Source organism: Coturnix japonica, chromosome 4 (genome assembly GCF_001577835.2).
Source record: "Coturnix japonica isolate 7356 chromosome 4, Coturnix japonica 2.1, whole genome shotgun sequence".
NCBI classification, from domain to species: Eukaryota; Metazoa; Chordata; class Aves; order Galliformes; family Phasianidae; genus Coturnix; species Coturnix japonica.
This window is the reverse complement of record NC_029519.1, coordinates 12405906-12477226: the sequence shown is the minus strand read 5'-3', so window position 1 is coordinate 12477226 and position 71321 is coordinate 12405906. Positions and strand designations below refer to the sequence as shown.

At 42.2% G+C, this 71321-nt stretch overlaps 3 protein-coding genes across 4 annotated transcripts in view; 2 read left to right on the top strand and 1 right to left on the bottom strand.

The window, feature by feature from the left end:
* Positions 1–6822: 6822 nt before the first annotated feature.
* On the top strand, positions 6823–11162 carry SERTM2 (serine rich and transmembrane domain containing 2). Its single transcript, XM_032444520.1, has 2 exons — positions 6823–7375; positions 9170–11162. The coding sequence occupies exon 2, from the start codon at positions 9765–9767 to the stop codon at positions 10041–10043; it is 279 nt and encodes a 92-aa protein (XP_032300411.1). The 5' UTR covers positions 6823–7375; positions 9170–9764; the 3' UTR covers positions 10044–11162.
* Positions 11163–24036: 12874 nt separating this feature from the next.
* On the top strand, positions 24037–52702 carry ALG13 (ALG13 UDP-N-acetylglucosaminyltransferase subunit). The gene is made up of 28 exons (XM_032444130.1): positions 24037–24807; positions 25000–25162; positions 25612–25750; positions 27731–27839; positions 29489–29980; positions 30176–30259; positions 31328–31378; positions 32172–32218; positions 33077–33149; positions 34969–35050; positions 35396–35576; positions 36466–36541; positions 37298–37406; positions 38339–38403; positions 39293–39393; positions 40139–40263; positions 40971–41208; positions 41369–41482; positions 41712–41868; positions 42929–43064; positions 43393–43428; positions 43557–43612; positions 44237–44299; positions 44662–44830; positions 45885–46010; positions 49697–49737; positions 50492–50672; positions 51758–52702. Exons 1-28 carry the CDS (start codon positions 24727–24729, stop codon positions 52030–52032), a joined length of 3570 nt encoding a protein of 1189 aa, XP_032300021.1. The 5' UTR covers positions 24037–24726; the 3' UTR covers positions 52033–52702.
* Positions 52703–57368: 4666 nt separating this feature from the next.
* The window catches only part of TRPC5 (transient receptor potential cation channel subfamily C member 5), a 91617-nt gene continuing 77664 nt past the window's right edge, over positions 57369–71321 (bottom strand). Inside the window, exons 8-12 of one of the 2 annotated variants that reach the window (XM_015860650.2) lie at positions 66531–66737; positions 66312–66353; positions 65138–65227; positions 63732–64466; positions 57369–62619 (exon numbers count right to left, since the gene is read on the bottom strand). In XM_015860650.2, coding sequence (XP_015716136.1) covers positions 63732–64466; positions 65138–65227; positions 66312–66353; positions 66531–66737 — 1074 coding nt within the window. In that variant the 3' untranslated portion in view covers positions 57369–62619. Of the gene's footprint in view, positions 64467–65137; positions 65228–66311; positions 66354–66530; positions 66738–71321 lie in introns of both variants that reach the window. The other variant, XM_015860649.2, reaches the window with a different exon arrangement.

The window sequence follows — 71321 nt, the reverse complement described above, 5'->3', positions numbered from 1 at the left end:
CTTTGTAGTTCTTCTAGGCATGTTAACATGTTTCCTGTGCAGGAAACTCACCCTCTTTCTCAGATGAATTACCTGAAGCACCCCAGACATTTCAACATTTCTTGACAGATACATAAAACAAGTCCTGCCTCAGACAGCAGTGAATCTGATGCGCCCTGACAGTTACAAGCAGGGCAGCACAGAGAATCATTACACATTAGCAGAGCTGAGAAAACCGTCCCAACACCAGAAAAAATAGGATTCATCTCCAAAAGTGACAGTTCTGACTGCTGAATATAGAGATAGACGTTCCAAATTTTATTAACATGCATTTTCCTTTGAATTGAGCAATTCATTTGTGGACCTTATCTTACAGTTAGGTCTGAGGCTTAGCTTTTCTGTGACAAAGAGCAATAAATAAGTATCTATTGTTTCTGTTTCTTTAAAACAATTACCCTGCTTAGAGGAAGGATTTGCTGGCAGAAGACCCTAAAACACAGGCCACGCATCACAAACTATGGGTATATTTTATACAATATGAGGGTATCTTGTATTATAGCTACTGAAAAAGAAATACCTCAAATTGTTAAAAGATAAATTTTATGGCTAGAAAAAATAGCAGTACAAATCTTCCAGCTACTTTAAATGAGATGAGCTCGATCAGGAAGATTCAGAGGTTTGAATTCCCTTCCGGAGAATGTACACATAAAGTAGTAGGTTTTTTTTACATTGCAAGGTGTTTAGATACTTCCTCCTAGGGCTGGACTGGACTTGCACAGTGGATTTTTAGCTACAGCACTAGAACTAACAGGAAAATTGCTCTGATAACTTTTCCAAGCCAAAATCACAGCATAGAAAATATATCTAATTTTACTACCTGTCCTCTCAATTTATGGTAACTGTTTTATTTAAAACTAGGCTTCCTGAAGTATTTGTAAATATACTTTTTTATATTGTGATACTATAATCTATAATATACTTATTTATATTGTGACAGAGTATTTTTTATATTGTGACAGAGTACTGTTTTGTTGGGTTGTGTGTGTGTGTGTGTTTCTTTTTCCTAACAACTCTGCTTTTGGCAGAATGAGATTATGGTCAACCAAGTTATGCTGGGAGGACACAAAACCAGGTGCAGAGAGAAAGTGACACTCTAATTATAGGACTTACAGGACTGCATCCATCCTTCCCAGCAGAGTTTTTCCACTCGCTTTCCCTTGCTTCCAGTTGAGCAGCTACTGCTCACCAGAACATACAGCAGGTGAAAAAGTTGAGTTGTGAGAGCTTCAGGGAACTGTAACCCAACACCAAAACCTTTTGGGATGTTCTTGGGGTTATACCTGAAATACACGCATGGATACCTAGATGTCACTCCAAGCCAGCAAGATCAAATCAGCCAATAAACTTCTGCACTGGGGACAGAAGCTAAAGCTTCTTGTGTTGTTAGTTGCTTTTGTTTTTAACCAGGAAAAAGCAGATTCATTTTTTGTAAGAGTGACCATCTCTTTTCAACCTAGTGTGACCTAGAGCTTTCCTATAGCCCTTGTGAAACAGAGGAGAGCTCATGGCAAAAGAAGTCACAGGAAGCAGATACTTGCAACCAACAACTGTGTTCTACAACTAAAAGCAGCTGAGGTTTTGCTGTGGCAGTGATTTGCTAACCCTGCTAATGAGATACGCAGACACTTCGTCAATCTTGGAATCCAAGAGCAATTGGCTGATAATCAACCAATCAAAATAGCAGATGCTAAAAACTTGTTTAGTATTCTGCTGACAGTGCTGTGGAGGTTATGTATGAGTAAATGGGAAACAGCTGCCCACTGCTGCTTTTCTATTGCAGCCCTGTCCAATATGACCCACTCACTGAAATATGAACATTGCAATAAATTGACTCTGCTCATGTGAACTTTGTGTGAGCCTTAGGTGAGCTGGGTGCGGGGGAGGACTGCTTGGGAAGAACAAGAATGGACAATATGCAGTATGAATTATAAGGAATAAGGAGGAAATCTAAGAGGGGCAGGATGGAGGCTGTAGATTGCAGACATTAATACAACTAAAATAACGAGCACAGACTTGAGGGACTAAATTCTAGTCCAGCCTCTCTCTGTCCTTGTAAAAGCATTTATCTCAACAGTAGGTTTTAATCAAGGCTTCTCCAGCATCATAAGCATTGGGAAGGATCAGCTCCTGAGAAGTGGTTTAAAGAAAAATTCCTGAACAATTACTTTATGAAGCAACAGCATGAAGCACAGGTATTATTCCCACTGATAACTTTGACTTTTTTCAGTTATAAGTACCACATTACAAGTGCTCACCCCTAGTTCCACTTTAAGTACAATTCAAGCCTCAGTACCAGACATCTGTGATCTTGACATTTGTCCCAGCAGGCATTATATCCCTCTGCACCAGAATCCCCATGCATACAGAGGCCACAAGAAACACCTTAGTTTTAAGGTGAATCTTCCTGTGTTATATAGGTATTCACAGACAGACAGCTGGAGAAAATGGGGGTAGAGCAGCACTGATACCACACACTTTCAGACCCATGGTACAGTTTATCTAGTACTTTGCTTTAGCAAGCAAGGCTAGATCAAGTGTCTTCAAATGAAAGTACCTGAAGCAGACATATACAAAATAACCTCAATTTTTGGAAGATTTAATCCAATGCCATGCTAGTCGGGTAATGCAGCAATGGCTTTTGTACATTTGATTTTGTATCATTTTAGCTTAAACTATGATAACTATTAGTACATTTGACAGCACACACTGACATCTTTACTGTGCTTTCCTTTAATAGCACAGTTTTACTGAGTGTATTCAAAATCATGGTGAAACAAAGACAGCAGAGTAGAGATGGCAACATTTGCATCTACTACCATTTTTTGGTGTTTTTTTGTTGTTTTTTTTTTTAATTCTCCTTGTGCAAAGATTAACCATATTTACTCCAGATGGGTTAAGAAAGAGTGAATCCGGATCTTTGTGGAAATGCTGATATCTGAAAAGTCAAAGTGTGTGGGTGGGCAAAGTCCCCTCAGAGTATTTTGTAAATGAGAACTGAAAAAGGGGATGATTTTCTTTGAGATTGGACTGAAAACAAACCAAAGAAATAAAAAAAAAAAAAATGTAATGGGGTCATCACAAAATTGTTTTCCTTACAGTATAAACAGTTGTAATTATTATTTAATGACTGGAACTGAAAAAACTGAACCCCTCGAACATAGGCATAAACCCATCTGTTAACTGTGAATCATGCAAATAATGTGACATCTGAGACTTCAGAGAAGAGCTTAACTGTTTTGCAGCTTAGCATTCCTTATACTCTACCCACTGTGCATTCAGCTTTACAGTCTGTGAGGATTTGGTTAGAATTCAAGATATATCTGATCATATTTTAAAGATTCTGTAAGTAATGAGTCATGGGTCCTTATAAGTGCTTAAGTTGATTAGCTCAGCGTTCAGACCAAAATAAAGCCATGCATAAAAGCAAACTCCAGCTTTAGGGAAGTTTGCTCAGGATAAGCTCTAAGGAAAGTGCTTTCTACTTTGTAATCACAGCACTGCCTGGCAATTTCATGTGGTACCTTCGACTGTAACAAGAGGAGATGCACATGTTGAGAAAAGTTTTAGATACAGTCATACATACCGCAACATCATCCGCTCTATGAAGCGCTTTTCAGGGAACCACATCCTCAACCCTACAAGCAGAAAACCATGCAGAGCCCCCAAGAGTCTAAGGGTTCCCTGCACAGAATGGTCCTGCTCAGGGTAGACTGAGACAGACCTTGTGGTAACAGCACATCCAGTAGCTCATTTTTCAACTAATTTTTTCCAACACCCACAAGAACCTGTGTGGGACTTCAGTGGAAGGTGACTTAAGAACTCTCAATTTGGATTCATGTGGAACCTGATTTTTAGACAGCCCTCACTCCAAGGGTCATTCATACAACACTACTCTTCCCATCTGGCCTTTTCTGTGCTAGATTCCATCAACTTACCTAGAGTCAGGGGGTCTGCAATGACAACCATCACAAGCTCCCTCAGGAAAATGAAGCTTGGGACCATTTCAGACAGAATTCTGTCCATGGGACAACACAGTCCTTCACTGACAAGAGCAAATCAGATTAGAAACATTCCTTAAAATTAACAGTAACATCATGCTAGGCTGAATTTCTCGAGTCATCTGTGGGAGAATGAGGTTTTATAAATAAACAAAGCCATTGCAGTATTTTTGAAGAATGAAGTTCTAAACAAAACCAAGTTGTCAAAATAGCCCAAAGCCTTTCAAAACAATAAAACTCTCAGTCCAAACACACATGAGCATTTTGAGGCATGCTATACTGGGCAAAACAAGATTGCATGGGAATGCACAGGAGGAAAAGGGCTCAGCCCTTCTGGAGCAGCGGGCACATGGCCACATGACTTTGTGTAGCAATTTGTATTGATAGATTTTTTTTATTTTTTATTTTTTTTTAAACCAGCCCTTAAGTGAGGTCTGGCAAGGACCAGACCCTGGTTGCACCCTTTCTGGTCACTCAGGTGCATTGCATCCATCTGGGCACCTTGGGAGCTGGATCTCATGGCTGAAGAAGGCCTGGGCACCTGTATGAGACGTCCTATGGATAGCTGTACAGCACAGCTACACAGCTTTAACAGCAACAAAAGCTGCTGAAAATCTGATGCCTAGGTTATGTGCCTACACCTCACTGAGAGACTGAATAACTCTAAAGGGTCTTGAAAATACAGAAGTTACAGAAGTGGGAGTATTATAAGAAAGGTGTATAAAATAAACTGACCAACCCTTGGTGCACAGGCCAGGCAGCACAAAGGAAGGAACCTAATCTGGATTTTACACATCAGCCTTTAAATTTCTAATGGCTGCTTGAAAACTTAAAATTATTTTCACTGGATTCACATCTGTGTATTTCCAAAGTAATTTGTATACCTTTATGTCACACAAATCTGTCATTGATTCTTCCAAAAACTTACATAGAGATAAAGCCTTACATCCTTCCAAACAATTCAGGAATTCAGCAATCAATCAGTCAAGCAATCATTAGCTTCAGCTGGTATAAATTGTGACATTATCTGAAATTCATCTGTCTTTATTATACCCTGCTACAGAGGAAACAAGAAATCTAAGTATGCCCATCCAGCAAAGAGCAGCTTGGTCCTACAAAAGGGAGAGATAATTTCCTGCAAAATCAACAAAGAGAAAAAGAGCTGAGCAGAGAAGCTCGTTGCAGGGCAAGAGAGATCTTTTCATTTCAGCACTGCTCATTAGCATTACATAGAAAGCTGGGTTGCAGGATTTCAATGCATGCCTGTCTCCCTCTTCTGAGTTCCAGAATTCAACCAGCAACATATTTTCTATTTAAACAGTGCTCTCACTCATTTCTTCTTAAATAAAGCAACATATTCCCAGGGTTTGAAGGTGTCATTGGGTAGCTTGTTGATAAAGGAGAAACTGCATGGGTTCCAGCAAAGAATACACATGCAGGGAATCATAGCATGAACTGCAAAATAAGGCACTGCACATGGCATTACAACAAAGGAAATGTGTCAAAAAAATCAACAACCAAATCTGCCTCAAAGCCTTGGTTTTCAGTGTTCTTCCCAGTGCAGAGGTGTGGAAAACCATCTTTTACCTAGATACTGCAACAATAATACAATGTGTTTGTGAGTTCAAGAGATTGAAGCCCATAGAAGGATGGATTTATAATATACTCCTCCACTCCAGAAGGATAAAAGACTTATGCAGCTCTATTTTCCGCTGCCATGTGGTCCTTCTGCTCAGGCAATTGAGATAGAGAACCACCAGGAGAGAGCTGTTCTAAGGAGATAAAACGTTTATCTCACCAAACACTATGCTTGTAAGAGGAAATGAAATACTATTTCCCAAATTTGTGTGGAATCCACTTTCCAGAGGGAAACATTGTTGCCAGTGCCCAAAGCACAGGTCGTGAATGCCAGCCTCTAGTCACTGGAAGCTACCACAAACCGAACAGTAATTGTGGGTCAGGTTTAGTGAAGATGCAGAGAACAGAGGGAATGGCTACTCAGGCTGCATGTGAAACCCCGCTACATGCAGCTCAGTGGTTTGCAATCACAAACTGCAGCTTCCCTGTCTACATGCTGGTCACATCCAGCTGTGCTCTTCTGCTGGTAAAACCTTGAGGTCCATTGCACGCATCCCAAACCAACATCTGCTCCCCAGAAAACTAAGCCACCTTGTGTGAAGCAGGAAATCTTGCTCCTCTGTCACCCTCCTGAAACATGCACACAATGGAAGTTTTAATTTTCATACTGTTTAATTCACGTAGTAACTGGAACGGGGACACAAAACACCTGCACTTCATCTGCTGGGGCAAGGTAATAAAAGCAGTCAAGTCAGGATTGTTTGGGTTCCCACACCAGCTTCAAGTCCTCCTGCTTCTTTTCTGTAGGTAGATCTGAGCTTCAAGCAAAAAAACACTTTTACCCACAAGGCATTCAAGCTGAGGTACACTTATTAACAGTTTCAAAGTCCTCAGGGGATAAATGAACTGCCAGCTAAAATAGTCACAGAGATCTCTCCAGAACACTAGACACTAAGTATCAAGAAAAAAAACAAAACAGAATGCAACAGTGTCAAAGAGCAAAGTTTGAGGGTCCCAGATGACAAGTGACACCTGTCCATGACTGCAAACAGGAGCCCAGCTGGGAACCCTCAGCAACTAATCCCCCCAAAAGGCCAAATAATAATAATCCCCCACAAAAAAGCAGAACCTCTGCATTTTGCAGAAAGCCAGAAAAAAACTGATCTGATACTCTTTCTTCCTGACTCTAGGAACAACTAGCAGGCAGCTCAGTCTTGTTTACCACTTACAAGCATGAAAGGGTTAAGAAGAACCTTGCACAAACTTCGATGTGTGATGAGCTGGCAGTCTCCCTCCCTTCCCTCCTCGCCTGCTGCCAAGAAGCAGCAGCGCTGGAGTGCTGTGATCCTCTCTGCTCTGACTGTTGCCTACTGCTGCTGAGGGAGGGAACTGCTGGCTTTTGCTGTTTCCAACCAAGCAGTGAAGCACACAAAGAGAAATCTGTTTGTCTTCTACTGCCTACGAAGAACAGAGCACTAACTCTGGTGCTGTTGAGTCAGATTGTAGATTGACAGCAAGACTTGGAATAAGAGCTATACTTGACATTAAAACCACATGAATTCAAGAGCAAAGGAGAAGATAGTGCATTTGGCAAATCTGTTACTAAAAAGACAAGATCCTGAATCCATCAGTAAGACAGCAAATATTTTTTGTACTAATCCCACTACCTAGGAGGAGATATTCCTTGATACATCACCAGCAAGATCATGGTCTGAACCAGCTGCTCTAGTGCCTAATCCCAAAACTCCTGCTTCTGAAAGGTAACTATGCTTTAATTGTTCTCTTCCTATACACTGTCACAGCTTAGACACTACCATACTATCTTGCACTTCAGCATAAGAACAAAAAACACCATCCACCACTGAAATAAGAGACACTCCCCCCTCTCCTCTACCTCAGATACTCCCTAGAGAAAATGCAAGCCATGGACAGAACCGGTACTTTAATGCCTTGTTTTTATTTCTTCAACACTGTCGTATCTCTAAAAGTCACCTGGATAGAATACACCTGGTAATGTCTGTGTTCTGAAAGAAACATTTCTGTGCTTGTCAGACAGCTCAGAGCACCTTAAACTTCTTTGGACTAATCATTCTGTTCTGTCCCACTTTTTAGTTACTAGTTTTAGTATTGGGTGGAAAAGCAAAAGAACTCAAAAGTTGCCTGCACTTCCAGAGACGCCTTGCTAGCAGGTGACACTTAAAGCAATCTGGGAGTAAAAAAAAAAAAAAGAGTGAGATAAGGCATGAGCTGCAAAACCAGTTTGTGTTGTCTGTCCGCAATGTTTGGGTGAAAACGTTTCTCTCTACTACCCCGTGACCTATAAAGGTGCCAAGGGGCCATGCAGGCTTCCTAAGAACAGGGAAAATCTTGACAGTGGAAGCTCCCCAAACCCCGGGAGCTGCAGAGGGAGGGTGGTAATTGCAATACCCATGACTTCTGTGCTCACAGATTTGCTGTCTTGGCAAGACATACTCCAAGAAGAAACCTTACTGGTGTTTTGTTTGGGGCATCTTTTTTCATTACTGTTGTTTTGCTGTTTTTGCTTTCTCTTAAATGTTTTGTTGGTTTTGTTTGTTTGTTTTTTGATCCTTGCATAAAAATGAGCACGAAATTCTAAAAAGGAAGTGTGTTTGGAATCACTCTGTATCCACTGAGCATTAACAGTGCTTGACACTCCTTAGAAACTGATGTATTGTCCAGCCAGAATAGAACAACAAAGCCTAGATGAAGAACGTTGATCACAGTAAATTTTGGCACCATTTATGCTGGTTTGCTTGCTGATAAATCTCTACTTACTTTATTTGCCCACATACTGGTGGTCTTCAAAGGGTAGCCAGGGAGGTTTTGTCTGTAGTATTATGAGTTACACAAAGTTATATATACACACCAACCTGCTTTATACAAGGGTTTTGAAGAACCTTTGTGTACTCATTTAATTTCACATTGCCTTGATTTCCATGGTCTTCATGTTTGCATTTCTTAAATGAGGGAGTTCAAGCTGAATTTACTAATATCTAAAGAGATGTGTTCACTGAGAACTAGCACAATGAAAAGAAGAAATTTTTGGTGCTCCCTGATAATCATTGTGGCTGTCCACTGAACTCTCTAGAAGTTACCTGGGGAGAATATTCTTAATTTGGTGAGCTCAGAACTGGACATGGTGGCCTCACCAGGGCAGAACAGAGGGAGATGATCACCTCCCTTGACCTGCTGTCCACTTTTCTTGACATACCCCAGGATACCATTGGCCTTCTTGGTCACCAGGGCACACTCTTGTCCACCAGCACACCCAGGTCCTCCTCCACAGATCTCCTTTCCAGCAGGTCAGCCCCTAACCTGTACTGGCACATGCAGTTATTACTGCACTTGCCCTTGTTGAACCTCAAAGGTTCCTCTCCTCCCAAGCCTCCAATTAAAGAGATCAGAAGCAGCATTGAGCCTAAGTGGCTCACAGGAGGACGACAAGGGATTAAACTCATTTCTTACCTAAAGCTATCACATACAAGCTAGGCTATTTTTGAACTTGGTTTCACTTCTCTCATTTTTCCTTCTAGATAGACAACTTGTTTGAATATACATTATAAGAAACTGGAAACTCCATATTCCAAGCAAGCATCAGCAACCCTGGATTAAGATAGAAGATTCCCAGCAGACTCCAAACTTCCCCATCACATGCAGGAATAAACCACCTGCTATTGGAAAAACTAGCAGAAAACTTGCTCTTTTTGGAAAATAGCACTTACAAAGACCTAAATTATGCAACCCCTTGCAGATCAGTTTGAAAGAAGAACCAAAGCATTTCACCTTCTAAAGGAGGTGACCTAACAGAAGAAGTAGCCAAGGATTTTGAGGACAAAATACAAGATCAGTAGCAGTGTAAAATACAAGTCCAAGACTTGTTATCACTATGATAGCAACAATGATTTACAAAGGCTTATCTCATACAGTCTGCTAACAAAAACAGTTTGTTTTACTGCTAACAGTAAAACAGTTTGAGGACAAGGGGATGGAGCATTTCTTCCTTAATTTTACAAAAAAGACATATCACCAACTGTCTTAAGCCTCTTCTTTAAACCTATTTTTCAAGACCAGTGAAGTAAAACATTAAAGTTGTAAGTAAATAGAGAAAATGTAGCAAAGTTGACAGCAATGACTGAGATTTATTTCAGATTCCATGGAAACTTGACTGGTCGTATTCACTTTCCAACTCCAGCTACAGAAGTAAACAAAAAAGCAGATGAATATTCTGGTCTCTATGTGTATGTGGGATTGTTCTTAACACTTCTGGTTATCCTTCTCATATTGCTTTTCACTATGCTTTTGCGCCTGAAGCATGTTATTTCTCCAGCCACCACACCTTCAGAGAGCACTGAGAATGCCCAACAATTCTCAGATGTGGAAATGCACTTCAGAATTCCTACCATTTAGAGACCCCGAGGAAAAGAGGTGGTGAAAGGAACTTCTGCCCACCTATATGAGCCCTATAACTTACTGCAAAACCATCAACAGCAGCAGAGAATACCTGGTGTCATGAACTGAGACACTGACTGGCCAGGACTCCTCACTGGCTGTTGACCAGGCAACATGTGTGCAAGATCCTCAAAAAAATTTACATTATGAAAGACACTACTGTCAGACTCATATTCCTTGCAGAATATGATAAAAAGTGTAATCAGGAAAGCCAAAACACATAGAAATGCATACCAGAACGTGTGCTGGAGTCTGTATTAGCTGTCCTATTTCTCTGCCTTTAAATTCTTTACCTGAGAAGAGACTATTCAAAGTTAGGAGATGTAAGTGCAAAAAGTCTACAGGGCACATACAGAAATAACTGGTGATCTGGAAATTCTCAGACATTTCCCCTATTTAAGAATGATAATATTAAACATCTTTCGTACTTGAATTTAATTAATTCTAATTAATTGATTATTAACCCAGCTAAGACACATGGCTGCTATGTTAGTTAGTGACACTTAAGTGTAATGAAAACATGTGCAGATTAAATTGGCTTGGTACAATTTATGCATTCAGCTATCAGGGTGCAGTCTAGCCCAGTGTCAACATCCAGCTTGCTTTGCATAACCTCTCAGTTTACCTGACGCTCCATTTGAAACCCGTAATTCTTTTATGATTCAAATACACTTTCATACCAGATCAGCAACTAAAACATTAGCCTTCCAGCACACTGACTCTGGAAAAGCTTTATTTACGAGGAGTTGGAAAGATTCAAACATTAACAAAAAAATATCAAGCCTACTAATGAAAAATGACAGTACCAGAGTCTGAGTTTGCTCATGGCTCTGATCACAGACCCTAGGAATAAGAGTCAGGACTAGGTTTTTGCCCTGTTAATTCAGAAGAGTCTGGAGTGGATATGAGTGGGCAATTAGGAATGTTAACTGTAACTTCTGTTCTGCATGGATTTGCTGGAACTGAAAATATCACATCCATACCACTTCATTTCACCAGTTTGTTTCCTTCTCATTAATCTACTACCAAAAAATTCAATTAAAACAATATAAAAATAAAGAGGGATATATCAAACAATTGTGAGTCACTGACTGCTCTGTACTGCTATCAGAATGCTCTCAAGGTTGGGAACTCGGAGGCAAGCTCATGTGCAGAAACAGGCTCATGTGGTGCCAATGCATTTTTGCTGACCTCAGGAAGGTATCTCTGTAAGACTCCTCCCTCCCACAACAGTCTTTGTAAGTTGTGCTTGAACCACAATAGTTTGCTCCCATTTTCACAACAATTCAGAAGGAGAAAACATGACTTTTTTATTAAATTCACCACCTCCCCCATTCTGCAGTTGTGGAGGAAGATAAACACTTGAAAACTTCATTGCATGCCTCATCTACACCAGAAAAAGAAATATGCCCTCATCTGTCACTAACATGTGATAACTACTCATGAAGTAACATGCAGTGCATATAGACAGCTACAGCATTAAAGCAGGTCAGCAGATCAGGAAGGAGCAGGCTCCTCCTGCTTATGCCATGAGTGAAAAATAACCTTAAACTGAATTTGAATTTTAAGTCTCGAATTTTTTGGATTTGTCCAGATGTAGGTAATGCCAAGTTGTAAAAGCAGATCTTGATATTATATGGAAACATCTGTTCAATTCATGAGTAATTATGAAATTACACCCTCCATGCTCCCACTTGTATTTCAGTTCTGTGTAAACTTGTCAACTGAGAAACAAATGATGAATAATTCAGGAGCCCTTTCCCTTCCTTCCTTCTCATCTAGATTTATTAACCCATTTTCAAACTATAATTTGATCAAGCTAATAGCCACAGTCTTCCAAAACTGACTCTCTCTACGTTTATCCTGTCTTTAAGATCAAAGTTCTACTCATGAGTCCCATTTATCAGCAATCAATTAAGATACAGCATCCTGGCACATGCAAGCCAAATGAGACCTCATGCTTTGTTATTTGACATCTGTTCTTCTCCATAAGCAAGAAACTCAGTTTTTAATCTAGACTGTTGTCCTCAACCTATTTTCTCTTCAAGTCCTGAAACACTTGCACATCAATAGCTACTGGCTGATATTTCCTTGTGAATTTATGAAGAACATATGTACCTACCAGCATTACAGAAGGATGAGGTAGTAAGAAGCACCTATTTGGGATACTTCTACATGCCACAGGCACCCCTGTGAGCTGACATTAGACAGATAGATTCTTCCTTGAAAAACAGGGGACATTCAGTAGCAAGCTGCACTTGGGCTACCTTTGAACTTTGTGGGCAAGCAAGTGCTGGCTCTACCTATAGGACAGCACAAACCCATGAGCTGGATTTGAATGTATTATGGGCTCAGGCACTCTGCACCACCTACCCCACCATTCTACATATGCCCCTTACACATCAAACATATCAGAACCCTTTCTTTGTCTCAGAACTAACATGTAGTTGTTTCCAATACTGTGGCATGGAGTGCAACTGAAGGTGGCTTTTTAAGGCTACGTGAGCTTGTAATATTAGCTTGAAAGACATAAACCTGGTTACCATCTGCTGAAGCTAAATGAGGATAATCTGTTTTATACTTTATGCCTTAGCAACCCTAATTCAAACTAATTCATACTCACCTGTAGTCAGAGTGCAGCACTTTTTAGAGCATTACTCCATAACCCTCACAATACCGGGAACTTCTCAAAATAGCTGAGACATAATTAGTACTTAATATCCCAGGAAGCCAGTAGGAGGCTTCCACGAGCAAATCTTACAGGTTGTTACAACAGAATTAAACCCACACAAGTTCACTGTTGTTTACAGCTTTTTTGTGCTACCAGAACCTGATAAGTCTCAAAACAGTCCATACAACGCTGTTTTGGTCAACGTGTGAAGCTCAGGTGGTAACATCACACCAGTTTGCTCTTGGTACCTATTGGCACCCAGAGGGAAAGAAATGTCATTCACTGCCCCATGGTCCTATTTAATTCCACACTCAGGCTGCTCAGAAAGGGTCTCCTTTTGCAGGAGGTATGGTTAAGCATTCACAACAATCATATATACACTTGGCCTGGGGGAGATTTGGTGAAATTTCACCTTTTCAATGAATTTCACTAGGCTTGGAAGCATTAAAATATATCCAAATTGATACATTAGTGGAAATTCAGTGTTTCCTGTGCCCATGCTGGGCAATAGGAATAACAAAGAGGTTAGGAAGAACTTACTATGCTTTGAGGCGTGGGATGGACCAGATGTCCTCTTGAAGGCCTTTCTATGAACAGCTGCCTTCCATACCAACAAGCAAGCTGTTTGTTCAGACAACACTTATAGACAACAGCTCTGAAGCTGATATCACTCTTGCCTATTAAAGGCTTGAATTTTATGAATACTGGTTAATTCAGCAACTTTGCCTCTTTTTTTCCTTCTGCTAAGGAAACCTGAGAACGGGCTTACACCTCAAAAGCAGCTGACAGAGCAAGACACACAGCAGATAATTAAAACTTTGGGTCAGAGTCCACTTTATACACACACACATTATTCATAACATAACAGTAATCCATACAATATACAAGGAAAGTTAAGGTTGGTTATTGTTAGATGCATTCATAGATACATGGCTTTAACATTCTCCTACTCATGATTCAACTCAGAAAACAAGAGCAGGCAGAAGGGCCATGCAGTAGCAGACTCAGAAAGACATCTAGAGAATAAACTACTCCCTTGGGGAAAGACAAACATGGCAAACAAGTGTCTCCATGGCCAGGAAGCAGTGAGAGCTGTTGCTTGTCTCTGAGGTGATTAATTTCAGCTATACTGGTCTTTCACTTCCCCAGGTATAACCTTTCAGCAATTACTTTTTATTTTTTATTTATTTTTAAGGAGGCCAATCTGCAAATAAAAGCAACATGCAGTTGCTTTTGCTCTGGTAAGAGGCTGGCACAGGCTGGCTCTCTTTATCTACTGAGAAACGCATAATTAGAGTTCTTTAAGATTTTTTTTGTACTTCTAGGGGAATTAGTTCTTTACAGAAGAAGGGCTTTCTCCATTGTGGAATTCATACCATAATTAGACAAAATGATGGGCTAAGCCCCAGTGGATAGAATACTCCGTAATTGGTGTTCATTTTTGTTACATCAGTCTAGGGAGATTATGCTGATTCCTTCTATTGCAGCCACTTCTGAAGCAGTGTTCAGTTTAAAACTGATATGTCATTATTAGTTACTACCCACAAATATCCTCAAGACTTGATTCATCTAAATCTGATGTAAAAAAAATAGAACACCCCAAAGAAGATTTAAAATAACTTGCATTTGCACTGCTTAGTTTCATAAGCAACAGATTTCAGCAACCATGCTTTGCCCTGTGTTCCTTGCTCAGGCACCCTTGAGCTCAAGTCAGAAAAAGAACTCCCAACATGGCACAAATAACATACATACATCAAAGTAAACCACACAAAAGGAATTGTTTCAGCATACACAGTACACAAGCAAATGAAACAGTTGATTACAATCATAGAATGAAGGCACTAACCATTAAAAACAGATAGAGGTCAGACTTCATGGAAAACAACAAATATTTAAACATTTCATGTAACAAATCAGTAACAAGGACTAGTGGTATGAACAGTTCAAAAGTTACAAATACTTGGTTAAAACCAAAAATGTCACTCAAAAAATATTTGCTGTTATCCTGCTGTTTTCAGAAATCAAGGATGCTCACAATTAAGCTTGCGGTTAAACTCATTTCAATCACAGATTTATTTTTATGGAGAAAAACAGCATTCTATGTATATGTAATTATTCAAGCTAATTAGCACCTTGGGGTAGACTGTTCACAAACAAAACATTAAGTGACCTGCAAAATATCCCAGCATATGACTGCCTCACAAAGTGAGAAATTAATTTCCAGGTTCAGAGAACCCAGAGGGAAAGATTTTGCCTATCATGACTGAAATCTAAGGCCCTGGAGGGAATGTGGGCACTATTTCAGACAACATTTCTTTTTGATCTTAGACATGAATCATTTCAACAACAAAGATCATTACATTCAGAAAACTTAACATTTTTGCTAATTATAACTGAAGTGTCATTGTATCAACTGTGGGTGCTGCCAATCAATTATACCAATTTTGTAAGGAAAAGAAAAATTATCTGCTTTATGGTGAAGGCATTGGGTCAAGTTTAACACACTGATAGGAACCTGCTGCCCAGCAGCCTGCAAGTCCTCTTAGTCCACATCTTCATTGAAAGCTCAGAGCTATTACCAAAAGAAGTTGACCACACTGTGAAGCACAAATAATTTTCTGACCCTTATATTTCCATCTCCCAGGCAAGGCAGAGACATACTTGTATTTTTGCCAAGTACATTCTACCTTTCTTCTGGATCGATTAAAGACCTCATTCTACTCTCAGCTGCCAGCACAATCTGTGATAAGTCAGATAAATCAAAACCAAGGCCCTTCATTTGGACTCATTTCTTTAACAATGAGTCACTGTTTCAGTATGGCGCAGTGACAAGAACAGCACTTTGTAGTGTGTCACTAACAGGAAACATTGGTATACAAAGCCTTACATAAATGAACAATCATTGTATCTGAATTTATCCTATGTTCATGAAAGAAATGAAGAAGGCAGTGTTACTGAAGATAGAAGTACAGGTAGTCACACATAAATGTGCCATAGGGTGGAGAAAAAAGTATTACAATGAGTTCAGTAATATTTTCTTTATGGACAAAATAATCCAAAACAGTCCTGCTTTGACATCAGTGCATGCAGCAATAATGACCCTCCCAGATATAACACTGAGATCTATTTTGTATCCAAGTCCATATAACCACACCTGGGATTAACCTGGTCCAGTATTTGAGTGTGTTCTAACAAAACAGTTTAAAATAAACTGATGAATTTTATCTTGGAGTTATGACACAAGAAATCCTGAAGGAAGATTCCACCATATGTTGATACCTAAGTAACAGTATATATTTGTACGGTACACTGGAATACACACTCAAAAGTTTACCAGTCTTAAGTGTTACTAGAAATCTGTTACACCTTTCTCTACATCTTTAGCTCATTAAAGAAAAAACCTATTAACATCTTTGTGAAATTTACTGCATAATATAAACCTTCTGGTTCACCTTGCATAGAATCTGTAGCATTTCCAGCGGTATTAAAAAAAAAAAGTCAAACAGTGAGTAGAACAAAAATATTTCACTATCAATACTCCTAAGCATGGCTGTTATATGAACATACAGACAAAAGATAGTGGTCCAGACAAAGCTTTTTAAGGACCACCAAGTTGAACTTAACAGTTTCAGCAAGTATCTGGTGGCCACTTTGATTCCCTAATATCTAATACGAATAAAACTGAGATGTAAATAATAGTTTACCATTTTATTAATGCAAAAAAAGATAAAAGCAGCAAAAGAATTGTGATTAATTTAGCACCCCTGCCTCTGGTGAAAAGGTCTGAGGAGGAGGATACAGGTGTTACAGTCTCTTTGAACAATATTTGCTTTCAATAGGCAGATTCATTGCATGGCATTTTGATACTTGAGGCCTCCTGAAGAACTGTGTTGGTTATCTCCATTGTTAGGCTTGGAAGCACATGCCATATTTTTCACTTTGATTTTGACAGCCAATTTGAGAAAGAAAAAAAAAATTGCAAATATAAAAATACTTATGCAACACAATGGCTAAAGAAAGAGAGCCTACATGCTTGATGGCTTTTAATCGATGCAGTATATGCAGACAGCCCTCTAGCGGTGTGAATGCCACTGATCGTGTTTCCACAACTCCCGCACATTTCTGTTATCTATTCACGCAGAATTAGAGTACTGTATGGAATGTTCAGTTAGTCTACATCCCACCAAAGTCCTTTTAGTTTATCAGTAGAGTGACTTGGAATCCCTGAAGAATTCTGAAGAGCAATTCAAAGTGCCTTTAAAAAGTACTGCTGCTGAGAGTCTGCCATCAGAAAATAATTAGCACACAAAAAGCAAAACTTAAACAGGACTTATCAGTTATTATGCTGTGTGGTGAGTACAGATGTTTTTATGAATCTGTACAGCAGGAATTAGATGGGAAAAGGGATGAACTCCACTCAAAGAACCTTCATAAAGATCTAAAACCGTTTACTTAGGTGTAATATTCTAACTCCCTTAAAAAGTATACATCAAAAAGAATAACTGAAATGGAGGTACTTTGGTGCTTGTAGAATGCATGCAGGGCCACCTCAGGATTTGGTTACATGCACACCAGCACAAAATACTTCCACAGAACAACGCTCAGTTGATTTCAGGGAGCCAGATTTACATGGATGAAAATAAACGTTAATAGATTTGGTTGTCAGAGGAATTACACAGTGATATAAAATACAAGGCATTCAAAGTGTTCTCTGTGGAAGTGCTTGCTGGTAACTGGTAGGCAGGAGTAGCAATACAAGTTTTCCCACAGACGGTAAGGAGTAGTGCTACATTGTCACCAGTAGAAGTTCTCTGGGGAACTGAAGAGACCAGCTGCCAAGAGACATCATAATATTCAGTTAGGATAACACACCTTGCAGTAGCACTCAGACTGCCTTCTATGCCTGTACATCAGCCTGTATTGAAAATATCCTTCAGATTGTTTTACAGCCTCCCAATTTTAATTGGAAATGAACAACCTTGAGAAATTTTATTTCATATTAAGCCCACGTTCTGGTTCTTTAATGCAAGTATTTTGCCTTTTACAGAAGCCTATCAGAGGCATCAAGTATCAGAGGTTCAGGCTATGATCAAGTTTCTCACACAGCAAGTATCTACATAGTACACACTATATCCAACTGTAAAGATGTTCTGCTCTACACATGGATCAAAGTCCAGTAGAATTTCACTTTCATTAGCACAGAATTAGCAAGCCAGGAGCTTCCAAGTCAGGATTCAAAAAAATCATGATACTGTTTAAATACAAAGTAAACAGAAGTAATAAAAAGATACATAGTTACTTGTATACAAGTATTATTTATGCCTTAACCTTAAGGAACTTAGGATTCACTTAGTCATTTTTCTCAGTCTCCTCTCCACAAGCATAAGGCCTTAAATCATGATCACAACTCCAAAACCTGGAGCTTTTAGTGGGTGCCACCAAATATTTAGAAAAACAAAAAACAATGAGATCAATCTGATCACAGACTGATACAGTGTTCAGTCTAAGCCACTTTCTCCCACCACAGAAGTGAAATATTTAGTCAGTGGACACAGACTTTTCACATTCCTTCAGCGTCTGCCCACTCTTAGTTGGCCCTGAGGAAGAGATTATCTAACACTCCTTTAGCTGTCAACATTCAGACAGAGCTTTTGTGCATCTCCAGGCCTGTAAACCTCAGTGTAAAATAACAAGCCCGTGAAGTGACAATTCAAGTTATATAGAAATGTTGAAATATTTCAAAGTATACCATTTCACTTTGCTTGACAAATGTTCCTGTCATTTTTCCAGACCAAGCATCTCTGAATCACATTAATATGAAGGAATAATTCCCTCAAATATACTCCGTAAAATTTTGACAGGTCCCTGAAGTGACAGAAATGTCCCTCACAGGGACATCACAGCTTGATGAGAGGGGAAAAGTGAACATTTTTTCAGTTTAAATGTACATGAAGTCAACAAGAAAAACAAGTTCATTTTCACTTACCTTGTAAATTAACAAATGTGTAAAAATAAAGGAAAATATACTACTAATGGAAAAAGTAGAGAAGCCCAATTGCTCTCTTGTGTCTCATGTGATCCACTGCAACACTGTATCACAAGCCAAAAGGAGAAACATACTGCACATGAAATGCAAAGTAAAGGAAAGACAGGTTTGTGGTTTTAACTAGTCATTAAGAACATTTTTCCTTCAAACAAGCCCAGTCATTGCAGGCTTACAGGCTTCTTTACTTTTCTCCTGGCAAAATTTAATTGGAACAGTTGTGAGTAGTCTTTAAACTACAAGAGTAAACTGAAGGGAGTACATAGTTTTCAAAACCAAGATGTGAACTAAGTTTATTTTCATGCATTATTTCATTTTTATTTCTTACACCTGAATAATATAATTACGGAGCTTTCAGAGCAAACTATGGCAAGCTGAGTTGAATACAAAGAGACAGTGTTCAAAACTGAGCCATCAAAAGAAAACCAGGAACATCTCAAAGAAAGGCTAAGGAGAAAAAGCAGCATACACAATTTCTCACCTAACAAAAACCAGCTTGCACTCACTCCATCTTTAGACTCTTTCCCAGATGTTGTCATGGGAAGATAATACCAGAATATAAATTACGCCATATAAAGCACAGATGGACACAAGCTCTCATAGGAAAATACCTATTTCATCCCTCTTCTAACTTTTCTCTTGGGTCTTGACTACATTATGTCAGCTTGACCCCATACTTCTTTAGAATAAACATCTCACACTCCATCAAGGAACACATTTAACCTAGAGAGAAACAACTAGATCTACAGAGACTCTTCAGCCCAAGCAGGGCACTGTTCCACACAGACTCTGCCCCAAATGTAACAGTCACTCACTGTCTGAATCACAGGGCTAAAAAGAACACTATCCCAGCTACTAATGGCAATAAAGAGATAGACATTAACTTAAAAACTGGGGAATTGTGGCATGTTGGGTTTAGGTAGGTGCAATCCTGCCTTTTTATGTGTGCATTTTCATACTGATGCTTGTGTAAATAAGGGAACCAAATTATTTGTGAACAAATGCAGTTAAATCTGCCAGATCCCCTTGAGCTGGATTCCTGTGTGTTTGTATGAGTATCCATAAAAGCACAAGAGCAGCATAGGAATGAATGGACAAGAGCAAAGCATAACACCATGTCCGGATAACCTGATTTCACCTGCCTTAGAACTGCAGGAATAAGCTCCAAGTTCTGTGACTGACCTGTAGTTCTTACAGATACACGCTCACCCTGCTTACATCCTACAGTACAAACAGAGATGGGACTTAGACTCTCAGTGAATCATTCCCCCTTTCCTTATCCATTTTAGTTTAACACCACCTTAACAAGCCTAATTCAGTATGTAAGTAGAACGCATCAGAGTAAACTCCAAAGGAAGTTTATGCCACTGCAACAGTATCTCTGAGGTTTAGATTTTGTTTCCCCTTTCTAGTCTCTAAACAACACAATATTGTGAGCACAAACTGCAGAGGACACTGACTTTACAGCGATGTGCTGAAAAGATCAAACTAGAGTATGATGGAAGAGACCTTAAAGCCCATCTAGTCCCAACCTCCCACTGTAGGCAGGATTGCCATCCACTAGATCAGGCTGACCAGAACCCCCACCCAACGTGCCATTGAACATCTCTAGGGATAGGGTATGTACTCTAGACAGCCTGTGTTAGTACCTCACCACTCCAAGTATTTTCTCTTACTATCTAATATACATCTCTCCTCCTTTAGTTTAACACTATTCTCCCCATCCTACCACTCTGTTCATGTTAGAAGTCAATCTTTCTCCTATTGACAAGCTCTCTTTAAGAAGTGGAAGGCCACACTAAGGTAATCCAGAGCTTTCTGCCCTCCAGATAGAAAAAGCCCATTGCCTTTGGCCTCCCACTGTGGGCTCCAGCCATTTGAAATCATAAGGAACACTCTACACTTCAGACATTGTTTCAGAGATTTCTGAATGGTTTTCAGTCTAGAAGGCAAATAAACAAAATAGAGCCCTATAGAATGAAATTCAGCTCTCATAATTACAACAACAAAAGAACTAGAGATAGAACATGACCAACCACAGCCTTAAATACACAACATTTTAGGAGTTGTGCTTTTAATCCTTATTTCAAGTAAAATCACATATAACATAGTCTGTCCTATGAAACAGTGAAACTGCTTCTGACAAAACTTTTTTGTAATACCAAGCAAAGCACTGCTGAGAATATCAATAGACATTTTAAAAAATTAATTAAAAATTAACTTACCCCACCAGCAATTAGGATTTATAGCCACAGAATGCTCCTAACAAAACAACCTCCAGCCAGAAAATCTTCCTTGCCAGAGGCAAACCCTTACATGAGCCTGGGGGGTGGACCCAGGATCCACTGCCTCCAGTCACATGGGAAGCAAGGGCTAGTTTTTTGCACCTGTGCTTCCTGGGCCAGCCATACCCCTGTACCATGTGTTCAATCAACAGTTCAGGCTATGACCTAACAGTTTCCCCTACAAACATTATTCACAGGCCTGTAAAAACTGATTAAGTATTAAGGACTCTCTGTTGATAGGTGCTGTATAGGGACTGTTATGTCACAGCTGGATATTCCACAGCATTGTTAAGAGGAATTTAAATTACAGTATTACTGGGCAGCCTTCACTCCAATTTCTCACTTAAGGATCAGAAAGACTATTAAAAGCATCTTCACTTTAGTGTATTGTAAGGTGGAATGATACAAAGTTAGTAACAGATATTCAAAAGATTATTTATAAGGAAAGACTCACTAATATTGATGCCTTCACTAGGAAGTGCTGAAGCAACCTCCACCAGAGAGCAGTCTCCAAGTGATGCTGCCTTAGTGGTGGTCAGCCCTTAAATGAGGTCTAGAGGAGGTGGAGTCGAGCTCCACCCCTTCCGGGAGCACAGCTAAATTACTCTCACCTGTGCTCCCACAGCTGACCTAACATTTGCCTCAGCTGATTAATCAGAGGTTCAGGCTGTGATTACCAGTTTCCCATACACGTATATATAATATATTAAAGTTTGAAGTAACAAATAGGGAAAGTATAAACAATTTACTGCTCATATACAGAATGTTTTCCAGAGAGTGCCTTACTTCATAGGATTTAAGTTACTACTGGACAGCTGAAACCACAATTGTTGATGAGGAACAGTGACAACCTTTATAAATTTGTTCTAACTGAGGAATGAATGCATGGACTCAACTCACCATAATGAATTTACTTATCGTTTGGGCAGAGAAAAAGCATGAGTTACAGTACCTTAATTACAAGCAAGCAGTAAGCTAAACTACAGAAACCTAGCTTAATATCAGATAATGATGCAGAAAGGAAATATACTTAAATTCTATGTTTATATAAAAAATAATTTCATTAACCTACTCTTATCTTTCCTCAGAAAGGTTTACAAATGTGTTGATGCTCATCCCTGATGCACTTGCAAGTTTAGCGTTCTTTCTATCATTCTTGACACTTCCTATTGATCAGCTGTCAGGACCCTAAAATGTATTCGTATGTTTTAATAACTTAACCAGCCTCACCTAGTGCCTTTATCACACACTCTCTGATGGTTGTGGGGGTGTGTAGAAGGACATACAATAGATGGGAGGAGTTTTAGTTAAAGCTGTGGCTCTAAGTTAAGGGAGAAGTCAGATGGTTTTCCTCTTAGTTTTGTTCTTGAGTTGCTGTTTAGGTTTCCTTTCTTGGAAATATCCTGTTACCTTATTTTTGCCCGTGGTTGCTAGACTGCTGACTGGACGTGCTGTTGCTGCTCTGGTTACCTTTCTCTGGAGTGCCAGACTGCACCCTGTCTTTGCCTGGCTTGTGTTGCATCCTTAGTGTCTGATTTTCTTTCTCTAGGAGAGAGCATAAAGAGCAGCATGAGGTCCTGAGCACTCAGAACTGATATTGGTTTGCTTAACAATGTGTTTCTCAAGATAAAATACCCTCTTCCTGTGTCTACTGTACCATTTGCTTTAATCAAAAAACAAATACATTTTAATGTAGCTTATTATGCTAAATGGAAACAATAGGGGGCTAATGAGCATTGTGAATGAGCCATTAACATGGCAATCAGAGGTATCCTCAGGATTGGCTAGATCTCTGCATCCTTCTTGGAACGCTCAGCAATGCATACAGCTGTGACTGTACATATTGAACTGAACTCAGGGAATAAATAGATTTAGATATCTAACTTGAGTAGCCTTCTCTTCATAGAGCTATGTGTTACACCTAGGAAAACTCGGTTCCTTTTATGTAAGTGCTTAACCCCAATTATCTGTTTTAATACGTTTTGTTGTTTTCCTTTGTGTGGAAACTAACCTTTTCTTTTCTCCACGACAGGATTTCATCAAAAGGGAAAGTATACCTGAGGTAATAAATCTACTGCTGACTCCATCCTCACAACTGATTTAAAGCAGCTTAGCAACAGCATGTTTTCCAGAGAAGGCCTCCATCTCCTGCCTGATTTCCTATCCCTGGCTCCTGGAATCACAGCCCAGAGGGAGCAAATATGCACTTGTTCAAGGGAGCACTTTTCATCAGCCTTCTTAAGAATGTAGTGAGATCAGCCTGAAACATCAACAGAAAGAGGTGCACTTAGAGAAAAGGCATTAGGGAGTGAGGAAACCTACCTGGATTCAGTAATATTAATCATACCTATTTCAAACAGCCAGAAAGCACAAACTGGCAATAGCTGGTATCATTCACATTCCAGAAGCTTTCCAGCTGTAGGAATGGAATGCTGTTTCTGCATTAGATATTGAAAAGGGGAAATTGATCTGAAGAAGCAGAGCACAATGTATTTGTATTTTGTAACTTGTCCTTAGAAATACCATGTTTCAGTAGCATGTTTTAGAAACATAGTTGCTGAATTATGTGATTAAAATCTATTGCAGTTTTGCAAGAATTAAATGCTCCAAATAGTATAGGCATAGTATCAAGGACTAGAAAGCATATTGTTTGGATAAAAGACCCTCAGCAAAAGTAAAACAGACTTAACAAACATCACAGAAGTCAGGGCCTTTACACAAGGCTGCGTAGCCTTGCTCTGTGGGTAGGCTGGGATGGAACAGGCAGGCATCAAGACGCTCCCCTCTAACCTCCTTCCAAGCTTATCTCTAGGCAAGGACAAGCAGATGTCCAGAAACAATGACCAAGTGTTGAATGAGCAAATGTGAGAAGTTAACTAATTAGTGATATATGCTTAGCTAGCAAAAATTTATCCAGTATCTGTATGTTTAGCTGAGCATCAGGAAGATTGCGAACCTAAAATACTCAGCCAATGAGGAACCAGGGGAGGCAGCAGAGATAAGCATCGAGCAATAGGGCATAAAAGATGTAATGCTGTTTTCTGTGTGCTCTACTGCCTGTGGGAGGCCCACCGTTGTAATTGCAAATAAAATGTGCTTTATCAGAGACACTGTTGTGATAGCTTATTTGGATGTTTCCAGCACAGCTGCATTAATCAAGGCTCCTTGGGCTAGTTAATTGCTTTGTGAGGAAAAGTCATTAAAGAAAAATGCCATTTTGGTATTAGTGTGTGTATGTGTGCTTGTGTATGTAAAAGTGTGTGCTTTCCAGTGAAATAAATGGCTTTTTAAATCTAGTTGAGTCTGGCAATTCCTCTTCCACTGAGAGACAACTTCCTTCTCCACACAGGAACTTGAGGGGAAGGAAATGGGATGAAACAGAAATAAAGAGAGAAGGGACAGTAGCACCTACAGAGGCAGCGATCCTCGAAGCAAATCACTTTCATAGCAGGGCTGGGATAAACTGGCGATTCTATCCTGCCCTGCGTCAGCTACAGCGGGCGGAGCTGGGAGGCAGGAGCCGCCCCTCAGCCGGCCGCCATTTTGGGAGGGGCCGGGCCAGCCTCTGGCGCGCCCTCTGGCGCCCGCCTGCCCGCAGCCGAGGAGCAGCTTGACCGCCGGCCGAGCGTGCGGTCAGCGGCCATGAAGTCCGTCTTCGTCACCGTGGGCACCACCAGCTTCGACGAGCTGATCGCGGCCGTTTCTTCCCCGGCGGCCGAGCAGGTGAGGCGCAGCAATGCCCTCACGGCTGAGGTGCCGTGTCTCAGCCCTGCGCCTGCGCGGTGGCTGAGGGGGCGGCTGTGGGGAGCGGCGTGAAGCCGAAGTGGGAGCTGTTCTGCTGGGAATGGGAGGCACTGGAAGGACAGCCGGCAGTCCCGGGCTGCACTATCCTCAGCTTCATTTCCTCCGCCCCAGGTGCTCCGGAGCCGTGGTTGCCGGCAGCTCGTGCTGCAGATCGGGCGGGGTGCAATGCAGCCCTCCCCTCAGCACGGCCCGACCTTCGTGCGGGAAGTGTTCCGCTTCAAAGAGTCGCTGGCTGAGGAGCTGCGGAGCGCCGACCTGGTCATCAGCCACGCAGGTGGGGCATGGTGGGTTGCCCAGGTGTGCTTTTGGGGGCGGGTGGGGCATGGTGGGTTGCCCAGGTGTGCTTTTGGGGGCAGGTGGGGCATGGTGGGTTGCCCAGGTGTGCTTTTGGGGGCAGGTGGGGCATGGTGGGTTGCCCAGGTGTGCTTTNTGGTGGGTTGCCCAGGTGTGCTTTTGGGGGCAGGTGGGGCCCGGTGGGTTGCCCAGGTGTGCTTTTGGGGGCGGGTGGGGCCCGGTGGGTTGCCCAGGTGTGCTTTTGGGGGCGGGTGGGAGTGTTGGTGGTGGTCTGTGCTGTGAGACGCTGGGCTGAACTGGCATTACATGCTCATGTCCACAGCTGAAGTTGTGTGGATAAAAGGTTCTGTTCTCTAGTCTCTAGTGTTTCAGTGTGTTGGTGTTTCATCAGCTACTGCAAACACTGAGTGCTTTCTGCTTCTCCTGCAGGTGCAGGTAGCTGTTTGGAGACTCTAGAGGAAGGAAAGCCGCTGCTTGTGGTGATAAATGAGAAGCTGATGGACAACCATCAGCTGGAGCTGGCACGGCAGCTCCACAAAGATGGACACGTCCTCTATTGTAACTGCAGGTATGGAGCTGCTGCAGCTGTCCCACCAAATACAGTGCTCAGGGGCATAACTGTTATTACAGTATTGAGAATGTAGCAAGAAGACTTACATCTTTCTCTGTAACAAAATCACACTAACCATGTACCTCCGTAAGCTCCCTCACTGGGTGCAGACCTTAGGAGTGCTTGCCTTTCTTTTATTTGCAAGGTGGATTTTCCATAGGTACCTTTTCCGTAGACAGAATCCTGCACCTGGGTAGGAATAACCATGTGCATCAGTACAGGTTTAGGGGTGACCTGCTGGCACAGTGATCTGAGGAGAAGGACTTGGGGTCCTGGTTCATAAGAGGTTGGTTGTGATCCAGCAGTGTGCCTTTGTGACTTAGAAGGACAACGATATCCTGGGGTCAGGTCATGAGGGTATGTCCGGCACATCAATGGAGGTGATTCTAGTCCTTTTACTCTGTCCTGCTGAGGCCGTATCTAGAATACTGTGTCCAGCTCTGAGCCCCCCAATTCAAAAAAGAGTCCAGCGGAGGATCACAAAGATGAAGAGGAACATGTCGTCTATGAGGAAAGGCTGAGAGACCGGGGGCTGTGAGAATGCTGAGAGAGGAGCTCAGCACTGTTTATGAATATCTGAAGTGTGGGAGTCAAGTTGATGAGGAGCAGACTCTATTCAGTGGCATGCAACAATAGAACAAGGAGCAATGTAGGAAAGGGAACACAGGAGGTTCCATAAAAACATGAGGAAGAACTTTATTGTAAGAATGATGGAGCACTGAAACAGGCTGCCCAGAGAGGCGGTGGAGACTTTTGGGACCTGCCAAGATGCCTTTTTGTGTAATATATTGTAGGGAACCTGCTTTAGCAGAGGGGTTGGACTTTCAACCAACAGTTGAAAACCATGAGCTATAAGGAGTAACTTGCTCCCTGCAGGCTTAGTACTCAATTTCATTGTGTTGCCATATAGATTTCCCTTCTGAAGTGCACTAAAGTTGACTGTGTAAGAAAAATGAAAGTATCTGGAGTATTTAGGGGAAAAAATGAACATAAGAATAGCCCTTAGTGATATGGATCAGGAGTCCATGAAGCTCAGTATCCTATCTGCAGTGGCCACATGCAGGACAAGCATCTCCTTCTATTACTTTCCCTCTAACACTTGAGTAGTTTGATTCAGGGATGACCTAGGCCAAGTGCTGTAGAGTTTGTAACTTCAAATACATCTGTCTGTGAATTCACTTTCACCTCGTTTGACAGGGAGTTTCATCTGCAACATGAGGGAAGAATAAAAAGCACAGCTCCTTTTGTTTGTGTTCATCCTGGCTTCTGTTTGTTTCATTTGCTATCCTTGCTATGTCTATATCTTTCTGTTTTCTCTTTATTTATGATAGTTTATGATCCATTGCACTCTATAAACAACAGATGACCTCTTAACTGAAAGCAGGAGAAATGTAATTGCTGTTATTTATTCTGCATCTTTTCTTTTGATCTGCAAATAGGACTTTGCATGTTTCAGAAGAGCTTTCTCTGAAGGTCTGTCATTCAGCAACAGGAAGGCATTTTTAATTCATTTTTGAGCAGTGCTTAGTATTTGAGGCTTATTTGCAGTCTGACAATTGAAAGATAACAGATTGATTTAGCTGTTATCACTGGTAATGGTGTTAAGTGGAGGACTATGCCATGTGTTCAGATGGGATTAATTCACCATAAACCATATTGAGAAAGATTCCCAGGCTTTATTCAATATACCATCATTGCAGCCGTAGAAGACATAAGAAGTCAGAACTGAACTGGCCCATGAAAGCTGTGACTTATGTTGAAGTGTGTTCTTCCAGTGAGGGCTGGGGCTCACTAAATGATGCAGTTTCTTTTCCTTTCAGCATATGCCCTTATTTCTGTTTCAGTGTTAAAGTAGTATGAAAGAAAGAAAAGTGGGGGCAGGAGAGAGAAATCTTTGGGATGAATCTGTTTTGTTTTTTGTTTCTTTGGCTTTCACAGCACACTCGTGGAGACACTGCAGTCAATGGACTTGTCAGCTTTGAAACCTTTTCCTCCTGGACAACCAGAAAAGTTTGCTTTGTTTTTGGATAAAGTTGTTGGGTTTGAATAAACGATTTTGAAGAATAAAAAGGCCGTATCAAAACCATTCTCATCTCTTAGGAGGCCGTCCATGCTTCAAGATTCCACCAGCTGGGAGAAATTCAAAGAAAATTCCTGTTAATATCAACTGATGGTTTGCAGTTCAGTTCCAGTTCAAAGTTATCTATATTTATGCTTAAAAGAGCACAGTGCCAAAAAAGAAGATAGAGTATGAACTCCAACTGGACTGATGTGGTAGGAGAAGCAAATGCAGACTTCTGGATTCATTTATTTATTTGCTAATATAAACATAGCTATTTTAAAGAAGTTACTGATCAGGCAAGCAAGAGATGTCCCAGAAGACATGAAGAGTGAAATACCTGACCTAAGAAGCATCAATGAATAATGTGAAATAACCTTTCATTCAGCTGGAGCCCCGTGGATGTAAATCCTGATGATCCAAGAGGTGAACACCGGACAGAACATCCAGCATCCAGTCCCTTTTGCTTTCGCTACTGTTAAGGCTAAAGCTGGATCAAACCACGCTTTAGAGAAAGGAACAATCTGCTTCTTCCTTTTGCAAGTCTGATGTATTGTTTTCATTCTTTGCCTTGGAAGGGTGATTCACAATTTAGAATAATGCTGCGGAAGGATCAGATTTGTAAAATCTTCCTGCAAGTGGTTCCGTACACAGCAGTAGTGCTACCAGGGCTATCACTTGCTCTCTAACAACAGTAATCTTGGACAAATGTGTTATATAAATGTTAATACACACATATGTAGACAGACAGTGCTAGCTGTTGGTGAGTGGTGGGGTTTGATCTCCCAGTTCAGCTGCGTAACTTTGAATGCGCAACAAGTACGTGAAAGAAACAATACAGAAGTTTATTTTGTAGGATTATGGGGCTATTTTTGTCAAAATCCCAATGTTTTTAATAAATAGTGCCTGCAACGGAGTGTGCATGTCTTCTGTGACTAGTTCACAATCTCGTTTGTGCAAATGATGTATTGCTGTGAGAATAACTCACTAGAAAAGCATACAAAGCTAATCCATACATTCAATTTATCCTTGATTTTATGTATAAGCTTTAATGGTCTAACAGACTGAGGAACTTGGCTAAGTCGGTCTTATGCGCCATCGTACGGCTTTGCTGTCAGGAGACCGAGTGTCTCCATGGCCCATAAGCACCTCTCTAAACCTCGGGCCGGCAGTGTCCCTAGGGTGGACAAGCTAAATTGTTTCTTAACTGCCCATGGCGCTGTCTCGGCTCTGATTGCTCAGCGCTAGTGGAAACGTCCTTGGTTCCCTGCTGGGCTCTGCCTTCAGCGCTGCTTCACGTGTTTACACGTGCAAAGTGAATTTAGGAAGTGAAAGATGTAGGGGGAACGTGCTGAACTGGGCCTGGGCGTGGGGAATTAACTGCTTTCCATGGGAGGAGAATGGGGCTGAAAGGGCACGTTATCGCATCGTTACTTGTTTGATTGCGGTGAGGGAACGCCTTGGTTGCTCCATGCTGACTGTAGCTCCCCGTTAGAAGTGAGGGAAATCAGTTTCTTTGGTACCATCGATGTATCCAGGTGAATATTTTTAAAAGCAAAGAGGATTTCAACTTCACACCGTCCCCGCGTGCTACTTTGTCTGTAGTGCTAGAGAACTGTGCGTGTAGGTGCAGCTGATGGCCCGTCCTGTCGGTACTTTGGTGGTTTTCTTGCAAAACCAAACTCCCGAACCGGTGCTTCTCGTGCCCGAGCGCAGCTTCTAGTAGCGATGTAGGAGCAGGTCCATGCGTTTCCCTAACCTGCACGTGCTCCCCGAGGTGCGCCGTGCCCGCCCCGCAGGGTGCACGCATGCAGGCAGACCGGCCGGCAGCAGCAGCGCCCGCAGCCGGGCACGAGCCCCCGCACTCGAGGCGGGCACAAGAGCGCGAGCGGCCGCACCTGGGCGCGCCGAGCGTCGACCCTCATTGGCAGCCGGCTGCACCCCCAGTGCTATGGGAGGAGCCTCGGCCCCGCTGGCCGGCCGGCACGATGCACAAGGGCTGGAAGAAGTACTTCGGGCAGAAGTCGCTCAGCGAGGTGACTATGGACGAGTACCTGGGCAGTCTCGGCCTGTACCGCAAGCTGACGGCTAAGGACGCCTCCTGCCTCTTCAGAGCCATCTCGGAGCAGGTGGGGCCCTCGGCGGGCCGGGGTCGGCTCAGGGGGAGATGCTCCCCGGGAGGGAGCGCTTGTGGGGCCGCCCCGTCCCCAGGTGCGACCGGCGCTGCCAGCCTTAGAGAGCGGCGGGGGAAGCGACCCCGGCGTCCAGCGATAAGTGGGCTCCGCAACTTTCTCCTTCGTTCTCACATTAACGTTGTTTTCCAGCTGTTCTTGTGCCAAATTCATCACATGGAGGTGAGGAGAGCTTGCGTCTCGTTTATGAGGCAAAACCAGCGGAACTTTGAATCCGTAAGTACTGGTTGTTCTGGTGGGGTTTGTCTCGCTTTTGTGCTTTTCCCCGTACGTACATTGGAAATAGCGGGGGAGTTGGCCATGAACACCCCCGTATACCCGTGCTGTGAGGCGGGGAGTATCAGCGGGTGCTGCCCTCAGCCCGGAGCGGCTGGGGAGTGTTCCGTGTTACCTCGTGGAGCTGGACCTGCTGAAATCATAAAGCTGCTAATAGCTGGACTTCTCATTCAGTGACCAGAGGGTACCAGTTACTCGTGTGGCACAAGTAACGTAGAATTAATTATATGAGAAACCTGTAGAACTGTCACAATCCTAACAACGTTGAGATGCTGCTAGTCGTAGAGAGGCTTTATCCACAGAGCACCTACAGATGTCAGCAGGAGAGAGCTCGTAGTCCTGATGGTGTCCTGGGCTGGGACAGGGTTCCAGGTTTCCCTTGGAAGCAGAAGTCATGTGCAGTGAGCTTTGGTCCTCTGCAGAGCAGCTTTCTTTTTATGATTCTCAGAATCTTTACAGCAACTTCTCTAACGTGCCTTACATTCTGTGCCTTGCTTACAGCCACCCCTCTGCCGGGGAGGCACCTGCCTGCAGCTGAGGCTTTTTAATTAACGCTTCCACAATTCAGGTGCTGAGAAACGAATATAGAACAGCTGAGATATGTCTTGGGTTGTGCAGTTGTAGGCTTGTGGGTTTTTATTTCTTTCTCTTCAGTCAGTTTTAGTGCTTAATCTAGGAGGGAAATGAATCGCAGGGTGTTATTCAGACTCAGGTCTTAAGTTTCCGAGGACTTGTTATCTCCACCCTGATACATCCGAATCGTCCCCATACCCCGAGGTGGGGAACAGCTGAATAATTCCCCAGGTAGAATAGTCCTATCAGCCCGAAGTGATAGGACTTGGGAGGACAGTGTTTGCTGTCTGCATTCCCCTGCTCTCAGCCCGTGGTGGATGTCCTGTTCAACAGCCAGTGATGATGTTTGTTTGACAGAGTGTTCAGATCTAAAGTTTTTTGTTTGTTTGTTTAATTTGCTTAAATCCTTATATTCTTCTTTGCTTTTCTTAAAAGTATGTGGAGGGATCATTTGAGAAATACCTTGAACGACTGGGAGATCCAAAGGTAAGAATGATCCAGCACTTGCATAGATATTAAAATCTGAGGTGACCAGAACAGGGAAATAGTTGAATGTTTTCAGTACTGTTTGTTTTTTGCTAGATAGACCTCAGTCCTGGAGGTTTATTTCCATAGAGAATATTATGTTTTTGCAATGAACGTTCATGTGTGTATGTGTCTGTTTTAGTGGAGAATTTGTGTGGGTGCAAAGAAGCTATCTGTGCAGACTAGAAAATAAAGCTGAGGCCTGTTTGTAGGCTTTATTTGTAGCTGCAGTATGGGCTGTATACCATATCATATGTGTTTATTGGACTCTGTGATTCCTTTTTTCTTCTTTACCCTCAGGCTTGAAATGTACAGTTCTAATTCTTGTTTCTTGATACTCTTAAACTAGAAACTGTGGTGAATGCCGCAGTCTCTGAAACAATGCTTATTAAAAAAATAATAATAATTAAAAAAAAAAGTTTAATTAAAGAAAGCCCTAAAAAACCCCACAAAAATCCCATGATTCTTAAGTGATGTCATTAAGAGTTGCTGCCAAAAGTAGCACTATCTTTAGCCATTGGTTTGGTAGCTGTGGTCATTCCACATTGGAGAAATATATATATATATATATATTTCCGGGAATTCTAATGTCTCAACTCTCAGTCCATTCTTTATTTTCTTTATCTAATGGAATTTATCTGAATAAGGTTATCTAAACTAAATTTAATTGTTTCAATACTATGGAGAGCTAGTATAGAGGTCTTAGTGTTGAAGATGGCTCTGCTACCTCTTGTCATCTCCTAATCCCACATAGGAAAGTGCTGGCCAGCTGGAAATAAGTGCTTTATCGGTGATCTACAAGTAAGTCTTTCTTTTTAAGTTTCATTTTGTTTTGTACTGTGAATTGGTTTGAGTTCCAGCTATTTTCCCCATAACCTTTTGTTTGTTGCTGGAGCGCTCATTTGTGAAACATAGTAAGAATGCAACCGTAAAGGAGTTAATTGAGTTAACTTGCAAATAGTGCCATCGCAGCCTCCAGTTCTAATACTGTGCATTAAGGGGCAGGTTAGTTTCCAGCAGTGTTTGTTATTCTTTCACTAGTGTTAAACTCAGTGAAGTGTTGCCTTTCAGTAGTTGAAGAATGGAGGGCTGGTGAAAGAGGTAGGAGTTCTGTGTAGTAGAAGCTTACTGCTTTCTTCAAGGGCAGCATAAGCCTGCACAAGTGCTGGTGGTCTTGTTAAAGACGAATGTTGCTGTCCCTGTACATGCACGATGATTTCCATTGATCAGGGAAGGAAGAACACGTTCTTTGCAGACTGGTTCTGTTTCCTTACTGAAAGGGCAAATGGAACTTTTGCAAGGCTTAACTGGTTTCCTGTATTGACGTTGTAATCCTTCTAAAGGGTGATGGAATCATCTGAATTTGTTTTACTGGTTAGGCACCCTGCCATTAACATAAGTACTTGATCTAATACGATATGTGTAATAATATGTGATTAGATGTAGCTGTTCTTTCCAGGTGCTTTTCCACAAGATGAGTATGATTTGCTCATCTAGCTATTGCTTTATGATAGCACTCATTTATCAGGGAAAATGTTCTGCTTGAGTGTTTCTCTGTAAAGAAACAATGGAATATCCAGACTGCTCCTTTCAGCCTTCATCATAATACAGTTCTAAAAGTGCATTCTTTCAAGACTTGTTTTTCCTCTGCTTACCTAGTCGAGACTTTATTCTGTACCGGCACCCTGGAAGGCCACCCACTTATGCTACAGACAATGGCTTTGAAGACAAGGTGAGGAGAACTGAGGCGATTTCTTACCCCTACCCCTGACTCCTAGATTCCTTTGGTCCTGCTTAGTTGTGAAAACTTGCCACTGGAATTGTGCTCAAACTCAGTCTTTGCTTGTGCATTCAAGAACAGGCTCCCTAAGCTGGCTTTCTACTCACAGCAAAAGCACAGCTTTTGCACAAGAGTTAATCAAATTGTAGTAGCTTTGCTACTGACAGTGTGCTGTTCCCCTGTTGATCTATTTATAACTACAGCTCGTTGTTGGAAATGAGTCTGATTTTAATGAGAAGAGGTAACATCATAATTCCAGAACACTGTTTCATTTTTCTGAGTGAAAACGCTTCCTAGTGGTAATTGGGCTGATGTGACTAGATACAATGAGATATCCTGATTGAGTTTCTGAAGAGCAGAATGAAATATACACTAAGTATAGTGTACATGCTGAATATAGCTTATGTGAGAAGGCATTCTCCCCAGTCCTGGTGCCTCTCATCTAAAAGTCAGCTGAGATGTGGAGGTTTTCTTCCTGAAGAGGGGATGTCGACAGAAATGGGTTAATGTAACAAGTCGACTAATTCAGCTGACATACAGATAGAGTCCCATTAGGAAGGGGCTAATGGAATAGCTTAAAAAAAAAAAATGGAACTTATACAAGAAACGCTCTGTATTACATCCCATCTGACCCCTCTTGCTTTTTTTCTGGAGTTATATAGATGTGCCCTTGCAATTATGTGAATAGCTCAAGTGTGCTGCCAGTGAAGTTGCTGCAGAGTAGATTTCTGGATGGGCTATTATGTTTGCTGAAATTGTGAGCCTGTTCTGAAATCTGTGCAGCTTTAGCTCTTCTGTTCTTGGCTAATAATGTTATCTTTATACGGGCTTCACTTGCACCTAAAATGCATTTTTTTCCTCTGCATGGCTTAACCTAACTCCAAAATCCACTAAGTTTAAAAATCAAGCAGTGTGGTCTAAATGAGCATTTGTCCTCAAGGGTTTTACCACCAGGGCTTTTGTTAAGAGTTACCTGCTGTTCGACTGCACTACAATTCTTTCTGGTGTTACATATTTCACCATGAGATGAGAGACTGTGTTGCTAGAACATAAGGCATATGGAATTAAGAGCCCTGGCATCTTGGCTCCTACTGGGTGGCTGGAGGCATCCTTTCTGGCACTGTGCTTACAACAACTGTGTAAGGGCTGTTGCCAGTTGTAGTTACCTATTAATGGTCTTGTGCTGAGATAGGATGTGATAGCATGCATCTACTCTGTGTATCAATTCGTGTGTTGTGGAAAGCACGCAACTTCTCAAAGTTCTGCAGTGTAATACTGACTGGTACGAGCAAAGCTTATTAAAATGTATTGAGGGCTAGAGCAGCAGGTGTTCTTCTGGTTCATCTCATGGAGATGTTTGTCTTCGATGCTCACACAGTGTACGTCATAGATTCGGCATTGGATGGCTTGTGTTTTAATGGTAGTTTTAAATGGTAACTTAATTTATGGCAATTACAAATGCTGTTTTATCTCTTGAGCAATTGATGGTTTCAGAGTTGAACTGGAAACAAATACTTTTAATGCACTGTGATATATAAAAGAATGTTTTATGTTTATATAGTAGACATAAAGCTCGTAAATAAATCCATAAACTCCCGTTTTAAACTGATTTTACAGCTCTTTCATATGTATCTTTAGAAGATTTACTGTTTTCTTAAGTTCACGTTGGCTATAGAATGAAGTAGCATTGCCTAGAGCTAGAATATTCAAGTAAGAAGTATTAGGATTTATGTCATTCCATCCTTAAAGTTTTTCTTCTTCATTTTTCCAGATACTACTGTGCTGTTCTGGCAATGGCCATTATGACTCTGTATATACAAAACAGTTTCAAGCAAATGCTGCTATTTGCCAGGGTAAATTTGAAATTATTGTATTTTGTTTTATTATGAAGAAGAACTGTGTGTTTTTGTATGTTTATAGGCAGTGCTTACTCTGGTTTCCAGAGATGTTGAGGGCAAGAGATGAAGGCTCATTTTTTGTGCATTATTGTACACAGTATGCCTATCTGTCAAGTAGGGTAATGAACCAAATGCCCTCCATGTGTCCCTTCTCACATGAATTTTATGGTCCTCAATTAAATTTAGTATTTGTAGTATCTTGTAACAGTAGATATTACCTGAAGGTACATTTACCTTAAAAATCAGAGCTGTTGTGCATCTGATGTTAATTTGTTTAGACCTTTGTCTTGGTTTGTCCAGCTGTGTTATACGAGATCCTGTACAAAGACGTGTTCCTCGTGGATGAGGAGGAATTAAGGTCTGCAGTTGAGATGTTTCGAAGTGGTTCCAAGAAGAACAGAAACAGTGGCTGTCTAGAAAGTGAGGATACGAGCTTCGGTTGTCTTCATGAAAAAGTACCCAGAAATCCATCAGGAAAGAGGTAGTATTTGATGAGGGGGTGTATGGTAGCAGGGAAACGGTGAAATAAACAAAGTTTAAAACCTTGCTAAGGGCAGTGTGTTAGTAGGCTGATTTCTCCAAGTTCCTTTGAATGTCCGAGGGGTACTAAATTTCTTAGTGTTGCATGGCACAGGCTTAAAGCTGAAGTGTGTTGTGGAAGAGGCAGTGTACTTTCTTTAGAGCTCAGAGTTGCCATGGAATTGGGCTACTGGCTGTGTTATATTTGCATGCAACTTTGTAAAATGAATGTTTGTAAATAAAATGGTTGCCTTTGTCACCAGAGTACTCTTGGTGAGAAACTTCCTAGCCTCCTTTAGCTTTGTATAGGCAATAGTTTATTGAGAAAATTAACTCTTTTTTCCTTAATTGAATTGTACTCCATATGGACAATTAAATGGGGGCACCGTTGAAATCTGTTGCATCGCTTGGAGCGAGGGGAAGAAGCGAGCATACCTACTGAAAACCTTGGTATTCTTTAATCAGTCACTGCAAAGGCTTTAGGCATATCTGTTAGTAAAAGTTTTCAGGTGATGTTGGCTTTGTAGTGCCTGGAGTAGAGTGCTGTAATACTCAGCAGTGTGAGAATTCAAATCTATTCAGTGGGGTTATCTTCATCCTTTCCAAATGCAAATAGGAGCTATTGTTAGGGGGGTAGGTTCGGGGGGTGGCAAAGGTCACGTTCTTATAGCTCGGAGAAGACTTTTTCTGAGCTCCCTTACAGCCTTTTTTTCAGGCAAGATCTGCCACTTGATGGCACTATGGTGCTTTTTTTTTCTTTTTTTTTTCAGATTTTGTGAAAAATTAGTTATTTTAACCGTTCTTAGTAATTATACATTGAATCTTTTGTAATCTTATTTTAAATTGTTTAGAGGTGATGACTGGGAAGGCAATGATGCTGACAATCCAGTGGAAGATAAGTTCAGACAAGGCACTGAAGAAGCAAAGGTTTGGCAATTAGGGAAGAATTTCTTGTGTGAGGTTGGGTGTTTTGTGTTTTCTCCTCCTGTTGTTGCAGAATGTTTCCCATGTTGGGGTAACGTTTCTACTTAAAAATAACTTTCTGAAAGCAATTTGGTTTTTTTCCCCTTTTTTCCTTCTGTCTGCCTGTCGTTTGATTTTTGTCAGTTTTTGTTGAATTGGATAAGCCTTACCCCTTTCTGAGGATCTCTTGTTCTTTTATAGCTGATGTTTTGATTTGTTGGATTTTTTTTTCTGCTCCAGAAATTAAGTTCAACAGATGCTTCCTGGTCTGTTCTTTGCTTGTCTGAGAAGTGGTTTAGATCAATCTGCTTTCATTTTGAGCATAGTGTAAATATCTTTGGAACAGGTTTTAAGAAAACTCTTTAGAGGCCTGTTTCCAGATGGAGCAACTGGAATTCCCACCAATTGGAGAGGTCATGGCTTCATTGGTCTAACTAGTTTCACTCCAAAAGAATTGAAGGAATGCTGAGTGTTACTCTTAAGCCTCTTTTTGATCTTTCTGTGGTCTGTTGGCTTAGCTTCTGAGCTGAACAATCCCTAATTCCTGAATTCATCTTCATATTCTTGGGCTTTATTCTTTAGGCAAATACAGTAGAAGTGAAAGTTTGGGGAATTTGTGTGTGTCTTAAAATGGTCCATAGCTGTTGGTAGAATAGAGAGTATGCTGAACATTTTAAATGTGCTTGTAAGTTATAGTCCATTTCAATTCTTTCTTCTTAGACTCCAGAAAATTCCTCGAAAATGCCTTTCCCCTACAAAGTGCTAAAGGCTTTGGATCCAGAGATCTATCGAAATGTGGAGTTTGATGTTTGGCTGGACAGCAGAAAAGGTATCTTTAAATTTAAAAAAATCCACAAATCCAATATTTCTGCAGTGAGCTCAGTACTGAATATATGGATCTGATGCTTTTGACACCTTCTTTTAGTTCAGCTGAGGTATGAAGAATACTGGTTAATCCAGTTGATATTTGTAGGCAATACATCCTCTTACTAGTAGCTATTTCTTGGTTTCATTTCAAAATACCAAGTCCTGTTCTTGATGCTGTATAATGACTATAAGGTTGCTAAAACCTGACACCTGATGCTTAATGACTATAATGTAGGAAATACCAGGGCTCAAAGCAGAGTGCGGAGCAGAGTTCTGTGTTACTATTTCATTGTGCTGGGAGTCATCCAAATTTGAACCGACAGTTATTTATTTTTAATGGTATGCCTGAGAATTCCTAAAGCACTATTTTAGATTCAGTGTTCTATTGTAATGAAAGTCTCAACTTTAGCAGTGAGATATGTCATGTGAAATGAGTGTTTTCTTGCTTCCCAGCTTTCCTGGGCTTGAGCATCCTAGAGAGCTTTCATGGTCTTTGTAGCTTCAATGGTTGCTGTTTTTTCCTGGGTAACGTTTCCTTTTGGCCAAGTGTTACCAGTACTCTGGTGAGACAAGTCTGCTGTACTTAAGATTGGTATTAAATGCTGGATTAACACAGTACCATCATGAAGGGCACAAGCATTGCAGTAAGTAGGTCTACTACTTCATCAGCTGGATATTGTTTATCTCCTGTGACTTAGGTAGTTATGGTCTAAGAACAACTAGAGTTACTTTATCGTTACTATGAGGAATGCTGATGTATTCGTAGGGAATGTTAACACAGTTGGCCTGTAATTAGGAGTTGGGTGCCATCACGAAGTACTTGTAGGGTACTTGAAGAAAGAATGGTATTTTATAGGCTTTTTCCTTTTTATTTATTTATTCATTTGTTTTTAGAGCTTCAAAAAACTGACTACATGGTGTTTGCGGGGAGACAGTACTATTTAGGAGACAAGTGTCAGGTTAGTACTCAAAGGAGATTCAGTTATGGTAAATTACTAAAACTACTTCAAATAGAGTATGGTAAGCTGTGAAATGACTTCATAGAATCTGCCAGGGCTTTTCTCATTTTCTTCCTCGTAACTATTAATCAGATTTTAGTTTTTAATTAAATTTCTTTCTTAAGGTCTTTCTTTAAACATTGGGCATGAATGAAAAGCTACTTGGAAATTCATTGAGAACCAGTGATACAAATAATGTGAGTGCTGAGGTTCTGGACTGGAGCTCAAAATGCAAAGTGTGTGCAAAACTGAGGTTGCTGTCCATTAGATTTTCACTGGGAGTCACCAGCAAGTCTGTCCAGTTTTCTGCTTCTCAGTGGTAAAACATAGCAGGTTTCTTTTAAGTGACTGAGAGGGAAGAGAGGGTGAGGAGTGGCCAGGAAATGCTGAAATCAAAGTCAGCTTTTCTTTTGTTCCCCTATTGTATTTAGTGAAGATGTACGTCGAGATCACTTTGAGGTGGTGCTGATAACTCATTTAGTGACTCCCTTCTAGCTCACTGGAGCTTTCCTGCTTTATATTTTGTTCTCCTCCAGGTCTTACGTAGTGGTCCTCCTTGCTACTTATCTGGTTGACACGGTGTGTGAAAGTAAGTTAGAAGGCAGGAATCCATCTTCTTAAGCCTGTTTTACAGTAGTTTACGCATTGCTTGCAAGACTGTTTCTTTTCCTTCCTTTCTTAAAGCTATCTTGCCTATCTTGCCTGGTCTGTTAGTGTTTGATGTTCCTGGCCCATCTCGTAACGTGAAATCATCTAGGAGCTAGGAACTTTGCTGTTAGTGGTTTGTAGACAGTATTTGGTCCCTGATACAGTTAGGTTTTTTTCAGAGCTTCTCTTGTTCTCCCTCTAGGTGCGTCTGGATCCTGGAGGTAAGTATTACAATGCTCATATCCAGGAAGTTGGGCAGGATAGCAACACGGTGACTGTTTTCATTGAGGAGCTGGCAGAAAAGTAAGCAATCTGGTGTGGGTTTCAAGTCTGAACTTTTTATAGTGGAGTCTGTGTAGTCACAGATGGTTAAGATAGGGTTGTTAAGATACTTCGAGAATAAAGGAGAAAGGAGGCTTTGAAATAAAGTGTGGAGATTTGCTTCCTTGCTGATTATCACTTTCCAACTAAGATGATGTAGGACAATTTTTCTCTTGTTTGTAATCACATAAAGCATCATAATGGTTTTTGTTAAGTCTTGTTCTTCTCAAGAATCTTTGCAGATCGGGCATAACTCCTGGATAGCAAATTACTCTCTGCTACCAGTTTCTGAAGCTTTTATGTTGTAATCTCAAAAAATAATGTATGTTTATGATGAGTCTCATCACATTCACCACATTGCTGTTCAAAGCATTTGCCTTTCTCCAAATCTGCAGTTAGGCTTATCTACATGTTGCAGAGATTCTGTCTCGTTAACTGCTTCCAGATAGACTTCTGAAGGCATACCAGTGCAGGGGAAAGGGGCTTGATTTGTGAAGTCACTAGCACTGGGACTGAATCCTACCTTACCTTTTCTAATGTACGGAATATGCAAGTAACAGTAATACGTGCAGAGAACAAGATATTTTTATTCCCCCAAAGCGCTCTATAGTCAACAATTTTGCCTTTTTTTGTTTCCTTTTTTGTAGTGTTACTTCAGCATATGTTGCTGTGTTCCTGCACGTAGTATATTCTTGCAGTGCTGCTAACATGAGTGTTTTTCACATAGGCATACCGTTCCTTTGGCAAGCTTAAAACCAGTGACACAAGTAGCACCTGTCCTTGCTTGGAATGTGGTTCCCAGCCGAAAAGGAGGAAGCTATCAGAAAGGTGGTGGATACTTCTCAGGAATAGGTTTGTACAAGTTTTCCAGAGGTGTTCCTTCCCTTTGGGGAGAGGTAGGATAGGGAAAGATGAATTTTAGCAATACCAGTCTTTGGATGACGAAAGTGACTTAAACTTGGCCTGTGATATAAAATCCACTTGTGACAAGGACTTCATGTAAAGTGCTGCTTCACACAGAAGGATGAATTTCCCTATGTAAAATAGCAAATCCCATGAAAGTACATAGTAAGGTTCATGTTGCTCAGAATTTTGAGAATAATTTTGACATTTGAGAACCATTTATGAAGATTAGATCTGCAAACCAAAAAGTGTGTGTGATTTGGCCTTAGAAGAGGTGTGTGGAAGGACTAGAGTTTTGCTGTTGCAGTAAACAGGGACTGTGTTTGATTTAGATAGTGGTTATTCCATAGTGTTGGAATAAATGTAGCCTTTGTGAGGACGCTTTAAAACTGCAAATACTTGTTTCATCAGTTGAAACTGGGAAGGTGTTCATGCTTGTATTCTGCTTGCTGTTCAGAATGCATGATAAGTTCTTCAAAATAAAGATAGGAAGTTTGTGTGTTTTGGATACTTCCTCCCTGCTGTGGAGTAGGCTGTTGTTTCTCTTTCATACATCCAAATAATGACTCTTCTCAAATGACAGAAAGAAAACATAGCTCTAGAGTAAGCTGCTTAAAATATAAACCTGTGTTTTCTGTCCTTAACTGAAACTGCAGAAATGGATGTGAAAACACGGAAGAGATTGCTTAAGAAAGTTCGTGGAAAGGAAGTCTTTATGGCAATGGCTTATAGTAGGGGTCAGCCAGTTCTCCCGCCCCGGCTGCAGCATGGTGTTCCCCCAGGGCGCTCTCCTCCAGTTCACTGCTCGCAGGGTGCTGGAAACATGGCACCTTATGGACCCTATCATCCTCCGAATCCTCCCCAGAGGCATAACCGTGGATTTGGAATGACGAGGTATGAAGCCTTGAAAACTTATCTGAGGTTACTGCTTGTTCTCTGTTCTTGCCGTGGATTAGTTAGGAGAGAGCTTGTGCTATTTAATAGATAAAACTATAGAAGAGTTCCATCTGAGAGGCACTTCCTGGTAATTGCACCTTTTACCCTTTAAACTTAGGGGATCTGCCCGATTTATAAACAGGCACAACATGGTTGGCCCTCAAATAGCATTCTACCCCAGTCCAGGAAAGAGATGCTATCAGAACTATGACAGTTTCTCCTGCAGGTCACGGTAAGTGAATACAAACCTCTTTACAGAATGTTCTACTAAAAGAGATATTGAGGGTGGTGGGAGAGGGATGTAGAGGGCTGAGTGGATTGTTAACGACACAGTATTGATCACTGAGATTATTGTGCCTTTCCAAACAAGAGAGTTAAATTGAGCAGCAAAACTAAGGTGAAAATCCAGGTAGCAGCAGGTAGCAGTGATTCTTAACCTTCTTTCTCTCTTTTTCTTAAAGTTCATACAGCCGTAGCTGCCGTCAGATGCAGTGTGTGAATAAGGAATGTCAGTATGGGTTTGTACCAGAGAATGGAGAAGAGCCTCAAGGATCAGAAGAAACAATAACTTTCTATGAAATTGAAGAAGGGAATGAAACTTCTTTTCCTGCCTTAGCAGTAAGTTATGAATGATGAGTATGTTGTTCATTTCTTGGAATGAGCTTTAGCATTAAGTATGTTGTAGGGGAAGGGAAGGCTAAAATTGGAGTAGATCTGTAGGCTCTGGGTAAAGTATCCATGTTTCTAGGCTTGTCCCTCTTTCTGTCCAGCAGTGTTTGTTTTATTTTCTCTTCAGTATGTTTTAATAAAAGTGGGGCCATATTTTTACTTCCCACAGCAATCTGAAAATGAGGTTTAGGGGAGAAAAAATTCCTTCTTACTATCAGTGTCTGTCTGATTATAAATACTGTGGGAGTTAGTACTTCAGTTGTTCTGCTGCACTCCTAATCTGTGGTTTGAGTAACCAGTTTCATGAGCTGTACAGTTGATAGCCTGGATAATTGTTATAAGTTGAGATGTTTTGCTCTAACGTTTCTGAAACTGTTGGTTTTTTTCTGCTACAGAAATGAGAGAAAAATTCAAATCTAGCTTCTTTTAAAACAGGCTTCATAGGGTGCTTCTTTCATCTTCAATCTAATACATTTTTAAACAGTGAAATCAATCATCTTTCAATTTTTATGTAAGCTTAGTACAAGTTACACTTGTGTTTAAATGAGAGAGTGAATCTGCTCAGGGTTCTTTCAGCAGCCTTTGTTTATTCATCTGCTTGTATTAAGCATGTGATATTTGCTCTTATTTCTTCCAAGGCTGTTAAGGAGTAGGGGCATTATCTTGTAATACTCCTTTTCCTTCCCCATTCCCCCTCCCATTAAATCGGGATAGATCTCTAGCTTGTTTTTTCATCCCCATTGCTAAGCTGTGTCTTGACCCTTTCATATAAGACAACTGTAGGTCTTCAAAAATAAATTTTGCACTGGGTGTGAAGCAGAATGAAAGGTGCAATATGTCCACCTGATCTACTGCATACAGGCTGCAAAGAGATGGATGGAAGGACTGAGTTCTAGTAAGCTTTGGTTACAGCAGGCTTGGTCTTCCAGCCTTTTTCTGTTAGTGTGTGCATTAAACCTGGAAAGTCTTGAGCTATTTATGGATGCACAATTCTTGTTTTGCTTTTCAGGGCCAGGGTAGCCCTACTGCAATTGTTCACAGTCCAGCAGGTTTTTGGGTAGCAAGAAGAGGCCCCAACTCAGTTCCAGCCAACAAGCAGACCCTGAATCCCTCAGAGGAAGATGTAGAAGAAACGAGTGAAAATGGTGAGTTCTTAAAGAGTTAATTATCTTTGTCTGATTTTCAAATAAAGTCACTGTTCTGTTAAAGCTTGCCAGAACATCGCTGTTTTGATAACATGGGTTTGCAGCAAGGCAAACTGCTGTGTGATGTAGACTTGGCAATAGCAACCTTGATATTGCTGGAATAGTAAAATGGGGAAGAAAAAGATCTTGGATCTTACTATTTTCCTGCACAAAACAAGATGATACTGAAAGCAGTTCAGTTAATTAATGCAGTGAAATACAATTTCAGTAACTTCGGCTTTAACTTCTACTTTTCTGGAATCAGAGCTTTCTATTTTTTCCTTTCTAGGGAAATTTCATGACGAATATCTGTATGCACCTCCAGGTAAATAAAATGTTAGGTTTTACTGATACTTCATTTGGTGAATGCACCCATTACAACGTGTTTTAAAGTTTCTGAACAATTAGATGTAGTGCTGTAGTTTTTTTATTAACTTTTCCCATGTCTTTCAGATCCAGACTGTGAAACTGCAGCAGTGTTTCATTCAGCAGAGCCTACAGCAAACTTGGTAAGTGTTAGTCCCTGCCTGTTCAGATTTGTAATCTTCAGGTGTGTGCAGCATTCTTATTGGAAACTGTCTGTGGACTCAGGCTTACCACAGTAGGTCAGAAGCTGATTTTGGCACAAAGGACTGGTAGTTTCACTTCTGTATTCCTCCCCCCATCTCCCTCTCTTTGTAAACCGTGAGGGTTTTTGTCTGGGTCTGCAAGTACATCTAAACTGTACTTTCCATCTTTCTCCTCTGCAAACTGTCTGAGCACTGTTTACTTTTCTTCCTTTTCTGTTCCAAAAAGCACTTGCTTTTGCCATGCCACTCTTCAAGTTGTGTACTAGTTTTATTCCACTAATGTGTGATGGGAAAGATGTCACCATTGATGGAACTGACATTGAATTTTCTTATCTGAAACCAGTCAGTGGCTAATTCTGAAGTTCTCCATTCACTTGCTGAACTACAGTGGGTGTGAGAGGCTGTCCTGAGCATGTCAGAATAAAACTGATCTTTCGTGAGTTACAAAAGAAGCTTAGTGCATGAGTAGTTCATAATTGGGAGATTCTTAGAAATCCAGTGTTTGAGGTGTTGTTACTTCTCTGCTTCTAAAATGGAACGTTGTGTGCTTTGGAATCCCTGCAGGAAGAAGGGCCAGTGTCCGTGTCACCTCAAGATGGAGTGGCTTCCTACGGCTATCCCCAGAAGGTAGTGTGTAGTACGTTATTGTGGAAGCTCTTTGGAGAGATGACTGCTGTGTTTGGCCTGTTTGGGATTTTATTCTTTCTTTGTAACAAAACCATGTAAGAGAGAATATTATCCTCCATAAATAAAGCATAATGGAAGGGTGGAAAGATGCATTTGCAAGTTCCTGCAACTTACTGTTATTTTTAGGTTGGTATTTTTCAAGCCAATTTTTAGAGAACTTGGATAGGTAGGTGTCTTTACAACTAGAACTTCCAAAATGTGTTTTTGTGAAGTGAGAATTTCTTAAATCTGTGATGTTTCCATGGTTGTTGACAAAGCCAGCTGTAGAGGTACAGTACTGAATGCTCTTGATTCTTTTGCAGGTGATGGTGAACTCCGCAGTAATTGCTACCTCTGCAGGTGTTAATGCTGCCCCACCTACAGTCTTCTCCTCAAATTCTGCCTCCACACAAGCCAGTGTCACAACAGCAGTTCCCCCACAAACAGCAATTCAACCAGTTCTAGTCTCTCCCCCTTCTATAGGGAGGCCAGGTAGGGTGTGCATGCTAAGGCTTTGGTCTTGGATGGTCTGAGCTTTCAGTTGCCTTTTTCCCTTCCACTTCCTTTCTATGTATCCAAAACAAATGTGGAAAGTGACTTGGCGATGAGGTTACAGCTACTGATGATGACGACTTCATGTTTCCATGCTTTGAAGGGGATGCTTGCCTCTGAATTTGCGTGGGAACTGGAAGTCTGCTCTGGGGCTGTTTCCCTCGCCCCACCTGTCTTTATCCTTCACTAGCAGGTTCCTTTTTAAAGGCAAGTTCATCATTGCTTTTCTGTGTTCTGTATGATTAATTTCCAGTATGTTGGGCTACTGGTGCAAGTCTCAGGGTTTTATTACACCTTCCAGAAGAGCCATGAGCTCAAGCATTGAATCCAGTTCACTTTGTGAGATGTCTGTCTTAAGAAAAAGACTTTCACTCTTTACAAAGAGGATTTTTCATGGCTTCTGTAGCTCTTTGTTTGGCACGAGGAAAAAAACCCTCCTTCCACATTTCAATTTATTTTTTTTCCCCACTTGAGAGTTCAGTCAGCGCAGTTCTCTGTAAGCTGTCTATTTGATGGCACCTTTATGAGGAACCTGCTGGTGTTCTAGAGATGTGGGCCACCTAATAAATATTCAACAGAAATTTGTCTACAAACCAAACTTTTGCCTGATACATCTTGAACATTGCCTTATTTTTGTGGGTTTACAGTGATGCTTTTGATGGCTCAGAGTATTCTGTTCCCTGTTGTTCTAGGACAGATAATTATGTAAGAAAAGCCTGACCTACTTCTAGTATGAAGAACTGATTGAAAAAGAGACGTTTGTTCTTAACTGAAATATGAAGCTTGAGAACAGACAAACAGCATCTGAAATTGGAACCTTCCTGTCTGGTTTTAAAAATTTCTTCTGGGCTTCTCTTAAAGTGGGAGGGAAGTGATTACTAAGGAGAACTTAAGTTAAAGTCACTGAGCTGAAAGGAAGTCCAGGCCTAACTTACCTTTTTCCTTTCTTGAATAAGAAGGCATTGTAAACTTGACTTTTGTTTCTTTCTAATAGTACCAGTTTCTTCACTGCCATTCCCAATTTATTCAGCTCCTCTTCCTCCAGCTAATGAGGTGGGAGAAGCTGGTGCCGTTCCTCCACCTTACTCTTGTGATCCCAATGGCAGTGATCTGCCAAGAGGTAATGAAGATGTTTTGTTCTTTCTATTATTGCTGCACTTGGGCACGCTTCTGACTTGTGTTGTTTATGAAACTGAACAGAATACCTGTAGTGACAAGAAATGGCTCCCTGCAGCTCACAGGTGGATAAAAATATTTTGGATGCTTACGGTAAAAAATCCTAGTTATGAATAATAAGTTCATATTGGGCTCAAACACAATTTGCTGCATCAGACAAAGTTGCATCAGGCAGCATAGCTTGGTAAACAGTGCAGCAGCAGAGCTTGATTTGGGAGTTTATCAGTATAGCCCCTTGTTCTGTCATTGTGGCTTTCAGGACACAAATTAGGCCTGGAGTCTGCAGAATTCTGTTTAATAACCCAAAGATCAAGCCATCTGCCGTCCCTGACTATGAGTTAAGTGCCTCAGATACAAGGATGACAGTGCTGCTTATTATTATGTTATGTTATCTTGCTTTGCTCTAGGTAGGAATGCTCTGAGGCCCAAGTGTGCCACTATCACATCACTGCACACATCTCAAAAGGCAGATAAAACTATTGTGATGCAGTGTCTCAGCTGATAAAGAATTTCATGGCTATATGTAGTTTTGGGCAGCTGTAGAAAATCCTTTCTTCCCTGTGCATATCCCCGTGCTCAGCCTTCTGATGGTGCGCTGGCTCAAACTACCATAAGGATTAAAGTTTTGAAGCACTGTAAAAGCAGATTTGGTTACTCGGCCTGCTTGTTGTGATGTGAAGATTCACTTGGTCATAATGTCGTGCTCAGGCTGGAGCACACATGCTCTGGATAAGTGCTGGTGTTCAGTCAGGGCTTACGTGTGTTACAGTTGCAGCGAGTACAACAGCTTTGGCTGTGGCTGCCTCCTTTGGCAGGTAGCACCCAGGGAGGCTGTTTTTGGAAGTACTGAGGCTGAGCTAAAGATGAGCTGCAGCCTGCACGTGAGAGCAGCAGTGCAAAACTGCCAGCTTATGTTTGTTCTTGTACTGAGTCTATCTCTGCACACTGGCCAAAATACACGTTTTTTTATGTATTCCTCCCATAGACTGGAGAATGTCTGCATGTGTTTCTGTAGCCGTCTAGAGACACAGAGGCTGTGACTGATAACAGGCTTACCTTTAGCTGAAGTACCTGAATTTACAGCTTTCTCTGCTGCTGATATGGAGAAACAGCCTTTCATTCAGGGTTGAACAAGGAAAAGAACTGTCTGTGTAACCATAGGGTCTGTAAAATCCAAGCATTCCTTTTTCCACCATTCTGAATGCTGCAGTTTCTGACTATCTGACTCGATTTCTTTACCACCATCACCCTGGAAAAAGAAAACCAAACCAACAGCGTGCTCTTGGAACTGGCTGTATTTCAGATATTTGGCAGTTCTGAGTTTTACTGCTTCAGAACAGAAAGCGTCTGACTTTTATTCTGAAATCTGTTTGAAGATGGAGCAGCAAATACTTCAGTAACGCAAATTGTTTTCATGCTCGATTCAACATACTGCCATTAAAGTAGTTTCATTGTCCCTGTGTGGAAGTCGCATGAAAGCACTAATCCTGGAGGGCTGGTTTTTAGATAATATGAAGAGCTACTGCTGATATCTACAGCTCAGGTAGCTGCATCTGCTGGATTGTAAAGCAGCTTTGGGCCAGAGTGTTGAGAATTCTTTCAGTTGCATTTACCATGTAACATGTTTATTTTGCCAGCAGTTGATCTGGAAGTAAGCAGGATGCAAAAACTTTAAGGCATGACTGCTCGAGGTCTTCTCTTATAGGTACTGCTAATGCGTTTTGCAATAACTCCTTTGCTGGTATTCTCAGTTGCTGTTTTTCAGTCTTGAGCATTTGACTTGCTGTTTCCCCACTGCAGTAGTACTACTGTAGATTATTCTATGTACACACCAGAGTTAATTGTCTTCCGCTTCAGTTAAATGCCCTTTACTGAGGCTTTCAGCCCTTGGGAGAATTGGGTGTTAAGCGTACTGACAAGAATCTGGAGTGGATGTGGATTAATAACCTCTTCAGACCCTTGCCTGCAGCTCTTCAGCTCATCATAATGCTGGCCATGGCCTTCTGGGGATAGACTCCAGTTTCTTTTTGTTGTTTCTTTTTCCAGTTCTCGGGGTTGATTGAATCTTTTTAATGATGTTTAGGGCTTGGGAAATGGCTTCTGTTAACACAGCAACCTTAGGTATCTTACTCTCACCTTGTTTGAAGCAGCTGAGAAGGCTGCTTGCTGTTAGAGTGTCCTGGAGAGTGCTCCTTTCCTGTGGCAGCATTCAAGATTGATCTGAGCTATTCAACTGAGCAGCGAACTTTGTCCTCCTGTACCATGAGATTAAATTGTATCAGTAGTTAACGTGATCTTCATATTTTCATGCCAAGGCAGTTAACTTCTTCTGGCTTTAACTGTTATTTCACACTGTCATTTTGTTATACTGAAGACTGACTTGATTTCTAGACATCTGAAAGAGGAATATAAACAGAAACTGGTCCCCTACTGTACTGGCTCCTGTTCCAGAACTCCCCAGACGTCAGTATTTCCTCTATCAGTTGGTCACTTCAGTTTCCCAGCTCCTCCTTTGCACTTCTATTGCTGCTATGAAGCAGCTGTTTCATTCAGTTCTTAGGCTTGTTTTGCATATATTTGCATAATCAATTGAAAAATCAGATTAACAAAATCATCTTTCCAAGGTAGATGCGGTTTTGGCTACACACTAAGAAGCTGACAATTAGGTGAGCCTTCCAGTTATTTCTAATATTTAACTGGTTAATGTCCGAGCCAAATCAGCAGCCCTTCTGGGAGTGAGCTGTTAGCTGTTCTTGGAGAGCACACACAGATCCTCTCTTGCGTTTAAGTGGATTGTGGCCTTCTCCAATGTGCTGAACAGCAAAAGAGTGTGAATTGGCAGAAGAGGAACCAGTCCTTCATTCATTTCAAAATAGGGATTTGCATTTCCCATTTTATTCCTGCTTACAGCAGACAACAATACTCAGTACTATAGAAGAGCAGGGCTATGAAAGTGTGTGTGCAAAGTAGCTGGGTAGCAAGCAGGAAAGTCAGTTGGAGGCTGTAGTTGAGGGAAGAACTGAGGTGGTAAGAAGAGAGCAACGCTTCCAGAGTTTCTGTATAACCCAGAGTTGAAATCCTTACTGCCTTGTTTATCTCAAGTTGTTCCCCTGCTTTGCTGCTTTGATTTTTCAGGTCCTCTCAGTACTAAATCAGACCTAACCTGTTGCTGTCTGTCCTTCCTGAGCCTTTAAGACAAGGCATTATTTAAGACTGAGAAAGGAGTTTCTTATGCACGGTTCTGGTACTGCATCCTGTATTTAAAACATGCTTGATTCTCCTCTGCTGTCAGTGGCAAACCTGGAAGGTTTTAAACAGCTTCGCTCTTCTGGGACTGTTTAGACTGTGAAAGCCATGTTCTGCTGGGCAATGCTTTTTAAAGTTCCTTTAAGCTGCTTGGATTGCTGGGAGCAAGTTGTCCAGTATATTGTACATACATCTAACTTGATTAACTTAAAGATGCAATATTGATAACAACCAGTTAAACTCAAGATATATTCTTTACCCTCAAAACATTAAAGAAAAAATAATGCTAAGATAGTTACTTATTGAAATGACTTAGAATGTTCTGGATGTGTGTAGAACTCTTTTTGCTCATCTGCTCTTTAATGCCATATCCTTTAATTTCAGATACGAAGGTCTTGCAGTATTATTTTAATCTGGGATTGCAAGTAAGTGCTTTTAAAGCGAGTACAGTAAATTGCCTGTAAAAACTGCTGCTTTTCTTGACAGGTGTACTGATGTATTTAAGACTTCCAGGTGTGCTAAATGTGCATACTGTGTAGATGACAATTATTACATATAGGCTTGCTTGGAAGCGATTAAAGTATAGGTCAGGAACAACGTTCTAACTCAAATTGCAAAGCACATTAGTGTGTCTGGTTGTTTACTCCGATTTTTGTGAAGGATGAAGAATAAATATTCTCTCAGCGAGGGTAAAGGGGAAAATGGAACTACTGGGAAAATTTGTCTGCTTAGATGAGATATCAAAGGCTGTTTGAAGATGGATGGTTTGAGTCCTCTAGGATATGCACGGCTCAGACCAGTTAGCACCATTCCTTTGCCTTGAGAACCATTGCTCTGCTAAAGAGCACTGTCTGCAACAGTTGTCTGTGCACCAGCAGTCACGGGCAGTGTCAGTGCTGGAACTCTGAGGAGTAGCAGCAGTGTGCCAGATTCTTCAGCTGAACAAATGGAAAAATCTCCTTGAATATGGCAAACTCCCTCTTAATAAAACAGGATAGAACTGAGTTGGTAGTTGGAGCTATTACAGCAAATTTTCTGACACTGTGTGCTTTATTTTTTTTCCTCCTTCATATATAACATCATTGTCTTTGATATGAAACTACTGGTGATTTGGAGGAGGGATGGAGACTATGTGGTTCTATGCCTGACCTTGTTTTCTTGTTGTCTTTCTCCTCAAAGTACTATCACCAGAGTTACTGGCATTCCATGGTCTATGTACAGCCAGTGCCACCAGCATCATCTGTGGAGGCTTATTCAGCATATCCTGAGCCAGCTCATGTCATGGATCAGTCGGTACCTCATCTCTACGATGCTGGGCGAGCTGAGGTCCAACATGTTCCCCTTGATGTGCCTGCAAATGGTTAGTATTTGACTATAAGACCACATACAGAAATTGTGAAAAGTGAGGTAATAGCTTTCAGACTACAGCTGCTCCACAGGAATTGCTTTCTTGCATCTTTATAGCATATAGGAAGCATGAAGTTGGGAGGGCATAGTGCAGACATCATAATGGGTTATCTTAAGTTCCTTAAAATAACACTAGAGGCATTCTTGTAGCCACTGATGCCAAGGGCTTTTTAAAACCATGAGAAGGAAGTAGTAGTCAGTAGTAGTCCTTTCTAGGTTTGCACTCACTGAACTAATTTCAACTTGGGGGAACTTACTCTGAAATCACGTTGAAGGAATATCATCTTGCTCACTGATAAGCTTATAATGATGATATCAAAATAATGCCTGTTTTTAAGGTAAAGGAGACAACTGAGTTTCGGCAAGCCCTGAGTATTGCTGCTTTCACAAGTGTTTTTTCAGAGGAAGACACTGCAAACCTTAGCTTTAGGCTCTGTGCTGAGCAGTTACCTCTGAATAATCCTTACTGATGGCTGCTTCTACTGTGTGGAGAGCTACAGCAAAACTTAGCTTCACAGAGCTGTGCAGGCAGCTTGTAGATAGACTTGGCAGTAAGAGGATTGTGTTAAATGAAGAAAAAGATGTCAGGAAGGTCAGATCCCTGCCTCGTGAAAATCTGGAATGTGGCAAATGATCAGTGCTGGGAAGGAGCGCATTGTAACAGCGCTGTTGCTTAGACACGTGCAGGCTTAATGCTGATAATGCTTCAGCCTGTTCATCAGGCATAGTTCTGTTGTGTAGATTAGCACCCTCTGGTCAAAGATTAAATAGGCAAAGAGCATATTAGCCCTTTACCTGAGTCTCATGAAAAAATTCTTACCATTGGAGAATACTGTTATGTCGTTCTTAAATGTGCTTCAGTGAGAAGCTGGGTAAGCTGTCCTCAAGTCTAACTTGGGACCTGTGATGCTTTTGATCCTGCTTATCATCTAAAGGCATTTTTTGCTTTTGGACACCAAATAGTGCTGCATTCATGCTGATGAAAGTCATAAATAAGAGTGAAAGGTGGTAGTAAATGTGTATCCTTTTCTTTTTAAGGTAACTTTCAAAACACAGAGCCTCCAGCCCTGTCCCATGGCATGGTGTATTACCCGGTGGTGTCAGACCCCTATAGCCAGCCATCTGCTCCAGGGTTTGACCCTTGCATCTCTTTAGTACCCGCCTATCAATATATTGGTTCGTGGCATTCATTAAATCCACCACATGGAAATTCTGCACGAGTTCCTAATGCTGTAAGTTCTGGACAGCTGCACCAAGTCAGCTATGTTGCCTCACCTAACCCTGCGGTGCCTTATGTGCCTCCAGGAATGTAAGTCTGGGAGGGTGTAAGCTCATTTCTTGCACTTAGTTTTTCTCGTCTTTTTTCCATTAACTTGTATTGCTTTGTAAGTGTTTGTCTCAGTGGGCTGGGGTGACTGATCAGATTGTGTTCGATTCTGTGTTTCTTGCTAATGATAATGAGTTTGACAGGATGAAGTTTTAGTAGTTCATCTAAGGCAGCATAGGAGAGGAGTATCCATAAACTATAGCGCAGGGGAACACAATGCATGTATTAGATTACATTATAAAATGTGTAAAAACATACTGTCACTAAGGGAAGTTGCATTACGTACCTGTGTGAGTGGGTACACCGTAGCACTTAAACACGTGGTTCTTGTCCAAGCACAGCTGCCATTACAGCCACAGCAACAAATTGGGTTCAGAGTTGGTTAGAGGACAGAATTGTTTGAGATAAGTTGGTGTTCAGATTTCACAAAACAAAACTTGTTTTGCTGTTAGTGATCACGTATTTGTAATATGTGGTTTCATTCTGTGTTGGCTTCATGGCTCCTAAAAATGGAAGATATTGCTTCGACCTGTTCTACTGTATATCGTTGTGTATCTGTAAGATGACGTTTTGTGAAAGCTGTTGCACGAGTGGTGGTAGTTCTGGTGTCTGATTAGCACTGATAGCACAAAATAAAAGCATCTAACCCATGGAAATGCGTGGTCATTCATTACCGGCACTTTTTGTTCATGATGGCAAGTCACCCAGCAGGCAGCACTGAAGAAATACTGTCTTGTGCAGGGTGAGAGCTGCTCCTGCCTGCAATGGGAAAGCATGGGCTTTTTCAGCATGAGATTGCAGCGGCGGGCTGTAGCTGTTTCTGTCCTCCACAGAACCCTGCACATGTGTTATGTGAATTACCGCGTGGTGGCTGCCAGCTGGAGTCTGCTCACAGCCAAGGACAGCGTGGTGGCATTGCCCTGTCCTGGGGTAACGAGCTGACGCACAAGTGCAGGTTAGCAGAGCTTGGTACCAGGGTCCCAGAAAGTGAGCAAAGTAATCTGTTTTCCAAGGCTTGTTTTTTTTTCACGAGTTCAGCATTTGGGTCTTGGAGCTGCTTTCTGAAACACGGCTGCCAGATTTTGTAGGGAACTTGAGTTGTCTTAATTGAAACACAGCCTGCGTGGGGGGGACATATGGTGCAGATAAGGAGGTGCTGTCGGTAGCTTCAGAAAGTGGCACAGTTGTTATTTGGTGAAGTTGAAAGTAATTGTGTGTGCCCCTGCTACTGCTCTGTGAATTTATACAGCTGAGTGGGGATGAAAAGAGGAGTGACTGTGCTAAACAGAGGGGGGAGGATGTTTCCATGGGTATACCTGTTATGTAAACACCGGATGGGACCAAAAACAGCAGGAAAAAGTCACTCCTTACGGTTTTGTTCGATCCTATTAAGACTCATAAGGCTTTTTCCCCCTCCATTAATAAAAGGAGTTATTTACTTCTTTTGTCTTGGGGGTTGTACGCTTGACTTCTGTTTCTTCAGATCTCTAATCACTGCTGTACATTTAACTTGGGGTGTTTAATGTAACTCTTTGAGATGGAGGAGCCAGAGGAAGAATCAAGTTGTGATGGAAGCAATCCCTGATAAACCAGTATTATTTTGACCTGCTGTGCTGTTGAGCTGGAGACCATCAGACCTCAGTACTTCTTCCTCTTTCAAAGAGTGCTCTTAACTTACATGGGCCTTTATGAGAATGGGGAGCAATGCCACAAGTTTTCTTATACTTTCTCCAAAAGTGAATTCAGTAGGTAACCTCCAAAGGGAATCTGGAAGCTATTTGACTGATGCTGTGCACCTGAAGATTGAGCGGGTTGCGGAAGTGTGCTCTCCATCATGGAGTCATCAAATGTGTTTCCACTTCAGTCTTGAGTGCCATCATCTGTCATATCAAACAGTTGCTGTTAGCGCTGCAGTGAATCTCTGCTTCAGCAATGAGTAATGCCTCTTTCCTTACACAGACAGTGAGACAGCCTTGCTTTTTCCTTTCAGTGCAAATGATTATCATAGCTGGAAGTTGTGTTTTGTCTTTCAGTGTTTATTTGTCTTCAGGAGTCAGCTTGTTCTCTTAGAAATGCAGACCAGGAATTGTGGCAGGAAGTCAAGTTTTTCTTACCCTTCTAGTAGCTGGATTTTGTCAGCTGTGGCATTAGCAGCCCTGTTAGTCACCTCAACTAATTTAAAAATGAAATATCATGGTGATTTTTACACTTGCAACCTTGGTCTGGTGAACTCGCAGATCTGATCCACACCGAGGCACCTCTGCTGTGATGTTTTTATCGGGGCTGTTGAGGCTCAGAAGCAGTTCTTTAAACCAGCATGCAGGGGCTGTGGGAGCAGTTAGTGTGCTGGAGCAGGTTCAGCCCTGCCCTCTGTATGTTAGAGAGTGGTGCTGCTGTATTACAGCATAAAGAGTTGCTGTTGTTGGAGTGGTGTTGAGGACCTTGGCTTCATTGGGGGGTATGTGAAGGTGTGAATAGCAAGATCTGGCCTCAGGGTATTTCTTTCCTGTGAGGATCCTGGTGTCAGTCTGGTGATGGTCCAAACTCCTCGTCTTTGGCTCAGTCACATGTTGGAGCCATACCAACACAGTTTCATGCCTGGCTGCATCGGGTGTGAGCAGGGGAGTGTGGTTTGTAGCTGTGTGCATATTTTGTGCATATTATTGTGCATTTGTTTGAGTGGAGGCACAAAATCTGAGCACTGATTTCTGATCGGAACAATAATTCCCTTCAGATTGATTTTTATTTTTTTTTCTCCTCCCTTCTTTTGGTTGCCAGATGTATGTTGCATATTAATGAATTCTTTAAGTAGATTTGATCCTGAAATGCGTTGGCGTTGTGTATTTTTATTTTCTGGTGGCTGGATTTTCAGCTTCCCAAAGGGAGAAGGCTTGTGCTGCCAAGCCTGTGCCAGTCATACTTGCCACCTCCTTTTCCACACCACCTTTCTCTGCATGAAAGGCAGCAGCTCAGGGTGGATTATCACTTGAAGGCTGTGGGAAGGAGCCCTGTGCTGGCTGTGCCACAGAGCGCTCCTGGCAGCGCAGGATGAAGTAGGCAATGATGTGTTGTAGCTTTCAGGTGTGGGCCTTATGTATTCCTCTCTCTTCTAACCTGCTACAAACCTTTCTGCCCTTAGAAGGAGCAGGTTCTGATCCAGCTGTTTGCCTGCGGATCCCCCAGTGCCAGAGCATGGGTCCATTCCTGAGCACCATGCAGTGACAGTGTACTGCAGCCTGTGCTGGCTGAGGGGTGCTGGGCCATCGGGCTCCCTGCAGGCAGCGAGCGGCTCCTCCGCTTGTTAACATTCTGTACAGCGCTGCTGTGTGCTGGAGGCACAAGTCTCCGGAGTCTCTTGAATTGTAAAATCCATCTGTTATTGAAGGTAATTATTACAAATGCTGTAGAGACTAATCATGCTGATTCTGCCTGCCGGCAGCATTGTCCTACAGGGCTGTGCTGGCTGCCGTTCCTGTGCTGCTTTCCCCATGGCTGTGCAAGAACACCAAACCGACTCCTATGGCTGTTGCTTTTCCAGCTCAGTTGTTTTATTTTAGCCTCTGTTTCTCTCTGCAGTGGTGCTGGAAATCCCTCTCGTTTATAAAACCACGCTGTCAAAGGCTGCATTATGTGTGGGAGGTGCTCGAATTTTAAATCCAGACCCACAGTTCAAAGTGACCGCCCTTATGAGGGAGGAAGGCAGAGCTCTCCAATTACAACTTTATGGCTTTGAAATAAGATCAGAATTTAAACGTTTCAAGGCAGAGCTCCTGCCAGCCGAGTCACATTAGCACAGAGCAGTTCAGCCAGCATTAGCCATAGGCACTGGGCAGCACTCACAGCAGTTCAGTCACTGCCACAAAAGAGCTGATCTGCAGCAGCAGGAATGCGTGTCTGAGCCCTAACAGGGTGCTTTTACACATTGAACTCATTTATGGTGTCCCATATATTCCTTCTGCTGAATGTTGCCTCAGCTGGAGCAGGTGAACTCTTTGCCACCAGCATACCACAGGGTTTACACCAAGGTAAAAGCCACACGTGGCTGTGACAGCTGCTTGATGTCGCTGTGCTATGGAAAATGGTCCCAAGAGAAAGTGACACGTCCTGCAAGGATGAAGTTAGTGGACCTTCCACCTCTCTCTGTCCCTCTCCTCTGGGTATTTTTCCTGTTTCCTACCCTGCCTGTTTGCATTCAAATTTCAAACTGTGATTTCAGTCCCCTCTTTAAACCGGTTTCTTTTGTATTTGTCAGAACTGAAAGCAAAAATGTTTAACATTTATGGTGATTAGGTGAGCACGTGATTTGTGTTTTCAGGAAGTGCAGTGAGAGGAGATGGATTATACTGCAAAGCTCCTTCTGCCTCAGCTCACCTCCCTCTCTCCCTGCTCCAACCTGGTGTTCTCTGCTGCAGCACGTCCTTCTATCCCTGCAGTCACCGTACAGCAGAAGGCGTTTTCAGATGCAGTTTCTGAGATGAAGAGCACAACTAGAGATTCAGGGTGCCTTAACTTTGCAATTCCAGGTGTTATGGTAGGAGGACGGAGTATGTACATCTAACTCTGAAAAGAAAAACTGTAATAATAAAACTGCATTCTGGTATCCTTGGTGTGTTTACAGCTCTGCAGCTGAGGACCGCTGCAGTCCTGGGCTTTGCTGCTGCAGCTCTCATGGTGGGCTGTGTCTGTTCCCATGCGGGGCCGTGTTGCCCACCTTGTGCTGGGATCATCTGCTCTGCAAGGAGAGGGGCGCTGCCCTTGTCTAACTTGAGAAAACTCCTGTTCTTCTGGAGGTGTGAGCAGGGGCTCCTGGTGGCTGACAGAGCTTTAATGAGATCTGCTTGGAGGAGCGCTTCACATGAGCAAATTACAGTAATACAGTTGGGTTGTTGCTTAATGACTCTTTTACGCTATTAGCTCTATTGCTGCGTATTCCAAAGTGGATGATGTAGTTATGCTGGTCAAAGGATATCTGTGGGGAGCAAATTAAAATGGAATGATACATCCTTGCACTCCTCTGTATTGCAGTAATGGCATTCCTGCGGTGCATTATATTTACCAACACTCAGTGTGGATTTGCTGCTTTTTGTTGCAGAGAGGGTGTAACGATCGGGGTTTTCCAACTTCTGCACAGTCAGGTGTTGCTCAGCTGCTGCTCAGGAACACTTGCTCAGGTCTGGCTGGCTGATTTCAGTGCAGGTAAGCAGGGCTGTACCACGTCTCTTCATACAAACATCAGCATTAATCTCTATAGCAGTGGAGCCCAGAAGTGCTCCTTGAGGCTTCCAGTGCAGAAGGTGGTAGAAATTATTAAATGTCACGTGCTTTGCTGTTCATAACTGTTTATTATCAATAGGTAGCTGGAAATGTTACATCTGAAAAGGTAGAAACACCTTGAAGTTCGATAGGCTTACATTTTTTGGGGGGGGAAAAAAAAAGGTTAAACGCTTTTTTTCTTTTCAGTTTACAGTTAAGCTAAAAATACACATAAAATAAATAGTTTTATTTATTATGTACATCATTTGTACATGTTACATGAGGGAATGACGTGGAATCTGCACTGCGGACATAAAAGGTGCAAGTAGAAAAGTAGGTAAAAGGGAGCGTTTGTTTTTGCTTTTTGCTCTGCCCTTCTCCATCCTCCCCCACTGTCGGGGTGGCTGCTCCCACCTATAATGGGTGAATGCTGAGGTCCCCATTCTGTCTCCACTAAATACGCAACATTCTCTCAACCTGAAAGCTCTGTTGCCTGGAAAAGGCTGTTTGATTTCTGACCAACATTAAATGAAAGAAGAAAATCCTCACCTTTTTTCTTATCCTGTGAAATAAAACGGCATCTTCAAGCATGACCTGCTGCAAAGCTGCTTCTGTGATAGCTTTTGCATGAAGATTTAATTTGATATTAAAAGCAGACTGATTGAAAGCAAAACAAACCCATGAAAAACAACAACCATTTCCCAGTGTAAGCCCAATTCTCCAGGGCTTCCTGAATCTGCAACCACCCTTTGCTTCTGAAGGATCCTTAGCCCTCTCTAGTTTCCAGACCCACCTTGTAAACACATTCAGTAGTTTTTTTAAATAAAGCTGTACAATACCTCAAAAATAGCTACACCAAAAAGTGCCCCTTTGCTCTAAAACTGCTATTTATAGTCAAAAGGCATTTCATTCTGTTGGCGAAAGGTATCACAGTGTTCTATTAGCTCACATGCCAATGACCGGCTCTGTGACTGATCACATCTCATTCTAAGCTCGTTGTTTCGTCTGGCTTAGAGTTACTGCTGCTGGAAATGCTTTAAATGGGTGGGGAAGAAATCCCCAGAGGAAAGAAACAAGCCATGCTGAAGGAGGACATGCCAGCCAGCAGGGTGGGCAGTGGTGAGCTGTGGGCTGAGAAGGGTCTGTACGTAAAGAAAGAATGGAATGTCAGGTTGGCCTCAGTGGTGGGCGATGTGAGCTTGGTGGGGGTCACTGCTGTTGGTTTTGGGTTTTGCTTTGCACACCTTATAAAAGCAGGGCAGGTAAGAGTTCCCTGGAACATAACACACTGTCATACATTCAAAAGATGATTTTGCCTTTTAAATATGCTACTCTTATATAAAGCATGTTCTCTTTTTAAGAGTCATTCTTGATCATCCGTTTACTCCAGAGCAGCAGTTATTCTGGGTGGAGGGAATTACACGAACGATCTATAAATGACTTGTTTGTACAAGTGTAATGGTCTGAAACGAAGGAAAGCGGTGCGAAAATTAAATGGAATTGAATTATAAATGGTTTGAAAAATACATTAACGTGGCCAGCCCAGAGTGCCTCCCACTGCCTCCGAAACTCAGCGATTGATTTTATACTTGTGAAGTTTCAAGTTGCACGTTCTCTGAAAGCTGCAGATTATTTTGGCGACACTTTATTTTAGATGCTACTCTAGTGGGTTGATTTACTATTCACTGTAGTCTCACTGATTCCAATTAATTTTGCCTTTCCATGAATAGAAAGCACTGATGCTTCTGGCACACCTGGCAGGTGCAGCTGAGCACAGGGAGCCTCTCTGGAGGGGGAGAGCTCCTCTCAGTGCGTCCACCCCAAGGGCAGCTTCAGAGAGTTGTTGGGTAAGTCATGGTTTTCATCATTTCTGGGCAGCCTCAGTGGTGTTGGATGGCTTTGCTTTTTGTCTTGCTCCATTTGGGATGTCTGTGGAATTGTAATCGCTTACGCTATTAGTACTTTTCAAAAGTGGAGGTTCCTGTAAGAACACCATGCTCCTGGGCTCAGAACGCTTGCTATGCCCTTACCGTGCACATCAAACCCCAGTGCTCCTCTGACATAAAAGAATGTGATGTTTTCCTGAAGCCCAACTGTTTTTACTTCTGTAAAACAGTGCTGGGCTGACCGTGGAACCTCCCCATGCCTGGAAGTCTGTTGTGACAACCAGCTTTAACCTATTCAAAGGGTAAGGTTTTATGTAAGAATACATTTATATAAGTACTTACAGTGGCAGTTTCTGTTTAAAAATTGTTACACGTATCACTAGAAAAAGGGTGAAGCACAATGACAGAAAGGTGACCTTCCGAGTGAGACATGTCACAAAACCAAGGAAGTCAGCTGAGGCTCCCAGGTCTCTGTCTGCTGCAGAAGTGCCCCGAATTCCCCTGGTGGGAAATCATGCTTTTTTTCTACATGGGAAACTATCTTAACAGACATAGCAAAGTCCCAACCTGAATTAGTCTTCAGAAAATAAAGGTATGTACCACTGCTATGAGTATTAACTGGTTACTGTATATAGCGCCTTAAATTTGAAGATCTGAAAGTGCTTATAAATAATGAACTAACCCCCCTGCGAGGTAGGTAAGTAGTATTATCCCTATTTTACAGATGGGGAAACTGAGGCATTAGAGAGGCCGCGTGACTTGCCCAAGGTCACAGGTGAGTCAGTGGCAGAGCTGGGAATGGACCTCAAGTCTTGTTGTCCAGTCCTGTGCTCTGTCACTGCATGCTGCTTCTATAGGGACCACATATACAAATAGTTGAGTATTTACATATATACCAGTACACGAATAATATACAAATACAATTATCCAAATAATCTGCGGAGATGTTACTTAATTTCTTATTTCTAAAACAACTTCAGTCTCTGACCTGAGTTTGCTGCCTCCTCCTAGTTCTGTCATGGTCCATGTCTGAGGGTCCAACTGCCTGCTGGGGATTGCTTGCAGGTTACCAAGCCTGGTGAAAATGATGTCAGGGAGGTGAGAATTTGCTGCTACTTTGAAGAGCAGGAAACCTAAAGAATAGGACAAGTGATCAAGGCATACTTGATTCCAGATTCCTGGGATATGTATGATAATTGTTGTTGGAGCACAAAGAATAGAGGCCAGGCATGGGCCAGTTGTGGCACAGCTGTGCACCCTGAACCAGGGAACAGGTTAACTCCTCACAGAAGATGCTCAGTGTCCCATAAGCTCCTACCACAGCTGCTTGCACAAACAGCAGAGGGATGCTTCAACCATTCCTCCAAAGGAAAGAGTAAGAAGATGGAAAACTGTAAGTAAAATCCCCAATAGTCTGACTGCAGGTGATTTTAAAAAGGAAAAATAAGGTTGGGATCAATCAAATGTATTTTTTTTCCACAAGGTCTTTTAGTTTCTTCCTCTGACACTCTTCCTTAACAGTAGTAATAATAATTCACGAGCTGCTCTATAAGCCTATTGCTACAAAAGGGGATGCATAGATGCAATCAAACAATTTGGTCTTTTGGGGGGACCAGACTGACAATTTAGCAAACTGCTGGACACATGTATTCACCACTTAGCTAAAGCAAACAGTTGTGTTCAGTGTGAAAGTCAGCTCAAACTAGTTCATAGCTGGGAAGTATCTGAGTCATGAAATAAATCCCGCAGGAGCTGCAGCCCAGCAGCCCCGTCATGTTCCCTTACTGCTGAACGGAACGCTATTGAGAGATTATTGCAGTGCTTTATCCATCATGCCATTACCATGTGGCAGCTCCAACCCCTGCCCTTTCAGGACACAGCAGGAGGCCATGACTCACACGGTTTGCACAGAAGGGATCTGCATTACCCCCTGTCACTTTTACATTTTTGAGAAGCACTGCTGCAGTTATTTGCGTTTCATTTTGAGATTTGTACCTGTTAATGCAGGGCTGAATCTGAATGATACCATTTAATCGGAGCCAGCTCCAGTGCGCTTCATTTGTGGAAAACTTCAAAGCCCTTCTGCTGTCTGAGGGTGTGAGCCCTGCATCTGCCCCAGCCTCCGACTCAGCTGACATCATCTGCACAACCAAACTCAGGTGCTTTTTATTCCTGCTTGTTACACTGGTAACGTAAAGAAGTGCTGCCCCAGAGTTCATAAGCTGCACTATGCTTAGGTGAGAGATGAAATAATTCAAACCCTTCTCCTCACTCCCTGTAGTAGCTCACGTTAATGTTCACGCTTCCAAAAATACACTAAATTAGATTTATTAAACTGTAGGTTCTTACTGTGAGCTGCCTTGAGAACCGCATTCAGCTGCTTCTAACTGCAGCTCTCATCAGTGGGTTTGTATCATAAAAGGCAGAATTGATGGATTTCTCATTGAGCAAACAGCCAACTGCTTCTGACCCCTCAGATTCTGCACGTCTCCTTGTGATGCTTTGCTCAGCCTTACTTACAGGAAGAGAAGATGCAGCTCTCAAAGACTGCTATAACGCTGCAGTTTATTCATAGAATCACAGAAATACTCAGGTTGGAAAAGACCTCAAAGATCATCAAGTCCAACCGCAGCCTAACCATAGTGCCCTAACTCTTAACAACCCTCTGCTAAATCATATCCCTGAGCACCACATCCACATTCACAATGAAGTGCTTCTTGCCCTCTCATACCTAGCACATCTTTGGGTTGGTTGCTGCATGCTGCTAACAAGGAGAACAGAACACTTCTGAGTCTCTCTTCCTGGCTGCTCTTTTTCCTTAATTCTGTTGCTTTTCCCCTCACGTTCTGCATTCAAAGCCTCCTGTGAGCCACACCTGTCAGCATCTGCAGGTCTGCTATAAGGGCTGTTCACACCTGTATCTGGGCTGCAGGCATATCCCATCATGACCATTAAGTTGTGCTCTATCAGTGTCCACACGAAGATCCCAACAAGGTGGTGGTTTTCCTTAACAGCTGGAGAGAGTCAGATTTGAAACTCCGGCAAAGCATCATTCCCCAGGCATCCCAGCATCTCATTTATGCAGGACTGCAGTGCCTCTGCAGAAGAGGTAATTTATAGCAGTATCCCTCAGGATGTGCTGCAGCCCACATCACCTGCCCTGGGAATAGAGCCTGACAAAGCCGTGGTGTAAGGCACAGCCATTCCTCAGCTCCTGGTCAGCACTGGCTTCTTCCAGGCAAGCAGCCAACTAACAGCAGCTCTGAAGCAGTATCGAGTGCCAATCATCTGTGTATCTCAGCAACAGCACACAAAGTCCAAGTACCACATTGTGAAAAATCACCATGTCAACCATTCTGCTCTTGATGGGGCATCTTCTCCCCTTTTTGATGCTCCTTCGGACAAATGCAACAAGGGGAATGCCTGGACAGGGCCTAGCAGAAATGGAGGGGGAAAATGAAGTGAAAAAACAGGAACAGCAGGGTAACGTTTCCTTTCCATGCTCCTTTTTGTTGCACCTCAGAAAATGGACCACAGAGACATCCCAGGGTGCCAGATGCAGTCTGGGCTGCTCTTTCTTCAGTTGCTTTTCAGGTATGCAGCTCTCAGAACCAGGGCCCTGACTGCTGTACAGCAGGTGGATGGCTTCTGCCTGAAGCATGACACTGGCTAAAGAGGCAGCAAAACGCAAATGCAGCAGTGGAAATAAGAGCAGGTGGTGTAAGGGTGAGGTTTAGGGCTGGATTTTGGTTTACCATTAGTGATATAAGAACCACATTGAGGTTTCTGTCTCAGGCAGCCACAGCTGGTCTGGGGATGTTCATCAATGCAGAAGTTTTGAGCAAGGCCAGGCACTGGCTTCCCCTGCCTGCCCCACTAAGAGGCCATTCTGCTCCCTGCCAGGGAGTTTCTTTATGGCAGTTAAGTAAACGAGCAAATCATAATGTGTTCTAGTTGCATGATCACAGGTGCCTCTTAATCAGTAACAATTTACAAGATGAATATAATGACCTGAAAAACACGCTACTGAAAGAATCAGAGGTTGTATTGCTTAAAGAAAACAAAAAGCCAGTTATAACCTGAAACCCTTCCTAAAAAGGTTTTTACATATGATTCTCAGCCTCCTGCTAAGCCACCGCTCACCAGCTGGATGTGCTGATGAGGAGTTCAAGCAGGATGTGGAGCTGATCACATTGGATAGCAGCAGTGATAGCCCAGCAGTGCTGGGATGATGAGAGCACTGGAGAAATCCTCTACTCTGCCACTGGTGTATCTGAATTATGTGGGATTCAAAGACTGACTGCATCTGAAGGAGCACTGTGGTTTACAGTGGCTTTATAAATGGTGAAACCTTCCATTCACTTTTTGTGAAGGTAAAAAAATAAATAAACTCATAAGAGGTGCAGATAGCTATAAAATAGGCTAACAGAGTTTTACATTTGTTTCATCCTGTGGACAGAAAGGAATTCATAACGCTGAATCAGGTGAGAGCAAACAACTACAAATAATGAACTAAGTTTTCTAGCAGGTGTTAAGATAGCCTTACTTATAGCCGCGTTGTAACATGGTCCTCTTGCCCGTCTTTCCACTGGTTTATAAACAAGTCACAAGCCTCTCCCCATGAATCAAACACATCCTCTGATGAGTCTAAAAGTCTGGAATTAGAGGAGCAAATACTGGAAGCACAGTGAAGGGAGCTGGTACAAACCACAGGGCACTCCTTGCTCTGTCCTGTAAGTCTCGTGTTCCCACTGTAGTCTACCTCATTGAGGTTAATTTCACTTTTGGAACAATTCTCTTCTCTCTCTTTATCAATCTGAGAATATTTGATGTCTTTCCACATGTAGTGTGGCTGAATAATTCCATCTGAAATAGTGTACATGGGCTCTGAATTTGCTTCAGGTACATGTCCGTTCATCTTGGAGAACAGCAGCCCCAGTCTCTTAAAGGACTCCTTCTTGGAACTGGAAAGCCTCTGAACTCTGTTTCCATTTCGGATAAAGGAACGCTTACTGATCCCATTGCTTTTTGGCTTCTCTTCCACCATATCAATCCCAGACATGGTTTTAATTAGCGCCGATACATTGAAGTCCTTTTTTTTGTTGGCTACATTGAAAGACACACTCTTGACTTTGGGTTTTTCTCCGGCGCTATCCTCATTTGTTTCATCCTTTTGAGACACCTCTGTGCTACTGGTGGAATAACTTCTCCTCTGTGGCTTCCTGTTACCGAGGAGGTCAAGGACTTCATAGCGAAAACTTGAGATATCCTGTTTTAATTCCTAGGGCAAGAGGAAAAATGAGGTACACTCAGCAGCATTATCTGTGAGGTGAAAGAGTGACCGCATTCTCTTGCTCAGGGGTACACAGAGGGCTGATAATCAGATCATGCTTACAAGAACACCACATGGATCTTTATTATTTGGTGACAGAAAAAACAAGATGTATCGTTAATCCTGAGAACAGGAGAGTTTGCAAGATCTTTACCATCATAGGCTGCGGTCCAGCCTTTTTGACCACCCCTTTCTCTCCCTTTCTTCCTGCTTGAGCAGTGGGGGACAAGCTGAAATAAGGCATTTTATAGAAGTGATGAAAGTGTTGGAATTCAGAAATATTACACGATGTTTTAGCTGGCCCAACTTTAATTTTGTTTACAAGTGTTATTTGTATCCAGTAATCCAGACGCAGTCTGCGATTAGGTGTGTGATGTTGGCACAAATCAAGTGCTTTGTTCAAAGCCTTTGTCTACACAATTCCACAACTGTGGAATCAACCATATGAGAAGACACCTGAATGAGGAGTATTTTCTGCTCAAAAGAAAACCACATGCACACTGCATATACATCCCCAGCTCCAGTAATGGTTGTATTTCCACATGTTTCCTAAGTTAGTGGGAACTCTTCAAGTGGCTACACAAATTAACATGATCATTAATGAGAAAGAAAAAAGTTACCTTGAAATTTTCTTCAGTTAAGCCTTCATTGGTTTTGGAAGTTCTTATCATTGCTGCAACGTATCTTTTCACAAGATTTCTAATCACTTCCTGAAATAAGAATCACCACAAATGATTTCAATTCTGGCTCTGGGCAAATTCTACTCTTAATGTACTTCTCTGAGCTGTGATTGGCAGTGGTTATCCCTGTTTTGCTCTCTTAAAACGAATTAACGAAAAAACACCATTAGAAGCGTTTATACTTTTCACCTTGAAAGCTATTTTCTGTATACAGAAAACACTACCCCAAACATTTCCTTCAATTTCCCCACTCCAGAAATTGTGACAAGAAGTCTGAGTACCACCAAGCATTGAGATGCTCTCTGCACCAAGGCAATACTGAGAGGTGTTTTAAGAAATCCCTGTACCTGTGAGCTGTAAAGCCAGGAAACACCAAATGTATGCTACCGAAAGTCATCATTTCAAACGTCAGCTCCAGATGCAAATACTCTTTAGAAAACAGGAGATGCCTAAAGTAAGATGAATTATGTATGTATGGCTTTTGACAGTATAGCCTGATGTACCACCTAACATTCAGGAGACTTTTTTTTTGTTCTTTCAGCATGTTGGCATAATCATTGCATTGAGTTCAGGTACTGAAGATGGCATTTTTCATAGTTTCATCCCTTCATCAGATGAATTTAATGAACTCTTGATAATGAGCAGGCTGAGAAGGTACAGAAACAGCAGAATTCAACACAGGAACCATTCCTCCTTCCTAAGCTGCCCCAAACAGAAGGAAATCTCAACCACTGTTTGATGCAGGATTAGGGATACCTTGCAAAAAAGAATAGAAGAGGAGCAACTTGGGAGGTCCTGTGTAAAAATGCTGCAGAAACAGTTATAATCAGGATGACGTGGCAGCATCATCCCTCTGAAGTCACTGCTGATGCAGCCTTTGACTTCAGCAATCAGTGACACTTGGCAACTTTTCTGCTACCTTAGAGCAGGTGGAAGAGTTAGGGGTGATTTACTAAACTCAGCTTCCACTGAGGAAATGCTTTAATCCATAAGCAAAATCCTCCTGGAGTTCCTACACTTGTATACATTTCAGAAGAAAACAAGAAGTGAGGCACTAGAAAATAAGCAGGAAAAAGAAAAAGCAAATGACAATTTGATCTGCTGGACAGCATACCTGGTAATGTTGATTCTGGATGAGGTTATCAGCGTGGCGCTCCTGGAAAGAGAAAGGCACAGGTATGTTACCCATGTCACCATATTTGTAATGATGGCTCCTGGCAAGTTACGATCCAGTAGCAACCTTCTACTACACCAGTGTACTTGTGGCCCTGGTGACCCTGAACATGCAAAAGCTCTCCTGAAAACTGAAGTTTAAATCCATGCAGCTCCTTACCGTGAATGTTTTGAGGTTTTCATGTCTCTTCTGTTCATTGTCAGAGTCGTTGCCTGGACACAGCTGATTGTGAATCCACTTGCAGAGGTACCAGAAAGACTTGGGACTTGGGATGATGTTAAAGGGAGGAGGCAGGGTGGCCCCTTCGTCAAAGTAACTCATCCAGAGCTTTGTCCGTGCAAACTTCCACTCGATGTCTGCATGGTCCTGTGGGAGGAGAAAAGAGCATCAACAGTTTTAGGCAGGCTTTACTGGAGCAAATACCAGCGGCTAAGGAGCTGACATGAACAAGAAAGAAACTCCCCAGCTGCAGCAAAGCAGTATCACTTCTTCAGTCTCCTTGCTGGGAGTGTACTTAGATGTGCAGAACACAGCAGAAAAATACCATCCACTCAAATGTAATGACAGCAATATCCAGCAAAAAGGTCTGACAAGCTAAAGCTTAGCTGTTGATGTGGTCTACCTAGACTTCAGCAAAGCCTTTGACACTGTCTCCCACAGTATTCTCCTGCAGAAGCTGGCAGCCTGTGGCTTGGATGGGTACACCCTTGGCTGGGTAAGGAGCTGGCTGGAGGGCCAGGCTCAGAGAGTGGTGGTGAATGGAGCTAAATCCAAACAAATAGTAACATTTTACTGTGTGCCATGTTTTAAATCTCACCTCTGCGATATCACTACTCCAAACTGGAGACAGCTGACTGATTTTTTTGATTTATGCTATCACCACAACACTGTGCCCGCTTGCTTTGCTCTCATCCCAACAAAATAAAGGTGCAAAGTACTTCTATCATTTACAGCTACACAGACAGATGTGTGTCCATACCATCACCAAGAAAGAAGTACAGAGTGTGCAAGGCATCAGCCTCCCAAGCTGCAAAATGGTGATGCCTGAATTGAGATATTTGCCATCCAATCTGTAAAGCCTGAGCAGGCAGCAGCCCTCAAAACCACACAGTGAAGTGTAGGACAGGGAGTTAAATAAAATATGGCTGAACATCATGCCCCAGAAATTACTACGCTGGCATTCTGGATATGCTCCAGTGTTCTGACATGGCTAAAATATGCTCACAATTCAACAGCGAGATGCAGCTCAACTCCATTTTAATAGCATACTCAAATTATGCGCAGCTCTTGATTTAAAACAACTGCCTTGGTGGCTGAGGAGCACATTACTCTCTGCAGATGGTGTGAATCAGCTCAAAATACAAGGGCCTGAGCTGCATTTCCCCCTGGACATGCTCACTGAGAGGCAAAGGGGAAAACCCAGCAGTGACTGCATATGAAGAGGCTGCAGACAGTTGGTGCACTGATAGATCAAGTCTCTGAAGCACTCTGCAGGGAAATACCCAGATCATGCCTGGCAGCATGAGATGCTTTGGGTTACTCAGCCTTATTGTAAGGCTTTCTTGGGGTGTGCAGGAACTACAGACAACTGGAAGCATTGACAGCAGTATCTGGGGCAGCTGGGGAGTTCAGGTTAAAACAGAGAGAGTACAAGGCCGTTATTTAGAGACACATATACTTCAGGCTTTTTGTTAATGCAGAAGTAAGCGTAAAGGTCCTACTGCGGAATCAGAAGGGAGGCATCTGTTTGGCTAGATAACCATCCTAAAAATCCATCCCTTCTACAAGTGTCCATCACGGCTGGCTGCAGCCAGTGTTGGGGCAGGATCAGGTACAGTGACATGCCCCACCTGCACTGCTTGCACAGTCTTAGTCACAGAGCACATGTGTTAGCTTCGCAAGCTTGACCTTGTTGCGTTAGGAATTTAAATCCAAGTATGGATTTCTTTATCCTCTCTTTAGGCCCCTGTTGTGTTGCTCTTGCCCTTGTTCTTGTCACCATTTCCTTTCAAGCTCATCGTTTCAGCTGCAGAACACACAGTTTCTAAGAGAGCTGAGCCCTCACGCTCAGAGAGTGCATGAACTCGAAGAAACAACGCTCAGCTTCTCTCTGAGAAAAGAAAAAGTATCACTTACAATCACAAAACAGATGTGTCATACTGGCCACATAATCCTCTCACAAATCTCTGCCATTTGAAGTGAAAATTAATCTCCCATAAAGATTTCCCCGTGGGATTGCTGGAGCCATCTTACTGCAGCAGTTGTGAGGATTCTTTAATTCAGTCAAAGTGATGTATTCACAGATGTGCCAGGTTTTAAATAATTACCTGCTACACTAATTACACAGGAAAATTCAAGCATTAATCTTCATCTTTGTGTAGAAAATCTGTTGTTTACATTTTGTAACTTAAAAAAATCAACAAAAAACCCACAGATCTCTACTGCCATCTCCTTATTGGGCCATATGGTTTAGATCATGCATTGCCAAATCACTTCCTGGTTTTTGGCTGGTATTGCCCCCATAGAAGCAGGGAATCACGAAGGTTGGGAAAGACCTCTGACATCACCTATCGTCTAACTGTTCACCTACCACTAATACTGCCCACTGAACCATGTCTCAGAGTACAGCCCCACAATTATTCAACACTGCCAGGGATGGTAACCCTGCCAACACATAAATGAGGTCTGGGAAGGGGTGGATCCTGGCTGCACCCCTTCTGGTCATTCAGATGCACCTGAGTTCCCCTGGGTTGGCCCTGCCTTCCCACCAGGTGCTCAATCATTGGTTCAAGCCATGACTTTGCATTTCCACTGCAGCCTGAAATGGGTTCTGACAGCTGTGCGCTCACAGCTGCTGCACCCCTGCTCAGCTTGTGTGAGGCTGGTGTATGGCCATGGTACAAGCACTCAATGAGAGCAGCACAGAGATGACAGTGAAGTTGGGCATCCAGACAATCTGATACCTTTAGTAGACTTCCAAATCACAAGACAAGGAGCTGCTTCAGCTCCTTTATGCTACAAGTGTTGCACAAGGGCTTCTCACCTTACTCTAACAGGAGGAAAGGTGTGTTCCTAGGATACAAATCCTCCCCACACCCCTTTGCACAGAATAATGTATAAAGATGTCTGGCATCTTTCTAGCTGGCACAAAAAGGGCTGTGTGTGCCTTTCTTGTACTTTATTACACAACAGCCAGTGGGCTAAGCTGGAAATCAGGCTGCTGCCTGTCAGATGCAGATATAGATGGCTGTGATAATGCCCCCAGGACCAGGCTGTCTGGCAGTGGCTGTGTACTGCAGAAGCAGGGCAGCCCGTTGTGCAGGGAAGGCTGGCAGCAGCCAGCAGGATGTCTGCATGGAAGGCTCTGCTGCTGTCCCAGGAGGTGCAAAGAAGGTCAGGAAGGGTCCAAGCTGTATTATTTTCCTCCAGGGAAGAAGGAGGAGATGCATCACCCATTTTTAAAGGAGGGCACAGACATGTCTTATTCGCAGCCTGGTGAATAGTGACTGGGGGGGCTCATTCCCTCAGAGACACAGGAATGTCAAAGGTGCTTTCTGTTGTATCATTAGCTGAGCTGCTCAGAGTAGGGGAAAGTCATTAAACTGTATTTAGTATATTTCTTTCTCCTTTGGCTCTTTATTGCTCTTTGCAGGATAAATCCAGAGCAGTAACAGCACAGAAAATTCATCAGTAATGGCTTTCAAGCAGGCTAACACAAAAAATATGCCCTTGTGTGTCTTGAACAGAAAGCAGAACAGAAAGAGGGCCAGGAGAAAGTTAATCTTCGCAGAGCCTGACACAGACAACTTTTCTACAGTTTCAAGACTGTTAATTTTGTAATATATGTTGTGCAAGCTGCTAATGACATCAGCAGAGATTGGGGGCTTAATGACAAGCTCAGAGAAGCAAGCAGCAAAAATCCAAGCAGGCTCTTTGAGCTGGTGCTGAATAGTTTTCAAAGAGAAATATTTCATACAAAGGAAAAAGGCATCTATGAGCAAAATCTGGGACCTACAAAGGCAATTAATGCATAGGTAATTCAGCTGCAGCTGACAACAAATGACTTTGCTTTCAAAGCTGGGGATGACATACTGAAGGGTAAGAACTTAATGGGATCAATCACAAAAATAATACGAGAAAAATTACTAAAGGAGGACAATCTAGCATTAGAAAAAGCAATTAGAACAGTCAGGGAATGAGACAGCCAAAGGAGAGATGAAAGCATTGTCTGGCATGAATCACACCATGCCAGGCAGAGCAGTCAAGTCAGGCCCTGGGCAGCAGCGGGCAATGCCAGGAGCATGATATGGGGGATGGCTCTGCAGAGACATGGAACAGCACACACAGGGTGGAGGAAGAGCATGTCTGGAAAGCACAGAGCTCACAGCACGCAGCGTGGCAAGCAGAAAGGACTGTGTCAGCATAAGAAGGGAGAGCTGCACCTTGGCTGCAGCACAGAAAAGCTTTTTCATAAAGCACACGCAGGTCTTCAGAAACATGCATAAACACTGACACTGGGGTACAAGAAAGTGAATTCCTGGGCCAGGATACAGGTGAAGGCTTGATTTCAGCAACCTACCCATACAGCATTCAGTCTACCAGTGGGAGAGGGCTGCAGCCCCTCAGCAGCACTCAGCTGTGTGCTGCACTGCACAGCCCCAGTAATGTGCCACCACCACGGGCTGGTGGCAGCAGGGCAGCCTGTGCTGGGGCTGCAGCGCAGAAGGAAGCCTGGTAGCTCAGATGCCCACAGGAATGGTAGTCTTAATGCTTTAAATTGTGTTACAGAAAATTGAATATAACTTATCTTCACAGGGATTCCTGCATCAGGGGCTATCAAATCTTCTCCAAGAAATTAGCATATAAATCTGACTACACCTCAGGATCAGCCACTTGCTTTCTCAAGCACATATTATTTCTGCAGAAGGTTAAGTCTGATGGGTCCTAGTT

Bases quoted from the DNA above. Each gene is read 5' to 3' on its own strand.
- SERTM2 (XM_032444520.1), top strand. From the start codon at position 9,765: ATGACTGAGATTTATTTCAGATTCCATGGAAACTTGACTGGTCGTATT.
- ALG13 (XM_032444130.1), top strand. From the start codon at position 24,727: ATGAAGTCCGTCTTCGTCACCGTGGGCACCACCAGCTTCGACGAGCTG. The intron at 35,051-35,395 runs GTAAATTTGAAA...TGGTTTGTCCAG, and splicing joins AAATGCTGCTATTTGCCAGG to CTGTGTTATACGAGATCCTG. The intron at 38,404-39,292 runs GTTAGTACTCAA...TTCTCCCTCTAG, and splicing joins ATTTAGGAGACAAGTGTCAG to GTGCGTCTGGATCCTGGAGG.